General features: G+C 39.4%; 8 protein-coding genes and 1 non-coding gene across 15 annotated transcripts in view; 6 read left to right on the top strand and 3 right to left on the bottom strand.

The window, feature by feature from the left end:
• The window catches only part of LOC121995200 (F-box protein FBW2-like), a 6477-nt gene extending 1459 nt beyond the window's left edge, over window positions 1–5018 (top strand). The window contains exons 3-5 of the mRNA XM_042549005.1: window positions 35–240; window positions 4683–4773; window positions 4874–5018. Of these exons, the coding sequence (XP_042404939.1) occupies window positions 35–240; window positions 4683–4773; window positions 4874–5018 (442 nt within the window). The remainder of the gene's footprint in view (window positions 1–34; window positions 241–4682; window positions 4774–4873) is intronic.
• A 14988-nt stretch (window positions 5019–20006) lies between these two features.
• LOC121997603 (probable LRR receptor-like serine/threonine-protein kinase At1g07650) lies at window positions 20007–22842 on the top strand. 4 transcript variants are annotated; one of them, XR_006116311.1, is made up of 5 exons: window positions 20007–20407; window positions 20499–20578; window positions 21319–21365; window positions 22128–22403; window positions 22481–22842. XR_006116311.1 is itself a non-coding variant. In XM_042552104.1 (4 exons), exons 1-4 carry the CDS (start codon window positions 20271–20273, stop codon window positions 22293–22295), a joined length of 465 nt encoding a protein of 154 aa, XP_042408038.1. In that variant the 5' UTR covers window positions 20007–20270; the 3' UTR covers window positions 22296–22467. The 4 variants fall into 4 exon arrangements, 1 of the variants encoding a protein (XP_042408038.1); XR_006116310.1 differs by having other exon boundaries at window positions 21319–21383; XR_006116309.1 differs by having other exon boundaries at window positions 21319–21398.
• A 913-nt stretch (window positions 22843–23755) lies between these two features.
• LOC121995199 (pectinesterase-like) lies at window positions 23756–25444 on the top strand. Its single transcript, XM_042549004.1, has 2 exons — window positions 23756–24518; window positions 24747–25444. Exons 1-2 carry the CDS (start codon window positions 23756–23758, stop codon window positions 25442–25444), a joined length of 1461 nt encoding a protein of 486 aa, XP_042404938.1.
• A 580-nt stretch (window positions 25445–26024) lies between these two features.
• Window positions 26025–39745, top strand: LOC121997602 (1-phosphatidylinositol-3-phosphate 5-kinase FAB1B-like). 3 transcript variants are annotated; one of them, XM_042552102.1, is made up of 12 exons: window positions 26025–26130; window positions 26473–27483; window positions 31696–32424; window positions 33240–33393; window positions 33474–33815; window positions 34145–35041; window positions 35140–35471; window positions 35561–35684; window positions 35763–35894; window positions 35999–37405; window positions 37808–38074; window positions 38991–39745. In XM_042552102.1, the coding sequence occupies exons 2-12, from the start codon at window positions 26867–26869 to the stop codon at window positions 39315–39317; spliced, it is 5328 nt and encodes a 1775-aa protein (XP_042408036.1). In that variant the 5' UTR covers window positions 26025–26130; window positions 26473–26866; the 3' UTR covers window positions 39318–39745. The 3 variants fall into 3 exon arrangements, with proteins under 3 accessions (XP_042408036.1, XP_042408034.1, XP_042408035.1); XM_042552100.1 differs by having other exon boundaries at window positions 26055–26371; XM_042552101.1 differs by having other exon boundaries at window positions 26056–26381.
• Window positions 39746–43060: 3315 nt separating this feature from the next.
• On the top strand, window positions 43061–45340 carry LOC121997598 (ethylene-responsive transcription factor 1-like). Of its 2 annotated transcripts, none has more exons than XM_042552097.1 (3): window positions 43061–43428; window positions 44092–44952; window positions 45034–45340. In XM_042552097.1, exons 1-2 carry the CDS (start codon window positions 43167–43169, stop codon window positions 44916–44918), a joined length of 1089 nt encoding a protein of 362 aa, XP_042408031.1. In that variant the 5' UTR covers window positions 43061–43166; the 3' UTR covers window positions 44919–44952; window positions 45034–45340. The 2 variants fall into 2 exon arrangements, with proteins under 2 accessions (XP_042408031.1, XP_042408030.1); XM_042552096.1 differs by having other exon boundaries at window positions 43062–43428; window positions 44089–44952.
• A 707-nt stretch (window positions 45341–46047) lies between these two features.
• On the bottom strand, window positions 46048–56517 carry LOC121997597 (phosphoinositide phosphatase SAC2-like). The gene is made up of 16 exons (XM_042552095.1): window positions 55985–56517; window positions 53868–54072; window positions 53603–53768; window positions 53200–53422; window positions 52423–52499; window positions 52082–52269; window positions 51874–51971; window positions 51602–51735; window positions 51359–51487; window positions 49105–49591; window positions 48727–48848; window positions 48481–48594; window positions 47933–48115; window positions 47184–47324; window positions 46957–47044; window positions 46048–46519 (listed from the first exon to the last, which is right to left on the bottom strand). Exons 1-16 carry the CDS (start codon window positions 56078–56080, stop codon window positions 46400–46402), a joined length of 2571 nt encoding a protein of 856 aa, XP_042408029.1. The 5' UTR covers window positions 56081–56517; the 3' UTR covers window positions 46048–46399.
• A 260-nt stretch (window positions 56518–56777) lies between these two features.
• LOC121997601 (dormancy-associated protein homolog 4-like) lies at window positions 56778–57707 on the top strand. Its single transcript, XM_042552099.1, has 3 exons — window positions 56778–57056; window positions 57182–57284; window positions 57383–57707. Exons 1-3 carry the CDS (start codon window positions 56810–56812, stop codon window positions 57408–57410), a joined length of 378 nt encoding a protein of 125 aa, XP_042408033.1. The 5' UTR covers window positions 56778–56809; the 3' UTR covers window positions 57411–57707.
• An 86-nt stretch (window positions 57708–57793) lies between these two features.
• LOC121997599 lies at window positions 57794–61635 on the bottom strand. The gene is made up of 6 exons (XM_042552098.1): window positions 61264–61635; window positions 60088–60141; window positions 59916–59996; window positions 59091–59160; window positions 58910–58998; window positions 57794–58259 (listed from the first exon to the last, which is right to left on the bottom strand). The coding sequence occupies exons 1-6, from the start codon at window positions 61423–61425 to the stop codon at window positions 58125–58127; spliced, it is 591 nt and encodes a 196-aa protein (XP_042408032.1). The 5' UTR covers window positions 61426–61635; the 3' UTR covers window positions 57794–58124.
• Window positions 61636–61758: 123 nt separating this feature from the next.
• TRNAE-CUC lies at window positions 61759–61831 on the bottom strand. The gene has a single exon. It is a non-coding gene; the product is annotated as a tRNA-Glu (tRNA).
• Between the last annotated feature and the right edge of the window lie 7212 nt (window positions 61832–69043).

Below are 69043 nucleotides of genomic sequence, written 5' to 3'. Positions count from 1 at the left end.
GATCGTCACTATTGCTGTTATTCTATCTGTCTAGTGTTGGTTCCCTTCAGAGGTTGGAGCTTCCAAGAAGTGAAATGAACGATGCCATTGTCAAACTTGTTGCACCAAGATTGTGCAATTTGACTTACTTGGATGTCAGCTACTGCTCAAAGATAGGTGCTTGTGCGATCGAAGCGTTTGGATCTCTCTCTTTCCGATCCCGATCACTACGCCCTCATCGCTTCCGATTCCTTCGTCAAGGTAAAAGCATCGCACTCTCGGTTCCTGCTTTAATCTCTTTTAGTCTTGATTTTGATCATTTACTTGCATTGAAATCATTAAACTATTCATTAATTATCGATCTGCTGTAGTAATGCTGGTGAACTTGATGAAGGACTTGCTTTTATGAGGTCTTGTTAAGTGATGAAACCTTCTACATTGCTTTAAATACAAGCAGTTGGTTGATTATCCAATTAGTGCCCTGTAATTTGTATACGGTTCATTAGTACCACAATGATTATGCGAGCATAAAAATGAAACAATAACATATTTTCCAACTTGTCCAGTAATTTTTCATTCTTTAATTTGTTGGATACAAGTTCAATTGTTAATTAACTTCCATAATAGGGGAACAAATGGCCATCTTTTGGATTTGCAACTCTGTTCGACGTCAGCTATCATATTACTAAACTTTCATTTTGATAATGCCAAGGCGCAAAACTTCCAGATTGCTAGTTTTTTGTTTTCTCTCTATATATTTTTTTCATGGATCATGAGTTACCTTGGACATTTTTGGTCCAGAAGCTTTTCAACAATCACGATTATTCTATTTCCAAACACTTGTATGCTTTAGTTGTAGTTAAGCTTCTGTTTTCTGTGCCTAAACGCTGTAAGAGGCTTCTCCGCCTTAAGGAGTTTTTGAGCTTAATTTTCCTTGGATTAACAACTACATCGGTTGTAACCAAGTAAACATCTGGTGCCTCGTCTTTTCTTTTATGCTTTTATTTATCTGCTTAATTCATTTTACAAGTGTTAGCTTAATCGTTCGAGAAAGGGTTGTTTTTTTTTAATTGACAGGTTATTTACCAACCCTTCTAGCCGGCCCAACGGTCCTACAAGTGGTATCAGAGCCGAGACGCCTCAGAAGGACTAACTGCCGTCTGAAGCAACAATCGCCGGAGCTAACGACTACCCACCAGCATTCGAGGGGGAGCTTTCTTCACGGAAGCAACAAATGAAGGTATTTCTTAACTCTGATATTGGTATCTCTCTAATAATGAAAACAGGTTATGAAGCACCGAAAGACACGAACGGAGAGAAAATCGGCATACGCCTCTGGAACGAGAAGCAACGTGAAGAGTCCATGGCAGAGTTTCACATTCTAAGCGCAATACCAACTAAAGATTTCGACAGAGTCGGAGAGTACAAAAGCGCGAAAGAACTTTGGAAAAAGTTCTTAATGCTCTATGAAGAACCGGTTGAAGTTGTCTCCTCAATAGACATCGAGCCGTCATCAGAAGAATCCGAGATGGAAGAAATTACCAAGACAGCCCCAACAGCCGAAGTACATCCTGAGATCGATGAAGGGGGAGAATCTTCGGAAGAAATTAATTCAACATGGGGAGAACCAACGACCGACGAGGTAAGTAAGGTATGGCCTCTACCCTCTGAACAACTGGTTCAATTAATCAAATTACCTGAAAATTTTTGCGAACCAAAATTTGAATTATCGAAAGAACTTTTCGGATTAGAAAATCTTCGGTCGAATAATTGTTGCAAATTACAAAATATTTTTACGAAAGAATTATGCAACTTAGAAATATTATAGAAAACTTTTTCCGGATCTAAAATTTTTTTCGAATTACAAAATATTTTGACGAAAGATTCTTGCGAATCACAAAGTATTTTTTCAAAAACTTTTTCCGGATCTAAAGATTTTGAATTACAAATTACTTTACTGAAAAAGTTTTGTGAATTAGAAATTGATTCATCAAACAAAATTTTCAGATTAAGAAATCTATTATTAATAGATTCCTGCAAACTATTATTGTTAAAAAATTCTTGCAAATTACAAAATATTCCTTCAAACGAATTTTGCACATTGCCGAAAGAATTTTTTATATTGTCGAAAAATTTTATCAAGTTAAAATCTATGCCATCTGAATATTTCTGTAAAATTGAAATTCAAAAAATAATAAAAATTAACATGATTTCTGCATGTATAATCTTTGTGGCGTTAAATCTAAAAAAGATTGATTTAAGAAATTATGATAAGTTAAAACGGAAATTTAAAACTTTCTGATAAATAGAATTAAGAACTAAATAAATAAATAAATGCATAGAAATTTTTTAAATGTTTAAATTTTCTTGCATAAAAGTCTTTTGGGCTTAGAAAGTTTTTTTTTAACTTAGAAACTTTTCAAAAAGCTATTGATGACTTAGAAATATTTTAACAGATAACTTTTCAAAATTTTCTAAGTCTTTAAACCCTTAGAATTTTAAATCCCATTTTATTGTGATCAAAGGGGGAGAAGAAGAACTATAAGTCTAGGGGGAGGTAGAGAAAATTGAAAATTAAAATTTTCTGTTGAAATTTAATTTTTTCTATCTTATTGACTTAATTATTGAAAATTAAAATTTTCTGTTGAAATTTAATTTTGTTCAATCTTATTGCACTTAATTGCAATATAAGTTAGTTTATGTTTTATGTCTATTTTTTTCCCTAGCTTAACTTGGGTTGATCACACCAAAAAGGGGGAGATTGTTGGAACCCCAAGGTTGGTTTTGGTGTGACCAACAAGTTAAGTTAGGTCCTATCTGTTTCTAACCTGATGTCTAAGTGTGCAGGAGCTTAGGAGCACAGGTACTCGAGCGGAAGACGCAGCTAGCGAGAAGGACGGCACGCGGTGCGTCCGAGGGACGAGGTGCTGCGGAAGAGTACACCGGCGGACGAGAAGGAAGTGTGTGCGGTGGTTGACGAGAAGCCGGAGCGAAAGATTGCTCGGGAGCAAGAGACGCAACCAACGAGACGGCACGGGGTGCGACCGAGGGACTAAGTCTGCGGATGAGTACTGGTGGACGAGAAGGGACACGCAGTAATTCCGAGGGACGAAGCCGAGGGAAGCACGCCGAGAAGACCGAAGATGGGTTGGTGAGCCCTATTCCGATGTCGAGATCACCCAAGTAAGCGGAGCCGAGAAAGACCCGGACCAGAGGCGAGCTGAACCGAGAAGAGATACGACCAAAAGTCAACTGGTTGACTTTTGCTTCGGACGCCGAACCGTCCGGGCGCCTGAGCGTCGGCGCCTGAACCTTCGCGCCTAAGTGACTTTTCACAGATCGAGCTTTGACTCGATCCAACCGCTGGGGATAAATTTTATCCTCCGTGCCCGGAACCTTCCAGGCGCCCCGACCAAGGCTATAAATATAGTCTTGGTCCAGAAGCTTTTCAACAATCACGATCATTCTATTTCCAAACACTTGTATGCTTTAGTTGTAGTTAAGCTTCTGTTTTTGTGCCTAAACGCTGTAAGAGGCTTCTCCGCCTTAAGGAGTTTTTAAGCTTAATCTTCCTTGGATTAACAACCACATCAGTTGTAACCAAGTAAACATCTGGTGCCTCGTCTTTTCTTTTATGTTTTTATTTATCTGCTTAATTCATTTTACAAGTGTTAGCTTAATCGTTCGAGGAAGGGTTGTTTGTTTTTAATTGACAGGTTATTTACCAACCCTTCTAGCCGGTCCAACGGTCCTACAGATCTCAGGTCCCTCAGCCCTCTCCTTGCTGCAGCCGATCGCGTGAGTTTTAAGCAGTTGCGCGTGCAATTTTCTTGCTTGATTGGAATCACCGTCGGTCAACCCCCCGGCGATCATTCCTATTTCACCCTGAGCGGCGTTGCTCCTATTTTCTTCCTCTCGAGCCGAGTGTCATCTCCGTTCAGCTTGTTCCCGAACATGACTTGGACTGCTCCGTCGTCGAGATTGATGGCGGCGTGGTTCGACTGCTGTCTTTTCGTCTTCCCTTTGCCTAGTTGATCGGTGCCTATATCTCCTATTGGGCGACGGTAATTGACAATACTACCTTCTTGGGGCCGACCTGCTAGCCAAGTATCAATCCCGTATATTGTGAGTCGTCGACTGATGGAAAGAGTAAAACATCGGCGTCCATATTTTACCCCGAGAGGTTTTTGGGCATCCGAACCCAATATACTGTACGACATGCATCCTAGGCTTGTGTTACGATTGAGTTCCTCCCGATCGGGGTCCTTTAGGAGGCTGATGGTTGCTTGGTTGACGCCGCTCATACGTTACCACTGGTTCAGCGTGTACCTCCTTTTTCCTGGCCGCGTGGGCTTCCTCTACATCAATGTATTCATTGGCCCTTTTTGTAGATGACCAAAGTCTTTTGGCGGCTTCCGGATGAGTGACTGGAAGAATTCTCCTTCAGTGAGTTCCTGCGTGAAAGCGATTACTAATACGTCCAAGGTGATTGCCAGGATTTCCATCGCTACCTGATTGAAGCGTTGGATATATATATACCCTTAAGGCCTCTCGTGACCCTTGCTTCAGTGATAACAGGTTCACGCTCGTCTTCTGATGGCGGCGACTAGTAGCAAAATGATGTAGGAAAGCCGCTTGGAAGTCTTTGAAGCTATGTATCGAGCCGTTCAACAAACGCTTGAACCAGTGTTGCGTTGATCCAGATAACGTGGTAAGGAAAACTCGGCATTTTACCCCGTCCATGTATTGGTGCAGCGTGACCGCGTTGTCAAATTTGGCCAAGTGGTCATCGAGGTTGGTTGTCCCATGATACTCCTCAATCGTCAATAGGGTATAGTGCTTCAACAGAGGTCATTTAGAATCTCTTCTGAAAATTATTGATTGACCTGTTCAGGCGAGTCGTCCTCCCAGGGCTTCCTTTTTCTTGTGTGTCGAACGGGGTGTCTCATCAGAGGATGATGCCTGATCTCTATCAGCCTGGCCCCTCTCTTCTGCCGGGGTCCAGAACAGCGCTCAACGCAAGGGGGACTAGTGCATGAGGTTCTTCCCCATAGGTGTCGATCGACCTCTTTCCATTCGGGTCTCGATTAGAAAGATGTTTCGTTCGGTCTTCTCATTCAGCCCAGTGACCTTTCGCGGAAGCTGTAGGCTCCTGTACTCTCCGTTCAGCCATCGCCTGTTGTTGTTGTTGCTCCAATATCTTTGCCACTTGAGCCTGTATTAATGCATTGAGATCCTCTCGTGCCAGCGTCATTGTGGTGAGTCATCCAGCGTCTTCCATCTTCTTGCTCGGATGAATGCTACGTTCCCACAGACGACGCCAAAATGATCCTGTCCGAGGGTGAGAAGCTAGATAGCCGGGGAGGTGGCAGTTCCGCTGACTGAATGAAGACCTTATTCTCTATAAAATAAAATCAAAACCAGGGAAGAGACCCTTGGTGTTGGTCCTCCGACGCTCAAGTCAGGAACAAAAACAGGAGAGGAAAATAATAAGTACTCAGGATAAAGTTTTTTCATGCATTTCATCATACCCGACATCTCCTTTTTATACCTGATCCGGCGGTAAGAATGGGGGATCCACTTCCTGAAGGGTCTCAGCTTGAGGACAGATGGAGGGCTGACTAAGCGGTTAATGGCCGCGCCGAGCAGCTGAGTAGGTCCGAGCGGAACCAAAGATAACCCAGCCAGGCTTGGGTTTCCGACGCCAAGGCAGGAGGATTGAATGGCCGAGCGGGGAGTCTGCCCGGCTGGAACCGAGGGGCCGAGCGGGTTGTCCGTTCAACCAGGATAAGGGCGAGGATACAAAGGTTAGCCGAGCGGCCTATTTGTTCGGCTCGAGATATGGGATGTCAGCAGAGGCATGTCTAATGATTATGCCGTACACAGAATTTCACGATAGAAGATCTTGCCGTCACATCATGGAGAGGTTGATACAGTAGCGGTATGGCCTCATGGATGCCCTTCTGACAGACCCATACCTGGGCATGGTCGAAAACAGGAGATTGCTTCGATTGGTGCGCCCAGGCTTCTTGGAGAGGTCTATATAAGGTCTCCATTTCTTCACCGGAGGTACGCGAGTCTTCATTCTGCAGCCACTTTCTTCATCCATTCCTCGCCTGACTTGAGCGTCGGAGGACCGTCGCCGGGACACCCCCCCCCCCCGGCTCGGTTTTGTTGCAGGTTCGCCGGAGCACTCGAGGATCCAGCAGGGAGCGCCACGTCCCCAGCATTCGTTGACCCCTGGTTCGGACAGGATCAATTTGGCGCCGTCTGTGGGAACGCACCTGTATCCGAAAGGGAACAATGGACGAGGCTGGACGACAACACACGGTGACGCTTTCGACGGAAGAACTCGACGCTCTGGTCGAGATGAGGGCCGCTAAACTTGTGGAGTTAAAACAAAAAGCATCAGCCGAGCGGCCTGAGCAACAAGGAACATCTGCATCGGGTGGCCGAGCGGACGCACCTCAAGCCACCGTTGCATTCCATCGGGCCTTATTCCGCACCCCCGAAGTCGGGCCAGCTCGGAGAGATAGAGGATCTTCTTCCAACGAAATGCCTAGGCGAGACGCCAGAAAGGGGAAAACCCCCCGAGCGGACTCATCTCCCGAGCGGATCAATCGCCAATTTTCGGAGGCTATTCTACGAGACCCTCTGCCTAAACATTACGCGCCCCCGGCGATCGGCGAGTACAATGGAACAACAGACCCGGATGATCATCTGGGTAAGTTCGATAACACAGCTACGCTCCATCAATATACAGATGGAGTAAAGTGCCGAGTCTTTCTTACAACTCTCTCGGGATCGGCTCAACGGTGGTTTCGGAGGCTGCCGGACGGATCCATCACTAGCTTCAAGGACTTCCGAACAGCCTTCCTCCACCACTTCGCCAGCAGTCGGCGTTATCAAAAGACAAGTGTTAGCTTGTTCGCCATCAAGCAAGAGCCGAGAGAATCGCTTCGAGCTTACATACAGCGATTCAACCAAGTGGCGATGGATATTCCAACGGCCACATCGGAGACGATGATGAATGCCTTCACGCAAGGCCTTGTGGACGGGGACTTCTTCCGGTCGCTCATCCGAAAGCCGCCCCAAGATTATGATCATATGTTGCACCGGGCCAATGAATATATCAACGTGGAGGAAGGGCAGGCAGCCAGGAAGAAAGAAACACCAACCGAACGAGCTCCTCCTGCCGAGCGGAGACCCTTGGTCGCTCATCAACCACCAAGAGGACCGAGGGCTGAAGCAATCCGATCCCCCCATGCCAGATCACACGTACAAGAGGTAGCTGCCGCTCTGCCCAAGCCAAAGAAGAGATGGACCCCTATGTTCTGCTCCTTCCACCGGACGGATACGCACAACACGAGGGATTGTCGAAGTCTTCCCTTCGTGGCTAATCCCGTCCCCAGGAGTGCCGAACGGCGGTCTCCTCCCATCGACAGGAGACAAAGGACCCATGAAGTCGATCGGACCCGCACCGAGAGGCGACATCAACAGACGCCCGATCGGCACCGATCTCCAAGACAGGAGAATCGACGGGCGTCCAGAGAACGGTCCCGACCGTCCGCTCGGGAAGAGGAGAATAGAAACAATATTGCCCGAGGTGAGATCAACGTTATTGCTGGTGGGCCGACCGGAGGAGACTCCAACCGAGCCAGAAAGGCGGGCGTCCGGCAGCTACAGATCCACGCAGTCGGGTGTAGCCAAGAGCGGGCAAGTGGACCGGAAATCACTTTCGGGCCCGGAGACTTAGAAGGAGTAGAAGTGCCCCACGACGACGCTCTGCTCATCAAAGCGGTAATAGCAAATTACACTATTCATCGCATATTTGTTGACACAGGGAGCTCGGTCAACATTATATTCAAGAAGGCGTTCGATCAGCTGCAAATTGATCGAGCCGATAACGCCGCTCTACGGGTTCACGGGTAACGAAGTGCAGCCGGTCGGACAAATACGGCTGGCTATCTCACTGGGAGAAGAGCCGCTCAGGAGGACGCGAACAGCAAACTTCGTGGTGGTGGACTCTCCCTCATCATATAACGTCATTTTGGGACGACCGGCGCTCAGCGAGTTCCGGGCGGTTGTCTCCACCTTCCACCAGAAGATCAAATTCCCCGTGGAGGATAGAGTAGGAGAAGCGCGTGGAGATCCGAGCAGAAGCCTGTTCCGCTCGGAAGGCGCCCCGGATCGAGGTGCACGCCATAACCGAGAAACCTCCTGCTTTAATTTACGATGAAAAGGAGGAAGTTCAGATCCATCCGACCCGATCGGAGAACACGACTTTTATTGCCTCTGATCTGGAGGAGGAGCAGAAGGAGGAGCTGATCCAATGCCTCCAACGAAATCATGATGTCTTCGTCTGGTCGACGATGAAATGTAGCATATTGCATCTTAGTTGGACGTCCGCAATCTAGAGTCCGATAGAAGGGAAAAGGGATTTCATCGAGCACCATGCTCATCTCCCGCAATAGAAAACTAAGATTCGCATATAGATGGCGTAAGAGGGTAAATGTAGTATTAGCCGGGCGGCAAGTGGAGAGTCTGTATTGATTTTCGGGACTTAAACAAAGCATGCCCCAAAGATTTTTATCCCCTGCCCCGGATAGATCAGCTGGTGGATTCTACAGCCGGCTGCGAATTAATTTGTATGCTTGACGCTTACCAAGGCTATCATCAAGTGTCGCTCGCCCGGGAAGATCAAGAAAAAGTAAGCTTCGTAACGGCCGACGACACATATTGCTACAATGTGATGCCGTTCGGATTGAAGAATGTCGGGGCCACTTATCAACGCTTGATGAATAAAGTATTCAGAGAGCAGATCGGGCGGAATCTGGAAGTTTATGTGGACAACATTCTTATCAAGTCCGCCCGAGCGGCCGATCTCTTCAAGGGCATGGAAGAAACCTTCCGAACGCTTCGCAAATATGGAGTCAAACTAAATCCCCAAAAGTGCCTGTTCGGAGCGAAAGGAGGGCGTTTCTTGGGATACATAGTGACCGAGCGGGGAATCGACAATCAGAAGGTGAAAGCTCGCAAGAGGAAGTAGTGGCAGTCTTGACAGGTCGGATAACTGCGCTGTCCAGATTCATCTCCAAAACCGCCGACCGAGCCTACCATTCTTCAAGATCCCAAGGCTACTAAGTTCCAGTGGGATGAAGAATGTGACCGAGCATTCAAGAATTGAAGACATATCTAAATTCTCTGCTGTACTTGCCAAGCCGATCGGGGTGAGTCACTTTATATGTATCTCGTCAACCGAACATGAGGCAACACTTGTGAGGGCGAGCGGCGAAGAGCAACCAGTGTATTTCTAAGCCACATTTTAAAAGATGCTGAATCTCACCGGGCTCGAGAAGTTGGCCTTTGCTTTGGTTCTAGCCGCTCGAGCCGACCATATTTCTTGGCTCACACCATCATCGTCCGGACAAACAGTCCACTAGGAAGAGTGTTGAATCGAAGCGTCCGGACGGCTCATCAAGTGGACGAGAACTAAGTGAATTTGACATCCAATACCAGCCCGATCGGCGATCAAGCGCAATCCTTGGCTGATTTTGTGACCGAAGTGCAGAAGCTCTGTGGAGAATATATGTGGATGAGTCTTCCACCTGGCTAGGGAGTGGGATTTGCTGCTCTCACCTCAAGAAGAAAAGATGCACCTATCCGTCCTGCGGACTACAAAGCCACCAACAATGAAGAGTATGAGGCTCTCATAGCCGGACCGCAGCAAGACGCATGTAGGAGCCGGGTGACCCTCTATTCGATTCACACTGGCCACAGAACTTTTGGCACCTTTGAAATCAATAGCGTTCGGCTTCTGAAGCCTTTGAAAAACTCAAAGCTACTTTCCGAGAGGTCCTTATTCAAAAGATTCCCCGAACGGAGAACCAGGTAGCCGATGACTTGGCCAAACTAGCAAGTTCTATAGTGCCGGTCACCATTCAGCAACCAATTGAAAAAGAACTGCTGGTAGCGCACGTCGACCGGATGGAAAGCCTCACGTTTCCAAGCGACTGGAGGACACCCATCATAGAGTTCCTCCACTCTGGAGCCACACCGGCCAATCGGGATGAAGCCCAGTTGCTCAGGAGGAGGGCCGGTCGGTTCACACTCATCGGTGATCAGCTCTACAAGAAGGCTTTCTCTCGTTCGGAAGATGCGGCATACATTCTCCAAGAAGTACATCAAGGATCGTGTGGAGGGCATCCGGGCGGACGATCATTAGCTAAGAAGATCCCGCTGGGGATACTTTTGGCCGACCTTACAGATAGACGCCGCTCGGACAGTATCTACATGCCTTTCGTGCCAGAAGTATCACAACTTCTCCCACCGACCGGCGGAGGAGATGAAGGCATCAACCGTCTCATGTCCGTTCGATCAATGGGGAATGGATATCGTGGGTCCATTTCCGATGGCGATCGGGCAGAGGAAATTTTTGCTGGTGGCGGTCGATTATTTCTCCAAGTGGGTGGAAGCCGAGCCACTAGCCAGGATCACCGAACAGATGGTCAAAAAATTCATATGGCAACACATCATCTGTAGGTTCGGTATCCCTCGCCGATTGGTTTCCGACAATGGGCGGCAATTCACAGGGAAGGTGCTAGAAGATTAGTGCAAAAGCTATGGCATTGAGCAACACTTCACGTCCGTGGCTTAACCCCAAAGCAACGGTCAAGCCGAAGTAGCCAACCGGGAAATTCTCCGTATGCTGTGCGCTCGGCTCGACCACGTGGGAGGAAGTTGGCCGGATGAAGTGCCGGGCGTTTTATGGGCCATCCGGATGACTCCTAAGGAGGCGACGGGCGTCACACCTTTTCATCTGGTGTACGGCGGCGAAGCAGTCATCCCGGTTGAAGTCGGCGTCGAGTCCGTCCGGGTCCAATGTTACGATGGAAGCAACGCCGAGCGAGCCAAGGCAGCCGTTCGGCTGATGGCGTATCGTCAACGGATGAAGCAAAACTACAATCGGCGTGTCATTCCCCGATCCTTCCAGGTCGGCGACCTCGTCTGGAAGAAAATCAAGCCGGTCGGCGACGTTGGCAAGCTTGAAGCTCCGTGGGCAGGTCCCTTCAAAATCATCGAAAAGCTCCGCTCAGGCGCGTATTATTTGGAGGACGAGGACGGTCGGCAGCTAGATAGGCCGTGGAGCGCAAATCACCTCCAGCCTTACCGGGCGGGATGAAAGAGAATAAATATAAGGCATCGTCAAGAAAAATCGAAGGCCCCGTACCGTTCGGACGGAGGTAAATTATCCGAGCCAAAATGCTCAATGCGGAAGACCCTGTGTCGTTCGGCCGGGCGTACGATACCCAAGCATCGACACAAAAACCGAAGGCCATGTGCGGGAAGCAAAGTGGTGTAATATGGTGCTAATTGTATATTTTAAAGCTGCGCCGAACGGGAGAGTTAAAATTAGCCTTAACGGCCGTCTAGCCCAGACGTTAAACCGTAGAGCCGCGCCGACCGGCTATAAATATCCGCGCCGACGAGCACCGTCATTAAAGATCGAGAGCCGCGCCGATCGGCTATAAACATCCGCGCCGACGAGCTCCGTCGTTAAAGATCGAGAGACGAGCCGACGTCTATAAACCCTCCGAGCGGGAGACCGTCTAGCCCAGACGTTAAACCGTAGAGCCGCGTCGACCGGCTATAAATATCCGCGCCGACGAGCTCCGTCATTAAAGATCGAGAGACGAGCCGGCGTCTATAAACCCTCCGAGCGGGAGACCGACGAGCACCGTCGTTAAAGATCGAGAGCCGCGCCGATCGGCTATAAATATCCGCGCCGACGAGCTCCGTCGTTAAAGATCGAGAGACGAGCCGGCGTCTATAAACCCTCCGAGCGGAAGACCGTCTAGCCCAGACGTTAAACCATAGAGCCGCGCCGACCGGCTATAAATATCCGCGCCGACGAGCTCCGTCGTTAAAGATCGAGAGACGAGCCGGCGTCTATAAACCCTCCGGGGAGACCGACGAGCTAAAGATCGAGAGCCGCCGATCGGCTATAAACATCCGCGCCGACGAGCTCCGTCGTTAAAGATCGAGAGACGAGCCGGCGTCTATAAACCCTCCGAGCGGGAGATCGACGAGCACTGTCGTTAAAGATCGAGAGCCGCGCCGATCGGCTATAAACATCCGCGCCGACGAGCTCTGTCGTTAAAGATCGAGAGACGCGGCTATAAACCTCCGCGACCGACGAGCACCGTCGTTAAAGATCGAGCCGGCCCGGCGGCTATAAACCCCGGGCGGATGAACGAAGATCGAGAGATAAAAAACCGCGGAAACGACGAGCACCGTCGTTAAAGATCGAGAGTCGCGCCGATCGGCTATAAACATCCGCGCCGACGAGCTCCGCCGTTAAAGATCGAGAGACGAGCCGGCGTCTATAAACCCTCCGAGCGGGAGACCGACGAGCACCGTCGTTAAAGATCGAGAGCCGCGCCGATCGGCTATAAACATCCGCGCCGACGAGCTCCGTCGTTAAAGATCGAGAGACGAGCGGCGTCTATAAACCCTCCGAGCGGGAGACCGACGAGCACCGTCGTAAAAGATCGGGAGATTGATTAAGGCCGATCGGCCGTCGGTTTGCCAACACTTCGCATTCACTGAAGGCAAACAGTATAGCCAAGCACTAAACGATTTTGAGGAAACAAGTCAATTGATTAACCCGATCGGTCGATTAGTAGGAAACAAGGGGAGTCCAACTGATTCTACGAATAAGCAGCAACACACTAAAAGGAGACAAGGAAGGACAAACAAAAAATACAAGCAAAGGAACATAAGGAGGCCGAACGACACGTACAAAAATTTTTTTTGCATCCGCTGAGCGGAGGAAATACAGAAGGCACTCGAAAGAACTCGCCTCACTCCGGGTCTTCAAAATTAAAAAAGGCGTCCGGGATATCATCAATCATGGCCGCCAGGTCGGAGGAGGGAATATGCATTCCCGTAGGAAGGTGGCCACCCTTCTTCAAATACGCCATGGTGACCTTGACCGCCTCGGCGAAAGTGGAGGAGACGTTGTCGCCGAATTTTGCGCCGAACCGTTCCGAGTGGAGATATTCTTGGCGCGCTGCTGCTAAGCGACTCGGCTCTCCCTCCTTATATTTTTTAAGCACCGCCCGGGAGGCAGTTAAGGAATCTCGGACTTCCTTCAAGTCCATCTCAGCTTTTGTGCGTTCAGCCGAACGGACCTCCCGCTCGGCGTTCAGCTGGGCCTCCAGATCCTTGGATCGCTGATCTAGCGCACGGACATCTACTTTCATCTTGTCCAGATCAGCTATCGCTCGCTTCTTCCGGGCAGTAGCGCGTTTGGCATCCGCTTCGCGCTTCTTGATTTGGCCCTCTAGCCGAGCCACCTCTGTAGACAGGTCGGCGGCCTTCTTCTGTTCGGCCTCGCGGGCTTGTTTCTCCCGCTCGGCCGATGGACCCCCCGACACTTGGAGTTTCTCTAGGAGATCCTCCAGCTCGGCTAGCCGATGGGGAACCGAACAGTAGCATGGCACAGAAAGAAAAATGAATTCACCCGAGTGGCCTGCTGCATGTTGTTATCGCCGAGCTGCTTGGGCGTCATGAGGGCCACTTGAATCTGGGCATCCTCGAAGAGCTTGGCGAGCGGACCCGTCAGGGTTATTTCATGAGCGGGGCGGGCCGATCGGTGGACAGTAAATATTCCTCCGATGGAAATCGAAGGGTAGTCTTGATGGTCGGGTGGCGGTCGGCGCTTCCTCGGCCGCAATCGCCTGGCGAGGACTCCCCTATGGTAGAGGTTTCACCCAACGCGACGGCGAGTTCGTGGAGGAGAACCCGAGGGAGGCGAGGCCGCTGGAGTCCCAATATGCGACGGCGATCCGCGGCTACCCCGATCGGCGCGGGTCCGCCCTCTTGGGTCGCGGAAGGCGGAGTCTCGTGGCTACTGAACTTCCGTGGGGATCCCCGACACAGGGACTCCACTGGAGCAGAGGAAGCGGATCCGCCTCAACCTCCGTTGCGGCCGAGGTAACTTTTGTTTCGGATGCGTCCCCTCTCTGTGCCTGGCCGGGATAAGACCCGCCGCGAGCTTTTTTGGTGGCCGCTTCAATTTCCACGGCCTTCAACTTCAGATGAGCGGTAGCTTTGGAGCGCCACATGACTTCAGCTGCAATAGAAGAAATTAAAATCAGTTAGACAAAAAAAGGCGAGGAGAGTAAAAAGTCCTTACTCATGCGGTAGGGGAGATTGGCCCGAACGGGAGATAATCCGAAAATATACAACACCCCCTTGAGAAGCAACTGGTCGATCTTGTACCGCTGACCGGACAACCAGTTCGCCGCATGAAGGTATGCCAGGTTGCTTCTGAATTTGCCGAGCTCCGGCTGGGTCGGCACGGCGGTCTGCCATTTGGTTCGAAATGCTGGCCGCTCGGGAAGTCGGATGTAGAAGAAAAATTCCTTCCAGTGCTTGTTGGAGGTCGACATATTATCGAAAAATTTAAAGCCTATTCTACTCTGGAAAATGAAAGTGCCCAACTCGGATTGTTTGGGGTAGAAGAAGAAGTGAAATATTTTGGGGTCAAGTGGGATACTATGCAGCTTAAAGAGGACAACCACCCCGCCCAGCAACCTAAAGGAGTTTGGCACGAGTTGGCCGAGCGGGATGCGGAAATAATTACAAACCTCCAAAATGAATGGATGGGTAGGAAATCTAAGGCCGCCCTGGAATTGGTCTAAAAAAAGCAAATGGTGTCGATCGGCGGGTTATGGGGCCGATCGGACGGGCCGGCTATAATTATTTCGTGGTCATCAGGGATCCCATACGTCCGAACAAGACGCCGAGCGCCCTCTTCATCAAACCGACTCTCCATGGTCATATACCAAGGGCCATGAACAGCAACAGCGGGCTCAGAGGAGCTTGCCATCTCGGAGAAGCAATAAGAGGGCAAGAAACCAGAGGAACGGGAACGAAAGAGGCAAAACGACTTGGGAGGACCTTGTAAACGAAGGAAGAAGACTCACTGAGAAGGAAACGGGCGGAAAAGATCACCGGTGGGTTGGTAGCCGCCGAAAAACAGGAACTGGATCGTCGGAGGTCGCAGCAGAAGAAGAGGCGGAAGGACAACGCACAAGCAAGCATGCGGCGAAGGAAGTAGACGGAGGCTTTATACGGCAGAGGCTGGTCGGCCTCCGCCGTCGGATGCAGGTCACGAGAGACGAGGTCATCATCTAACCGTCCATTTCAAAGTAATCGGCGTCCCATCGTACGAATCATCACCGCCACACAAGAAGAGCCACGTGGCGCTCTGTCACCAGGCGCAATTAAGGCGCCCATACCGCGCATGCTTCGGTTTAATGAAGAGGATTTGCGTGGTTTTCGAGAAGATTTTGACAAGCAAACATCCACGTTGAGCGACAAGACAACCAAAACGAAGAGCCGAGCGAGCCGAGCGAGCCGAGCGAGCCGAGCGGCTGAATTTGGCAGAAGGGCCGAACGGCACCAGGGATATTATAAGCGGCGGAAAGGCGACGACCGTCCGCTCGGACACATAGTCCAGTCAGTCGGACTCACTGCCTCCTTCGACTAGACTTAAAGGGGAGGCAAGTGATCCGGCGGTAAGAATGGGGGATCCACTTCCTGAAGGGTCTCAGCTTGAGGACAGATGGAGGGCTGACTAAGCGATTAATGGCCGCGCCGAGCAGAGGTGGGAGGACTAAATAACCGAGCTTGGGTTTCTGCCCGGCTGGAATTGAATGGCCGAACGGGTGGAACCGAGGGGTCGAGCGGGTTGTCCGTTCGGCCAGGATAAGGGCGAGGATACAAAGGTTAGCCGAGCGGCCTATTCGTTCGGCTCGAGATATGGGATGTCAGCAGAGGCATGTCTAATGATTATGCCGTACACAGAATTTCACGATAGAAGATCTTGCCGTCACATCATGGAGAGGTTGATACAGTAGCGGTATGGCCTCATGGATGCCCTTCTGACAGACCCATACCTGGGCATGGTCGAAAACAGGAGATTGCTTCGATTGGCGCGCCCAGGCTTCTTGGAGAGGTCTATATAAGGTCTCCATTTCTTCACCGGAGGTACGTGAGTCTTCATTCTGCAGCCACTTTCTTCATCCATTCCTCGCCTGACTTGAGCGTCGGAGGGTCGTCGCCGGGACACCCCCCGGCTCGGTTTTGTTGCAGGTTCGCCGGAGCACTCGAGGATCCAGCAGGGAGCACCACGTCCCCAGCGTTCGTTGACCCCTGATTCGGACAGGATCAATACCTTTTCGGGCAACCTTTCATATTCTTCTGTTTAATATTATTGATTACCGATAGAGGATGTCTTTGTCTTGTCTTCTTCCCATTTAATGATAGATAGAGTGTTTTATTTAGTTTTCTCCTTTCTTTATTAATTATTTGTTGTTTGCTCTTTTATCATTTTATCGATTTATTGTATATAATGTCAATGCCCTTCTCCGAGCCGGACGGGGCCCGCTCGGCTCGAGCTCCCAACCCGTTTATCTTGTTTTCCTATCGACCGTGTTATACTATATTCGCTTACTCAGATGGTCAATCGGACAAGAGAATCTTCGATCGACCGATGAACCACTTCCCCTCCGGATATAATTGAGCCTCGCTTAAGTTATGATATTAACCATCTTAATTTTGACCTACACCGTAATAATTGACTCATGTCATATAGGTTCTTTTCGTCGTATCAGTTAAATGTCAACGGTCTCATAAGAAAAATTTAAATAGATAAATTATAAAAAAATATTTTATCCCAGTGTAACGTCAATTGATATGTTATTAATTGATAAAAAAAATATATTATAAATTTAGAATATGCTTATTATCAATTAACTTATAATAAAAAATGATATTATATCAGTTTGATTTAAGGAACATTGACAGATTCCAAATCTTGTGATAATTTTGTAACTTACTTGATTTTGATGTAAGTTTATCCCTAAAAAATTTAATTCAATTAAAATTATTTTTCTTCTGAAAAAAAAACAATTTATCACTTGAATTATTCAATCTATTTTATTTTTTAAAATAATGTTTAATAATTTTTGTTAAAATGATGGCGATGCATTTGTTTAAATATTATAACATTGCTTATTAATCCATTTTGTTTATTAAAATATCTGGGTATCAATTGGCAAAAATCAAATGCAGAAATTCAAAATCAACTAATGCTATACTATCAATCCACGCTTTATATAAAAAAAATGATTAATTCTATAATCAATATTATAACGATTTGATTTATTCTATTTAAATGATAAATTTTGATATCTTTGATTTTTCTAAACAGTAACTTAGATTTTTATATAAGTTTATCCGTAAAAAATTTGATTCAATGAAAATTATTTTTCTTCTGAAAAACAATTTATAAATTGAATTATTCAATCCATTTTGTTTTTTAAAATAATGTTTAATAAATTTTGTTAAAATGCTGGCGATGCATTTATTTAAATATTATAACATTGCAGATTAATCTATTTTATTTATTAAAGCACCCACGATAGATATATTATTATAATACTCCTTTTAGCGTTAACATTATTATGAAGGGGTGTTACAACACCCCTTTCACTTTGAACACATTCAAGTAAATATGGGGTGGACCAGCCTCTTCACTTTGAACGCATTTAAGTAAATATGGGGTGGACCAGCCTGGGGTGGGTTAGCCAGGTTGGCCCACCCATGTGTGTTTTTTTATTTTTTTAAATTTTATTTATTAAAATATTATAAATTTTAATATTTTAAAATATATTTAAAATATATTTATCTAATATGATATAGTTTTAAAATAATTAAGTGTATTGTGAGACTTATAAATATTATAATGAGTATATGACAGTGAACCTCAAATATTTTGACAATGTGTTATAATGGGAATGCGTTGTAGATGTCTGGGTATCAATTGGCAGAAATCAAATAGATAAATTGAAAATCAACTAATGTTATACCATCCATCCACTCTAATAGAGTGATAAAGATTGAATCCTCCAAAAATGGATCAAAGAGTGAAAATGGGCTGATGTGAGGGTAAAATCAAATGATTAAAATCGTAAAGTTGGGCGGATGAGGAAAATGTAGATTGTGGATGGTCTGTGCAGTTGTCCTCTGTGCTTGTAGCCGAGGTTAAAAGCCAAAAGTTAAGTTATCTGATCCACCGTCTTGGTCGATCAAACCTTATGTTCGATCGGACGCAATACACCTCTCCGACAACAATAATACCGAGTGAAGAATAGGCCGATAGCTCCATTCAATATGACCAAGTTGATGACGTCCCTGCTGAGTAACCTCTAGTCAGCCTACGACGAGACACATATACATATCTTACTGTATTTTTTTGGAAGTTTGTACTGACGACAGCAGAGAATGTTTAATAACTAAATAATAATTTAGAAGCTTCGAACTTGTCACATCATAGAGATTTATGTGCTTGTTTAAATAAAGATGTCAGATATACTTTTCGACTTGTTTTTTCTTAAGACGTTTTAGAAAATGTACGTATATTTTGAAATACATGCACAGACACTATAGTGACACTATAAAAAAATATCTCCAACCAAAACGGAAATATACTTAAAAAAAATGAGATTACATAATACTAAAAAGATAATATTTTTTTAAAATATTATCTTTATTTTTACAACGCTTTTAATTAACACCCTTGTCAATAATTTTTTTTTTTTGTTTCTTGATAAAAATAACGTTTTTTTAAAAAAAAAACAGTATCTATACATGATTTTTTTTTTTAATCAAAGGAAACTCTATAAGCGTTGTCTATTCTATACAGATTGTTTGATAGGCACACCGCGCAATTTTTTAACGAGAGCTGCTTTTCCCCCCTCCCAATCTGACACACACCCCCTCTTCTTCTCCCTCTCTCCCTGCCAAATGACGCATGTAGCCCCCTCCTCTTTTTTTTCCTTTTTTTTTTAATTTCACTTAATTTTTATTTAGTTTTAATTTTTTAATTAATTTTGTTTAAAAATAACTCTCAGTATATTTTAAATTTTCTTTTTTAATTAATTTAATTTATTATTTTTTATCAATACTTATTTTTTTCAGTTTTATATAAATTTTATTTAGTTTTTATTTTTTAATTAATTTAATTTATTAATTTATTTAGTTTTATTTTTTAATTAATTTTGTTAATTATTTTTCATTAATACTTATATTTTTAAAATTTTATTTAAGTTTTATTTTTAATTAATTTTATTTATTATTTTTTTAATATTTATTTCTTTAATCAATTTTATTTATTATTATTGTTATCAAATTTTTTTAATTTTATATAATTTTTAAATTACTCCTTTCCTGTAAATTACCTTCCTAATTTGACACTTAAATTATCCTCATCCAACTATTGATACATGTCATAATCTTCTCTCCCTTTAAATCATCCCTCCCTCGAATCATTGACATGGTTAGAGGATGGGTAATTTAAAGAGGGTGAGAGATTCTGACATGTGTTATGTGTCAATGGTTGGAGGGAGGGATAATTTAAAGGAAGAGAAGATTATGACATGTGTCAATAGTTGGATGAGGGATAATTTAAGTATCAAATTAGAAAGATAATTTACAGGAAAAGAGTAATTTAAAAATTATATAAAATAAAAAATTTTAAAAAATTTGATAATAATAATAATAAACAAAATTAATTAAAGAAATAAAACTAAATAAATATTAAAAAATAATAAATAAAACTTAAATAAAATTTTAAAAATATAAGTATTAATGAAAAATAATAAACAAAATTAATTAAAAAATAAAACTAAATAAATTAATAAATATATATAAGTATTAATGAAAAATAATAAATAAAATTGATTAAAAAATTAAAATTAAATAGAAATTTAAAAATATATAACTATGAATGAAAAAATTAATAAATTAAATTAAATTTAAAAATAAAACTAAAAAAATCAAAAAAAAATCAAAAAAGATAGAGGGGCAGAACAGACATTTAAAGGGGAGAGAGAGAGGGGGGAGGGGAGGTGCGCGTGTCAGGGGAGGGGGGAAAAGCAATTTACTTTTTTAACAAAGTGTCGCCCAAAACCGAACGCTCCTCCTCTGCCAAGACAAAACCCACGAATGCTCCTCCTTTGCCAAAACTCCCTGAAACGCTCCTCTGCCGAAACCCACCACCAAAATGCATGAAACCCTAACTCCTCCGCCGAAACCCACTGCCTCCCCGAAAACTCATCTCCGCCAAAACTCATGTCAACGAAAAACCTAGCCTCCAAAACTCCAATAAAACCCATCTCTACAAAATCCCTCCTCCACCCCAAAACCCATCTCTGCCAATGGCGACAGCCGCGACGGTTTCTTCCCCGGCAATCTTCCCTCTCCAATCCTTCGCCAGGAATGGCCCTTCCCGAGTTCCTCACGTCTCTTTCAACGTCTCTCTCATCCGTTCACCTTGCTTTCCCGTTTCTTCCAAGTACTCTCAAGCTTCCTTTCGCTCATCCTTGTCCATTTCCAGCTGCGTAGGTTGGGGTCTTCAAAATTTCTGGTTTGTTTTCCCTTTACAGGAAGCACAGGGCAATGACTGTAGTTGGAGCTCTACCGAGGCTGGCTCCTGTGCTCCCAGAAAAGGGATTTGGTCAATTAGGTCATTTTTTCCCTTAAAAGTTGTTCTATGTTTTGAAAGACGTTTTTTTCCTCTTCTGATGTTGATCTAAATTTGATTGATAGGGATGATCTGGTACAGAATTTATGCCTATGCCAATCAATTTTCGCTTGGATTCTTTAGCATTGACCTTTGGAACTTTACTCTTTAATGGGAGGCCACTGGGTTTACATTTTATTCTCTTAATCTAAAAGGGAGATTGCCATGACTTGCACATAGCACGTTAGGCATTATAATACCTAATCATCTTGAAATGGTCAGCACTTTCTACAACATTAACTTCCTTGCAAAATGTCATGTTTCTATGTAAGTATTTGGGCATCCTTTAAAATTGGAAAATTGATATATAGTTTATGCAGGATGCATGTCCATGAATTGCATTATTATATTTGTGAATATTTGTGCATATTTCATTTATATATAAAAAAGGCTTGCTATTGCCAAAAGTTGTGAATATTTGTGCATATTTGTTCATTGCTTTCTCTTATGGTATTTCAACTTTAGATTATTTGTAATATCCAGATAATGGAATTTAATGACATAGGTTCATTGAGAGAGTTACATTTTTGAAATGAAGGCATCATATTGAGTTGTATATATTGATCTGAATTAGAGTATGCAAACTTTGAGTTGTATATATTGCTCTGAATTGAGTTGTATATATTACATTTTTGAAATGAAGGCATCATATTAACCTTATGTTAACTTTATAACTCTTGCAGAGGGCTCCAGAGTATGCAATGAGAGGTTACTTGACAGACAAAGCAATGTATACGGTTTTGGTGTGGTAACATTAGAAATTGTCAGTGGATGAGCAACACTAATTATAGGCCCAAGGAGGAATTTGTTTATTTTCTTGATTGATAAGGAATTATTTTTATTTTCTTTTCATTGATGTGAGATATTTCCTGATAGATCATTATTTCCTAATCATAACCAAATTTGCTCTGTACGGTTAGTTTAGTTAGAAAAATCTTCTTAGAACATTTTCATGTTCTAGAAAATAGACTTCAAAAGTTGAAAAGAGTAATAAAACAAATATTTAGAATCAGTTCACACAATAATATAAAATAATTGCAAGCTAATTGTAATCAGACAGATTAGTTTGAACCAAACTATTTAGGAATAAATAAAATGATTTAGTGTTATAAAACTATACAATTATTTTATTGCTTGCAATTTTTACACAGACATGCTCCTAATTAGTCTCTCGTTTAATTTGCTTTAGTCAATTAGGCATCTAATTAACTATGGTTGCAGTCGTATCAAACAATGTGTAAGTCAATGCAGTTTTACAGATCTTGTTCACTTCTTAACCTTTCCCTCCTCTGAGAAAATCATTTTTATGTTGCATTCTCATTTTCATTTCCATTGAACTTAGGTTTCTTTTCATCTAGATTGTTTGATACATGTGTACAAATTCTAATTGGCATCTTCTCGTTTCTTTCTCAAAATAAGAATTTTTTAATAAACAATAGACTGTTCTGTTATTGAATCTTACTGGATCTCAATAATCCATTCCATTTTACAGGCTTATGTTTTGCAAGAGCATGGAAATTTGCTTGAATTAGTTGACCAAAGTCTTGGCTCCAACTACTCAAAGGAGAAAGCACTGCAAATGTTGGAACTGTCTCTTGCTTGCACCGACCTCTCCCCAATGCTTAGGCCTGCAATGTCATCACTTGGTGGAAACTCTTGAATATCTAATGTTGCCCTATCATTAACTTCTTTTCTCCAGGAATTTGAAGCATTTGTTGGCTTGTTACTACTACGTACAACTATTGTTGGTGTAACCTGAGAGTGGCAGGCAAGAGCTCTGTGCAAACTTGTTTCTTTGATCAAATGCACCTTATAATCATTGTTTTCGTCAATTTCCTTTTCCAGGTCATAATTTGTGGAATATTGCTTGTTTTGATGGTGATTGATAATTTTGCAAACACACTGTAGACGCTTATGACTAAATCCAGATTCAAAGTAAAATGAAAAGAACTTGTGATCATTCTCCGAGAAGATGTAATATTATCATATTCAAAGCAAAGAGCAAGCAGGATTTATGATCATTCTCTGAAAAGATACAATATTATTTGAAAGATGCAATTCAAGAAGGATTTTTTACTTTTGTATAGGCTTAACATGGATTCAAAGTTTATGGATTATATACATATTTTTCATTTGAATTGTATGACACATTTTGACACATTTCTGGTTCAATAATAAGAAGATTGATTATTTTTATGATATTTTAATTGGTATTGTTTATAAGAGTTTAATTAAAAAAATTTATGGTGTAAATATAATAGATAATAGTTTAAATATATTTATCTTTTGTTGAAAGAATTGTATTTGAAAAAAAGACAACGTTTTATAAATATTATAAATATTGTAAAAATGTTATTTTTACGAAAAATGACAACACTTTTAAAGCATTGTCTTTGTAAAAAAATGATAACGCTTTTTAAATGTTGTCTTTGAGCGGATTTTTAACAATAGTACTTTTAACACTTTTTCAATCACATAGATAATGTATAAAAAGTGTTGTCTTTAAACTTTTTTTCTTATAGTGGTATGCAATGTTTCATATTTGAATACACTCATTGTTACAGTCTTTTTTATGTTCTTCTTCTTATACATAAATTATTGACTTGAGAATCGGATGACCAACACGGAAACTCCTTCTCTGGCCTGACACCAATGCTCCTAAATTTGTAAGACAGTATGAAGTCTTTTTCTAGCCAACTGTAGAGTCGCATTCCTAGCTAGTCGTCTTCTTAACTTTCGAACATGATCGCACTATTTATAAAAAAAATAATTAATTTAATAACCGACAGAATTAGTCAATATTATAACAATTTATTGGTTCTATTTACATGATAATTTTTGATAAATAAAAAATGATTTATTTAATTTCTATTAGTTGGTTCAATTTTATAATACTCTAAGTAAAACTAAATTCTTTTATAATTTAATTTATTTAAAAATAATCCTTATATAATATTAATGAACTTTGACTGATTCTTTCATAATCTTATAAAATTTCACTTTTTAATTTACAGAGTCAAATACAAATTATCCATTTAATTTTTTTTATATAAAAAACTTTATTGGCCATACATCTATATAAATACTAAAGATTGTTATTAGTTCTACGCTGTCCATCCCATGGAGCTTTTACTCTGCCTTCTCTTCTTCCTCTCGTTAGTGGCGGGCCGGCCGAGTCATACCACTTGGCGCCTGTTCTCCGCCCGCGATGAACTTCAAAGGCTCACCTCGCTCGTCGGGGACGCTCAAAATTCTGTCCCGGATGACGATCGCCACCTCTCCACTGCCTCCGGCGAGTGCCTCGGCCTCTTCAGGCTCGCCGAAGATGCCCTCCGATGGAGCGTTTCCGACGGAGACCCTAAAACCACCCCTTCCACCGGAGATCATCTCTCCGACTTGCACTCCTGGCTGACTGCCGCCGCCGGATACCTCATCGACTGCAAGGACGGACTCAACCTCGCCGGCGTCCATGGCGGCGGAATCGCACGCAGGCTCCATCGCACGTCCTCTCTGGTCACATCCGCGCTCCGAGAGGTCGCGTCCCTGTCCGCCGCTCGCGGCAGGAGGCTGGTGCAGGGGTTCCCGGACTGGGTGCCCGCCGACCACCTTAGACTAATTATGGGCGACGATTTAATTATCAAAGCGGATGTGGTGGTGGCGCAGGACAATACCGGGAATTACACGACGTTGGGGGACGCGCTGGCGGCGGCGCCGGAACACGCTGATCGGTACGTGATTTATGTGAAGAAGGGAGTGTACAAGGAGTACGTGGAGGTAAGGAAGCCTAACTTGACGATCATGGGAGAAGGCATGAATGAGACCATCTTCTCCGGCGACCGGAACAATGCCACTGGCAACGGCACCGGCTCCTCGGCCACTTTCAGTGAGTATATTAAAATTTTCACATTGGTCCTTATATTATACTACAATTTCTTTAAAGTATTTTAATTGCAAAGCACCCCTAATAAAAAAATTAATACTTATAGAGGCCCTCTATATAGACTGTAAAAGTAATTATTTTAAGGGATAAATGTTTCCGCAATTAAAGATAAGATAATTAATTTGACCGTATCTCCTAATGTATTGATTAACGATAATTAATCATGCCCAGCTGTTTCGGGTCCACGTTTCATAACGATCAATCTGGCGATCGAGAACACGGCGGGGCCGAAAGCAGGGCCAGCGGTGGCGCTCCGCTCCGACTCCGACCTCTCCGTCTACTATCGCTGCCAGATCTCCGGCTACCAGGACACGCTCTTTGCCTCATCCAACCGCCAGTTCTATCGCGAGTGCCGTATCTTTGGCACCGTCGACTACATCTTCGGCAACGCCGCCGCCGTCTTCCAGCGGTGCGACATCCTCTCCCGCCTCCCTCCCCACGGGAACGCCGACACCATCACGGCTCAATCCCGCGAGCTTAAAGACCAGAACTCCGGCTACTCCTTCCAGTTCTGCAACGTGACGTCGGCCGGCGAGGACCTCCCCGCCGCCGAAGTAGACGTCTTCCTCGGCAGGCCGTGGAGGAACTACTCGCGGGTGGTGTTCATGCAGTCGTACCTGGACTCGTCGATTCCGCCGGCGGGGTGGTTGGACTGGGATGGCCGCGGCTCAACGGCGGACTACGGCGAGTTCCAGAACTACGGGCCGGGTTCAAGTTTGGCCGGACGGGTCAACTGGACCGGATATCATATCCTGAACAAACCGGCCGAGGCGGCCCCGTTCACGGCCCACGAGTTGATCAATGGCGACAGCTGGTTGCCGTCGACCGGCGTACCGTACACGCTCGACCTGAACGTGACCAATTCTTAGTGAAAATTTCCATTTTTACCCTGTAAAGTTTTTAAATTTGCAGCTCAATCATTCCCTCATTGATTCGTAGTAGTTTTCTTGTTATTTTAAGTGAAGTTTTAAATGCTAATGAGATTTTGGCCCTGATGATCTTGAATTTGTGAAGTGCATTTGTGAAAAGAAAACACAGCCTCTGCAATTTCTGAAACTTGAAAGGCAAATTTACATTTCTTTCTTAATAAAAACATGCCAAACGTGTGGATCGATTATAAAAATAAATTATTTATCCCAAGAAATTGATGGCGTGTATGACATATCAAAGCATTAAGCTAATTATAAAATAGATCAGCATTTTCTATATTAAAATAATAATAAATAAAATGAACATTTTAAAATTATTTTTACTTAAAATTAAGTCGGTATCGAGAAAACACTTTATGGAAAATTAAATTAATACATAAAAGATTTGCATCGCCACACGTTACGCATGGTCTAATCATACAACCTGCTGTATGCTTGTGGTACCCGGCGCACATGGGCAATGGGGAACCCGGAACCGGGTGGAAACTTTGGTAACTGGTGAATAAAAACAAAAGAGGATGAAATAAAATATTGTGGGCTGGTCCTTAGCATCCACACTGAAACCCGAAGCAGAGACGGGCAACGGAGAAGGGTGGTCGAGGAGGAGGAGGAGGAGGAGGAGAAAGGTGCGATTTTTCGTCCCTTTTCTGCGATTTATTGGGCGACGTATAGGTTTCAGTTTCCGTGATTTTGGTTGGGGGATCGATCCGATTCCACAAGGAAGCTTCCTGAAACGCGGAGGAGGATCACGTGTGGCGGTCGATCACTGTCACCCCAATTCGTTCGTCTTCCCGGTGTCCTTCGAGAACTAAAGTAGGTCGTAGCGTCGCCGTCGATTCCTTGGGGCGTGGATCCTCTCCGATTTAGGTTTTTGGGGGTCTTGTTCTTCCGCTGGTTTATTTCTTTGCTTCTTCGGATGATTTCCCCCCAAGGAAATTGATATATAATTCTTGTATTTCTTGTTGCAGATATAGTTTCTAAGGGGTTGGTTGGAATTCTTCGTTTTGTTTCGAGAAGTGCCGTCGGATTGGTACGCATGATTGTCTTAGGGTTTTGAATCGCATGGATATAGGAGTCCAAAGGAATCGGTTGTTTCACGGAGCAGTGAGTTAGAGTGTTGTTCTTAATTCTCCATATGATAAAAAAGAAGGCTTCTTGAGGTGGAGTCTGGGCCTTCCTTGTCTCTTGATTATGACAGGATTTATTTTGTCGTAATCAGTTCATTGGGCACTCCACTGAGTGGTCTAAAGTTTCTTCTGTGGAAAGCTGACTCAGAATCGTTGGTTAACGAGACTTTTCCATCATTTTAGATAGCAACAAATGAACAGACCAGAATGAGAGGGCTAGAAAGGCCCATCGTCTATGGAACCCGTGGGAAAGAGGTTCCCTAATCTGTTCAAGTTGGTGAAGTCCTGGATTACTTGGAAGACTGAACCAGATTCAATTTCAAGGGCCTTTTGGATGCCTGATGATAGTTGTATGGTATGTTATGAATGTGACTCACAATTCACAGTTTTCAATCGCAGACACCATTGTCGGAAGTGTGGGCGCATTTTCTGTGCTAAGTGCACCTCAAATTTTATCCCTGTAAATTCGTATGAGTCAGAGAGTCTCCAGCAGGAAGGGGAGTTGATTCGTGTGTGCAACTTCTGTTTCAAGCAGCGGGAGGATGTGACAACTGCAAGATATGAAGCAGAGCCATCAAGCCCTATTCTTAGTCCTTCCCTTTCAAATACAAGTTTTGATAGCACAAAGTCCAGTGGTGCTGGTAACAGTAGCCTGTCAGCAGCAGTTTCTTACACATACTCAGGTGGAGCTTTCCAGCAACCGTCCTATGCTCCTGCTCCTAGTCCCAACCAGTCTGTCCAGTTGGAAAATTGCTTTGACAAACAAGACTTGCTGATAGAAGAGGGTTGCATGGATTCCTTGGTGGATAACGGTGACCATTCACCTACTCGATTCGGGCTTTGCTTAAACAGGTGGCTTTGTCTTTCTAATATCATTCTCTCTACAGCAGCATACTATTTGCTTGATAGTGGAGTTGGTGATGACTAATAATATTTATGCATGCCCATATGACAACTCTCTGTTTATATCATTGTATACCATAAAACCTCATCTCATTTGATCGTTATTGTCCTTAGGGCCCTAATATATTCTAGGATGTCCACATCTTAATCCATTAGATTAGAGCAGGTGGGTTATATGTTCATCCAACGTCTAACCTATACTACTCAGTTCAAAGATGAATTAAATTGGACAAGTATGTGCATTACAATCTGAAAGGGTCACCATGTTGTTTTTTAATGCTCGTTCAATTTGGAGGAATTGGACAACTTGGAGAAACTATGACAAATGTTCTATTAGAAATTTCCATCTTATTGCTTTCTGCGTGTTTAACTTGCTGAACTGAATTAAGTTCATTATTTTTGAGGTAAAACGTTGATGGTTTAACCTAATATATACACCTCCCCGACTCTCACTGCGCGGCTTCCATTGTAGCAGTGGCAGTGCCCAGTGTTTTTTTTAAAATTTTTTATCTTCATTGCCCTTTCCCTCTCGACATTCTCCGGAGTTCCCTTTCCCCTTTCGGCATTCTCTGAAGTTAGGTTTTCTCGCCACGACGAGTTCCCTTTCCCCTTTCGGCATTCTCCGAAGTTAGGTTTTCTCGCCATGACGCCCACCTTGATGCGACAACCTCCTTGCCGCCACCTGGGTACGTCCTTCGTCGGGAGCTGCCGTCCCTCTCCGCAAGACACTCGCCGCCACCTGTGTGCGTCTTCTTCAGATCTTCATATTTTCTTGTAATTCCAAAAACTAAATGATTAGGGATCTGCCTGGTTGATAACAATAGTGTGTGATTAGGCTTTAGATGCGATTTGTGATGGCCTTGCATCTGGAATTGGTGGATGTTCTTTTGGATCTACTAATGTTTATTTTTGTCCCTACCTTTTCTAAGAATTCTTGTGGATCCCCTAAAACTTAATTTGCTGCAATCTTGATATGATAGGAAGAAGAATATTTTTAATAGCTCTTCATATGAAGCCGATATACTGCCTGATTCTTTTCATATGAAAAACATTCTGGCAGTTTTATTATTTTTTTCCCACAAAACAAAAAATAAAATAAAAAAATATAAAAATGAGAGCATGGTGCTCACCACTAGGAAAGCTAAGTAATTAGGTAAAATAAACAATATCAGAATGTTTTTGTGCAAATCTGATGCAGATCTGTTTTTCAGATCTGTTGTTGTTTTTTTTCGAAGGAAACTTGCAAAACAACGTTTCTTTATATCAAAGAATGGTAAGTCGTTTCATTTTATGTTCTACTATTTTGTTTATTTAAGATTTTTAATGTTGTTTTTAATATAAGGGAAAACATATGTTGTCATTGTTGGACATGAACCGGATATGTATGACATGTGGGTAGAAGCATTTGGTAAAGTTAATGACTTTAAGGACGTTATACATCAATCTTTCAAGAGTAGAGAGAAGGTAGACAGAGCTTTTCAGACACACTTGAATAAAAAATCTGCACCCACTTCTTTTACATGGAGTGGAAACGAAAATTTATGTGCAGCTTTAGGTTCATTGTCAAGTTCAAATTCAGGGAGAAGACTTTCTCAATTTGAAAAATTAATTAATTTGAAAGATGCATTCGAAGAGCTAAAGCGGCATTTGGATTCTCTACAAATTAGTGATGATGATTAGACATGTTGTTTCAAGCTGTTATCTGAGTTGAACTTCAAACACTGATTTTATCTGAGTTGTTGCAAGTGTTGCGTCGAAGTTGAAATTATAATTTTATCTAAGTTGTTTTATGAGTTGTTGCAAGTGGTGTGTTGAACTTGAAACAATGAGTTGTTAACTTGAAACAATGAGTTATATGAGTAGAACTTGAAATAATTTTATCTGAGTTGTCAACTAAGTTGTTTTATCTAAGTTGTTGAAGTTAGGATGATAACTTGTAATAAATGATTTCCTGACAACTTGGATAAAATTATTTCAAGTTCAACTCAGATAACTCATTGTTTCAACTTCAGCACACCACTTGCAACAACTCACATAAAACAACTTAGACAAAATTATTCTTTCAACTTCGACACAACACTTGCAACAACTCAGATAAAAATCCATGCTTGAAGTTCAACTCAGATAACAATTTGAAACAACATGCCTAATCATCATCACTAATTTGTAGAGAATCAAAATGCCGCTTTATCTCTTCAAATGCATCATTCAACTTAGTTAATTTTTCCGACTGCGAAAGTTTTCTCCCTGAATTTGAACTTGATAATGAACCTTAAGCTGCACATAAACTTTCGTTTCCACTCAATGTAAAGAAAGTGGGTGTAGATTTTTTATCCAGGTTGTCTAAAAAGCTTTTTTTGCCTCCTCTCTACTACTGGTGTATAGTTCCCTTAAAAGCCATTAATTTTACTAGATGCTTCTACCCATGTGTCGTAAATACGTGGTTCACGTCCAACAAAGACAACATATGTTTTTTCTTATATTAAAAACAATATTTAGAATCTTGAATAAATATACAAAATATTAGAACTTAAAATGAAATGACTTATATTCTTTGATATAAAGAAATGCTGTTTTGTAAGTTTCCTACAAAAAAAAAACAACATATCTGAAAAATTTTCGGATCTGCACAAAACCAACATTATGATATTATATATTTTACCTAATTACTTAGCTTTCACCTAATTACTTAGCTTTCCTATTGGTGAGCACCATGCTCCAATTTGTATTTTATTTTTTGTTTTGTGGGAAAAAAATAAAACGGTTGAGAATGTTTTTCATATGAAAAGAATCGGCTAGTATATCGGCTTCATATGAAGAGCTATTAAAAATATTCTTCTTCATATCAGATCAAGTTCGCAGCAAATTAAGCTTTAGGGGATCCATAAGAATTCTTAGAAAAGACAGAGACATAAGTAAACATTAGTAGATCCAAAAGAACATCCACTAATTTCGGATGTAAGTTCCTAAGGCCATCACAAATCACATCTGAGAGCAGATCCCTAATCATTTAGTTTTGGAATTACAAGAAAATATGAAGAAGAAGACACACACATGTCGCGGAGAGGGACAACGGCTCTCGACGAAGGACGCACACAGGTGGCGGTGAGAAGGGTGTCACGTCGAGGAGGGCATTGTGGTGGGAAAACCTAACTTCGGAGAATGCCGAGAGGGGAAAGGGAACTTCAGAGAATGCCAAGAGGGAAAGGGCAATGAAGATAAAAAATTTTAAAAAAGCACTAACGGGGCATTGCTAAAGTGGAAGTCGCGCAGCGAGAGTCGGGGAGCATATCAGCTGTGTGTGTATATATTACCCTGCACACCCATCCGTGAGCACTTAGTGTTTTTTTTAGGGTTTAGTATTTAGGCTAAAGGAAGTGAAATTTGAAAAAAAAAAAAAATAACACTATGCTCTCAGGTTGCTTACGGATGGATGTGTGGGGTAATAAAACTCTCTCTATATATTCATTTCTATGTTAAAATAATACCTAATTTTTGGAATGGGTGTGATAATGCTGTCCAGTACCTAAGGTTTTACCATAGCTCTTGCTTTGCCGTTTTGATGATTCCACTTATTTATATCAACTTAAAATAATTAGTGTTTTTAATTGATTAATGTGAATTTGAATTGAGGAATTGTCCATATATCTACTATCTTTGAGTTAGCTTTTCATGAACACATTGATTTTGTTCTGAAAAGAATGGAAAAGAAAATCTAAGATCTAATTAAACTATTACTAAATAATTATTAGGTGTGCTATCATTATTATCAATAATAATATTAACTATTTATTGAATTCAATAATTGTATCATAGAGATATAATAGAAATAACTATTAAAATTCATTTGCAAAATTGTAGTGATTGTGCCAAATAAAATTGTTTTGCAAATTTAGATTTCTTATTACTAAAAAATGTCCTTGTTTAAATTTTAAATTTTTGTATATTGATTCTAAATATTGATTTTCTGGTGCCTAAAGAAGTTCTGTACATAAAAAATCATTTTGAAAAATAGAATTGTCTATATTTTGCTCGTCTTCATCATTATATCATTTTTGCTTCTTCCTGAAATTATATGGTGTTCTTATTTATTGGAGACTCTATATTAAAAGTTGATACAGAGAATTAAACTAAAAATTCATAGTTTCCCTCTGGTTATAGGAGTGATGATGAAGAAGATGATTTTGGAACGTGTCAGTGGGATTCAGAAGAACAAAGGTATGCCAACTCTGATGAATTTTATGGGCCACTTGAATTTGACGAATCTGTAAAGAGATGTGGATCACATAAACCACATCCTGCTGAAGGAGATATTGACACTCAAGAAATCAGCATTCCATTGCTCGACAACAGAAATTACCACACTCATTTAAGCACTGATAAGGTAGAAGAACATTGTACTGTAAATAATGTTGAATGTGATACTTCATCTTCCATATTTGGCGTGGACACTAGTGATGCAGAACCTATGGATTTTGAGAACAATAAACAACTTTGGCTGCCTCCGGAGCCTGAAAATGAAGAAGATGAGAAAGAAGCTGTTTTCTTTGAAGATGAAGAAGATGATGCTACAGGAGAATGGCGCTATATGCGTTCATTGAATAGCTTTGGAAGTTTTGAGCACAGAAATCGAGACCGATCAATTGAGGAACATAAGAAAGCCATGAAAAATGTTGTTGAAGGTCACTTTAGGGCTTTAGTGGCTCAACTACTTCAAGTTGAAAATTTACCTATTTCTGAAGATGGCAAGGAGGGCTGGCTAGATATACTAACCTCTTTGTCATGGGAAGCAGCAATGCATCTTAAACCAGACACTAGTAGTGGTGGAGGAATGGACCCTGGATTATATGTCAAGATTAAGTGCCTGGCTTGTGGGCATCGCTGTGATAGGTAAGCCAACATTCAATGTTCTAAAATGCTGAATAGACCTTTAGGGATCATTTGGTATGGAGGTTAAAATGCCCAGCAATATCATTCCTGCAAAAAATTGTTTATTGAAATGTTATGCCCTTGAAATTTTTTCCAGGAATATAAATAAAATACACAAGAAAACAAAGCTTTGGACAACTTAAAATACTTAAGTAGACAACAACTAATTAAGAAAACTGTAGCTAGTTAATTACTACTAATACTTCTAACTGCTGATATACAAAAGTGCATTAAGAAATAGTCAAGCACTTAAAAGTGTTAATATCTTAAAATCACATTTTAAAACATCATAACAATTATTGCTTTGACAAATAACCAAACAGAATTGTATAAAACTGATGATGTATGAAACTACAAAAGCAAAAAATGAGAATAACCTAAGTTTGTCAAAACCCAACACATGGGACTAGAGGCCAATCATCTTGGTCAAATTTTTCATTCCCATCCAAAATTCCATTGCATAGGAACTAATTCCCACCTCATCATATCCCATTGCAGTGATATATGAAACATGTTTTTATGATGATTCTCACCAATTCCAATGCCATGAGAAGTAAAATGTTCGAATCCAATTGAATACTTCCCCATGAGAAATATTTTAGTTTTTAGTTGACTTTACTGATAGTTACTACTTACTAATGACCCTTCCCCATGTTGGAGCATACCCCTCATAATATGGAATAATGTTGTTGCAGGATCAAGTATCATGATTTGGTTGGTTTGTCTCTGGTTGTTTCTTAATTCTTAACATAACTTTCCCCCTCATTTTCTTTTAGTATGGTTGTGAAAGGAGTTGTGTGCAAGAAGAATGTGGCCAACCGACGTATGCCTTCAAAGATTGAGAAAGCCCGCTTTCTAATCCTTGGTGGAGCTCTTGAATACCAGCGAGTATCAAATTTGCTTTCAAGTATTGATACTCTGTTGCAGCAGGTTTGTTGGGCCCTTATTCTTGACTAACATGTTTCATAGAGATGCTTTACTAGTTTCATATTTCATGATGTTTTATTCAGGAAATGGATCACTTGAAGATGGCAATTGCAAAGATAGATTCTCACCACCCCAATGTTCTTTTGGTAGAGAAAACAGTTTCTCGTTGTGCTCAAGATTATCTTCTTGCTAAAAACATTTCGCTTGTTTTGAATGTAAAAAGGCCACTTCTAGAGCGCATAGCACGCTGCACTGGTGCAGATATTGTCCCTTCAATTGACCATCTTTCATCTTCAAATCTGGGGCATTGCGAACTGTTTCATGTAGAGAAATTCGTTGAAGAACATGATATTGCCTGCCAAGATGGAAAAAAACTAAAAACATTGATGTTTTTTAGGGGATGCCCCAAACCCTTGGGTTGTACTGTAAGTGCTCAAGTTTCACTGTTTTATTAGTTACTTCTTGCTATGAAATCCTCAAACAATAGTTTAGACATTTGTATTTGGTGAATTCTTCATGCAAGTAAACTCAAGATATTTCATTGTAAAATCAATTTCAGTAAAAGGTTTAATTTCTCAGGAACTGATTTTAGTTGTATTTAATTCTTTCCCAACACTTTTTTTTATTAAAATTGAAGTTTACTTCAAGTTTTTTTTTTTTAATGTTTCTGAAGATGGCTACATCAATCTCATTGGAGTTTATAAGCACTCCAAGGTTCACAAATATTTATCTGTATTCCCTTTTTGATTTACAGATTTTGCTTAAGGGTGCCTGTAGCAATGAGCTGAAGAAAGTCAAGCATGTTCTTCAATATGGAGTATTTGCTGCATATCATCTGGCTTTGGAAACATCTTTTCTTGCTGATGAGGGGGCCTCTCTTCCAGAACTTCCATTGAAGTCTCCCATAACTGTTGCACTTCCAGATAAACCCTCTATGGTAAACCGATCTATATCCACAATTCCTGGCTTCACAATATCTCCAGCGGATAAGTCACAATCTAGTAGTGTTGTGCAAACTTCTGGGAAATCAGATCCCAATTTAGGACCAGAAACTGGATCAGCTTTACCACTTTCTTATGAAGATAATACTTCTCTCTCTAACTCTAATAGTGCAGTTGTAAATATGCATGATCTTTCCTTTGATAAAGGCAACCAACTGAATAATATGGGAGAACAATGCCTGGTCCCTTTTGTTTCTTCGTCTCACTCAGTTACAGCTCCAAGCTATTCCCTTGGTCGTTCTGCCTGTCATACTGGAGAAGAAATTATGGCAGACTTTTTGAGGGGTAATGAACCTGGATGCATGGAAACTCATAAAGAAACAAGTATCAGTCATCAAGTTCAAGCATCTAACCTTCATGAAAATAGAGGTGTCTTTGAGGATGGTAGGGGGACAGACTGTGATGTGCAAAGAGATGACTTAAAATCTATAAAATTGCATCGAGATAATTCAAGGAATGATGATTTGGTTACAAAGGAAGAATTCCCACCATCTCCATCAGATCATCAGAGCATTTTGGTTTCTCTATCTTCCCGCTGTGTTTGGAAAGGAGGTACTGTTTGTGAGCGTGCACATCTATTCCGCTTCAAATATTATGGCAGTTTTGACAGGCCCCTTGGGAGATACTTACGAGACCACTTATTTAATCAGGTTTTTTTATGTCTTTTAATTTTATTTTATTTCCTGTACAAATGTGTAGCTAGAGTGATATATAAAGAAGCTTTCTACTCTCACAATGTATTCTACAGAGTTATAAGTGTCGTACTTGTGAGATGCCATCAGAAGTTCATATATATTGTTATACACATCGCCAAGGCAGCCTGACAATATCTGTTAAGAAGCTTGAAGAATTTGTTCTGCCGGGAGCACGCGATGGCAAGATTTGGATGTGGCACAGATGCCTGTGCTGTCCTCGAGCTAATGGGCTACCACCTGCAACTCCAAGAATTGTAATGTCTGATGCTGCTTGGGGTTTGTCTTTTGGTAAATTTTTAGAGCTTAGCTTTTCAAATCATGCTGCTGCAAGTAGAGTAGCTAGCTGTGGACATTCACTACACAGGGATTGTCTACGCTTTTATGGGTAATTTTCTTTACCGTTATTTCTTTTTGGCACTTTATAAGGTAACTTGTATTTTTCTTGTTCATTGATCTTTGTCCGAACTTGAGTAGATATGGGGAAATGGTTGCTTGCTTCAAATATGCACCAATAAATATACACTCTGTCTATCTGCCACCTTCAATATTGGATTTTAACTACCAGCATCAAGATTGGGTACAAGAAGAAACAGATAAGGTCTCATTGGACTAAGTTTGGTTAGTGCGGATTTATTTGGCACTCTTGGAAATTAATTGTTTTGATTTAATTTGACAGCTAAGTAATATTGCACTTGATCTCTTCGCTCAAGTACAAAAGTCACTGCACCAACTTGAAGAGAATATCTCTAATGCTGCTAACATGAAAGTCCTTGAAGGTATTTTGCTGAAAGAGAGAGCAGAATTTGAGGTGTGGAAACATAAATACATGCCTTTTTATATTATTTTCCATGTCTTCGTGAAATGATGGCCTTCTCATATCAATGAAGATATCTTCTACTTTACTGATCTCAGGAATCTGTTCGGACAGTAACTAAAAAGGAGGAGACAGATATGCAGCCATTTGTTGATATACTTGAAGTTAATAAGTTGCAAAGGAAATTGCTGTTCCAGTCCTATGTATGGGATAAACAAATAAAATTTGCTACTGACGCATGTACTAAAGGTTTGCCAACTAAGAATAAAGAGGAACTAGCTCCTAGGGTTGGGAGGAGCTTCACAAATTCAGACTGTTCAGTTTCTGTAACTTCTGCTGGACCCCATAATGGGAGTGGGAGTAAAGATGAAGATGATCAATATAAACAACCTTCAGATCAGCAAAAACTAGATTTAGAACATGAGAGCACCAAAGTCCTCTCTACTAGCAAAACTGCAAGCAATCAGACTGATTTCCTGGAATCACATGATGGTCCACATAGGGTTGTTTCTGTGGGGCAATACCCAATCATGGATGAGCTCTCTAACACCTTGGATGCAAAATGGATAGGTGAAAATGGTCCTACTTCAGTTGATGCAAGCAAATTGAACTTATCAGGTCTAGATGATACAACTCATATTGAATCATCTGAGAATGTTGAAGAAAGCTATCACATTGATTCAAATTCAACATCTACAAATACTTCTAGATCATGTGAACACATTGAAGATGTATCTGTTTTTATCAAGACGTCTGTATCTGACCTCTATGCTTCTCTCAACAAGGATATTGATGGTTTCCTTAGTGCGTACCATCCTGAAAGTATACATGTATTTAAGGAGTTATTGCAGAAGGGGTGGGGAAGGCTGTTTCTTCCCCTTGGTGTTAACGATACTGCCATTCCAATTTATGATGATGAACCAACGAGTGTCATTTCTTATGCTCTTGTTTGTGCTGATTATCACTCTCAAATATCTGATGAGCCTGAGAAGTTAAGAGATGGTAGGGAATCTCCACTTTCTTTTACCATCCAGGATTATGGAAACTCTTTCATATTTCAGTCATTGGATGATATTCCTTTTGAAACTTTCAAGAGTCTTGGGTCCATTGATGATAGCACTCCATCCATCCCTGGTAGCAAGAGTCCCCTGACCATAGATCCACTTGCATCCACTAAATCAATGCATGTTAGAGTCTCTTTCGCAACAAGGTATAGTGTGACTTGCTACTATGCAAAACATTTTGAAGCATTAAGGAAAACTTGCTGTCCATCTGAACTCGACTTTATAAGGTCTCTTAGTCGTTGCAAAAAATGGGGTGCACAAGGTGGGAAGAGCAATGCCTTTTTTGCAAAGTCTCTGGATGATAGGTTCATTATAAAGCAGGTTACCAAGACTGAGTTAGAATCATTTATTAAATTTGCTCCTGAGTATTTCAAGTATCTGACAGAATCCATAAACACTGGGTGTCCAACATGTTTGGCAAAGATTCTTGGCATTTACCAGGTATCTGACCCTGTTCCACTTTTTCATGTTTGATTTTCCATATCGTCTTTGCGAAACTAGTGTCGGTGCATTAACCAAATATCGCAATCTGACTGACTTAAATCTTGCCTCTTATTTTGTTGATTGCTTAAGGGGGCAAAATGGGCCTCTCCACTACATTTATTACTCTTCTTAACCATTGACATTACACCTTTTGTAGCAAGGATAAACTGAAAGCACCAATTTTGCTTTTGTTAATCTGAAGTAGAGACTCATCCTTATTATTTACTATGGTGAAAAGAACATTTTCTTGTTTGTTATCACCAATCCAGATACATCTTCTCCTTGATTTACCATTCCAAGTTCAAGCTCTAATTTATCTTTTTCCGAAACAAAATTGTTTTATATATATTTGTAATATAGGTCCTAATCAAAAACTCAAAAGGTGGAAAAGAATCAAAGATGGATGTTCTTGTAATGGAGAACCTTTTATTTGGAAGGAGTGTTACGTGGTTGTATGACCTTAAAGGATCTTCAAGGTCTCGATATAATGCAGATTCAAGTGGTAACAATAAGGTGCTTCTTGATCAAAATTTGATTGAGGCCATGCCTACTTCTCCAATTTTTGTTGGAAACAAAGCAAAGAGACTTCTGGAAAGAGCTGTGTGGAATGACACAGCCTTTCTTGCGGTAAGTGAACTGTTTTGATAGGTCTGCTCCTTGCATTACAATTATCTGTGACAGAACTCTTTTATATATCCTCCAGGAAACATGTTCTTTATATTTGCACAACAATATGGTAACACCTCTTTCTGCACACTATCAGAATTATGAAATGTAAATCTTATATTTACTTGGACAGGGATCAAAGCTGAGAAAGTAAATGATGACTGTATTATTAATTGAACCTCATAATAAGTCCCACATATATATGAATTATTTCCACTGGAAGCATTTACCATTTGGAGGAAGCCCAAGTTCGTATTATCTTTCAGCTTTCTCTGAATCCAAAAGCAAATTGTAGTATGAAATTTGGTTTCTTTCCCAATCCCATAAAATGCAATTTGTGTGAGCACAACAAATATGCTTTTGCTAACCACTCCTATTGCAATCCATTCCTCTTCAACTTAAAATTGCCAATTAACACAACTGAATTTTATTATTCCACAAGGAATTGCAAGAAGAACAAAGATAAGGTTCCTATCTTGTGCAAGTTTAAATTGGCATCAAAGTCATGTGGAAATCATCAGTGAGATTTATTTCTTTATTTTGTAGTTGCGCTCATGGTCTCTCCTTGCTATTGAGTTTATGAATTCCATACATGAATCTAAATTGCACAATGGGAATTTTGAGCTTCCATCAACTGACAGTTTTTTTTTCCTGTTGCACACCCACATATGTTATGCCCATTGAAGGTGAGAAGGGGTAGGAGAACCTTAAGTATGCAGTATGTTTCTTAACTGAGAATTGTGAATTGTGATATTTGCTTATCTAGTAATGATAATAATGTGATTAAACTGCTAACAATGAATGTTCTTTCTAATTGCGTTTCTAACCATTTCTGTGCCTATAACTTCTTTTTGATATTTTTCTTGTTTTCTCATAGTCCATTGATGTGATGGATTACTCTTTGCTCGTGGGGGTTGATGAGAACAAGCAGGAGCTGGTTCTTGGAATCATTGATTTCATGCGGCAATACACATGGGACAAGCATCTCGAGACATGGGTGAAAGCCTCAGGAATTCTGGGAGGACCCAGAGACGCATCTCCCACTGTGATTTCACCCAAACAATACAAAAAACGATTCAGGAAAGCAATGTCGGCATACTTCATTGTGGTTCCTGATCAATGGTCACCACCTACCATCATACCAAGTCAATCACAGTCTGACCTTTGCCGAGACGATCTACTAGCCGCCTCTCCAAATTTATAAATGCCAGCCTCAGCTTACTTTTAAGGTTTGAACTGGCTACATCCTACCATAACACTATGGCGGACGGCCGTCCGATTGTTCTTTGCTAAGCCAACCTTCTGATGTTCATGTGAATGCCATTGAGATGTATAGTGGGCGATTGCCCACATTTTTGTCATTTTACACCAAAGCCCACCTCGTATAAAATCCAATAATATACAGTATGTTAGGTTTCTGTCTCCTATTTGTTGTTCTCTCTACATATGCCCCATTTATTTGTCAAAGATATGCAACATGGATGTCGCTATCAAGATCCATAACTATGCTGTTTGTCTACCATTTATTTGTTTGTGTCCATGAACTTGCTCGTTGTGTGGGAAGTGTATGTAATGTAAGTAGCAACACTAGAATATGTACATTTCAATCACAATAAATCTGATTGCATAGTACACTTGAGTGTTTCGTTGTAGTGTTGAAGTGTTCCCTAGTACGATCTCTCGTCGTTATGTTTGTTTGAGTTCTTTCGAGCTTACAATTATCCTTGTCGGGGTTCTCTATCAAATCATGGCTTCGTGCTACCGTGGCTACTTGTCGATCATGTATGTCGTCTTGTTTCTCGGAAGTTGGTTTGTCTCATCATTCAAACCTCCTTAATGGAACCCTAATTTATCCTTTTGTATTTCCCCTCTGAATCATTGTGGATGTTGTTACAATTTCAATACTCACCTCCTTTCCCTCTTGTTCTTTCTCATCCTACGTTTGCTTATGCAAGAAATTGCTACAAATACAATTTCATTTCAATTGATATTTTCTACAATTCTAAATCATATTTCTTCTACTTTGCTCGATTAATTTTAGAATTAGACGACTTTTTCTCTAGTTCACCTATCAGATAAATTACTTTGAAGTTTGACCTCTAAAATATTTATGAATTTGAACTTTGATCATTTTATTATTACATTCGGCGATTAAAAATATTAAATTAATTAACAAGACAAATTGGAATCTTGTCACCTTTTTCTTCGTCTACTATTATTAAAATCAAAAGGAGTGTGTAGGGCACATGGCCCCAAGCCCCACGTTACATTCAGTGAACCTGGCTCAAGGAATATCTCTAAAACTTTTGCTCATCAATATTTAAAATCATTCTAAATAGCAATTCATTGAGCTTTGTTTTTTCTTTGAATATTTTTTTTCCCATGTGCATGTATTTTAACTCCATGTAATTTAAAATATAGATTAATATTGAGGTTAACTTTTGTAATACAGTATCTAATGTACTAATAAATAAATAAATAAGTTAATTACATCTTGGACAAAAAAATATATGGTACCTGCACGTTAGCGTTCGCTCACAATTATCTTATATAACTGAGCGTCAGGTTCTTTAGAAATTTTTTTTTTATTGATGATCAATATAAATTAAAAAATATTTATAACAGATAATTCAGAAATTTAATATCCCATGATTATGTATTCCATGTCGATGAAAACCTTTTACAAATATGTTATGAAATTTAATATCCCATGATCATGTACTCCATGTTAATGAAAATTTTCTACAAATATACTATGAAATTTAATATCCCATGATTATATACTCCATGTCGATGAAAATTTTTTACAAATATGTTATGATTGAGATTTAAATCATAAATATTTAAATGATAACTTAATATTCTTTCATTGTATCATAATTTCAGGGTATATGTCCGAATAATCGGATGCCCGCTTGGATACCTCGATTCTCAAAAAATAAATCGGGATGTCCAGAAGTGATTCCGAATACCCGGAGCTGTGAAGATCGCCCAAGAATGTACAAAGTATTATATATATGTATATATAAAGAGAGAGTTGCTCTGCAGTGGGTTGTACACCGCGCGTGTGTGAGTGTTACATTGATCCAGACATCTGGATTCAATTTAGACGTCTGGATTCAATTATTTTTTAAATCAATATTTCCTAAAAGAGGAACATTATACCCTGTTAGTATATAAAGTTTTTTAATTTTAAACACTATAATGAATTATAGAGAGAAAACTAAACTCTAAAGAGAAAATCTTATTAATTAGCTTAAATCCATTATAACATAACCCCTAAATCTTAAAATTTTAAATCCTAAATACATATAATATATTCCATAAATATCTAAAATTTTTAATCTTAATACAATAATTAAAAAAAAACTATAAAAAACATATCTATTCCATTATAACCTAACTCCTCAATTTTAAAATCTTAAATTCTAAATATATATAATATACTTAAAATAAATAAATAAATTTATATATATATATATATATATATATATATATATATATATATATATATATATATATATATATATATATTTTTTTTTTTTTCGGACCGCAGTAACGGCAGGAGTGTGTTGGTGAAGGCAATTAATTAACGTACGTAAATCAATTGTCTGTATGCATCCCTGCCCGCGCCGACTCAAACTGACCCATAAATTGCCCCAATATAGTGGTCAGCGTGTGCTCGCTTTCTCAATTTAGCACAATACAATCCTAATTTTATAGAATCCTTATTTTAATAAATTTACGAGTGTTTTTTTTTTAAAAAAATTGATTTAAAAATACTGATCGATGGCAGTCCGCTCCTACTGTTTCTATTTTATCTGCGTGATGGATTAAAATTTTTTAAGGAGGGTACGTTTTAGAATTAGTCGGTGTAAATTTAATATTTAAAAAACTGCCAGATAAATCAGTAAATTTGGAGGATGCGTATGCATTTTTTTAAATACATTAGAAAAAAATAAATATAAGAAAAATATGATAAAAGGGGTTGGAATTAATAATTTATAATTCAGGTATAACATAAAATATATATTGCACAGATAAATTAAGGACTAACACACTGATAAATTGATGAGAAAATATGAAATTTAGCAAAATGTCACACATTATTCTATAATCTACCACCACCTACACGAAAAATTAATTGATAATGGCAACAACCACCATTAAACTCTATTAATTAAATATCTACAATTCACATTTTACCAATTTTTTTTGGAATTATGATGGCTTTTTATAATGAGAAGGTATAAAAAAATAAAATAATTTAAACAATTTTCTTTTAAATGTAAAAACTACGTGAACGCCGCATGAGCCAGATTTAATATTATCAATATCACACCTCCAAGTTTTAAAATTCAAAATCATATATATCTCTCTCTTCTTTCCTAATAACCTACGCCCATTCTTTAAAATTTTAATATTTTTTGAATAAGGAGGTTTGAGAACTCATGGATGGTATTGATTAATGAACTTGTCACAAATTTTATTTTTCAATTTGATTACTATTAATTTATACTGTCGAATTCAAATATGTGCATATAAATATATTAAAAATGATTATAAGGTTATATTAATTTAAATTTAAAGTGATTAAGAGTTTTTTAAATTCATCAATCAAATATCCAGATATACAAAACTGATTGATTAATTTAGAAAATTCTAAGTCACTTTAGATCAAAAGCAATAGTAAAATACTCCTGCAAACATTTTTAATGTGACTATTCTCCCAAATTTGAATTTATCATGGATAAAGAAAATTTAAATATAGAAAAAAAACAAGTGGGGTACAATGAAAAAGTGTTACGAGTTTTTAAAATTTTAAAACTTTGAGTAATACAGAATGTTACACACTCGATTTAGTAAAATGTCTAAAAAAAATTAAGAGGGTTCTTTTTAGTAAATTAATTTTTTAACAAATTTATTTTTTGGAAGAATATTATCTCTCTCTCTCTCTCTCATAAAGTGGAGCCTTTGGCTTCAACTCAACTCTGCGCTCTTTCCACCGTGTTCTGTTCTCGGGGAGGAGGAGGAGAAGAGTCGAGATTGGACGATGTGCGGCGGAGCGATCATCTCCGACTTCATCCCCACCGCGCGGCTGGTCACCTCCGACTACCTGTGGCCGGAGCTGAAGAAAAGGGGAGCCAGTGGCGCAAGGAGGAAGAAGATTGGATGCCGCCGGGCCGCTGCGGCGGAGGTCACCGAGGACGACTTCGAGGCTGACTTCCAGGATTTCGAAGGCGAGGCGATGGAGTTCGGGGCGGACGACGAGGTGCAGATGGTCGAAGCCAAACCCTTCGCTTTCACCTCGAAAGGCATCTTTTTTTTCTCCCTTCCCCTTCTTTCTTACTTCGATTTTATCCCTTTTTGATTAAAAAGAAAGGAATTCCGATTGGTAGAAACTCGATTTTTCTCTCTCTGCCACTCCACTTATGAATTCATGTGGGATCTAGTTCGTGCATGATGAATCTTTAACTCGCCATCTAGGTTTTTTTAGCTCAAATTAGGTATTGAGTTCTGCTCTTCCGCAAAATTTTTTTGCTTTACTTGGAGTATCTTTCTTACTTGGAACAACTTCTCTCCCAAGATTTTAATTTGCACCTTCTCTTCGTAAGATCGAACATCTTCCAAAGCAATTCTCGTTTAATTTGCAACAATTCTCCTGCCTTTCTTTTGTTTTGTGCTCTTGCAGTCTTCCGGCAACCAACAGTGTGCATGCTCGTTATTGAGACTATTATGCAGTATCATAGCTTAAATCTTATTAATTTCTGTTGGATCATTCATTATATCGCAGCCTGTATCGCTTATTTAGTTTTAGTTTTTGATCTGTATGACTTGCATATTTGTTCATCAAGCTTTTCCTCCGATGTTTATAAGTTTCCTTTGTTCTCTTTCTGATCGAGTCTTTCATCATCTTGCTAAGCATAGAAAAATTTCCTTCCAAAACATGTGCTAATTCCTTTTTAACATCGCAGTAGATGGAACACTTGGTCACAAAGATGTCGAATTGAATGGACCTGCAGTTAGGTCTGCAAAGAGGAGCAGAAAGAATCAATACCGGGGAATCCGGCAACGTCCTTGGGGCAAATGGGCAGCTGAAATTAGAGATCCCCGAAAGGGTGTTCGCGTCTGGCTCGGGACCTACAACACTGCTGAAGAAGCTGCACGAGCATACGATACAGAGGCCCGTCGGATCCGTGGCAAAAAAGCCAAGGTGAACTTCCCTGAGGAGGCACCACCAAATGTTCAAAGCTTCTTGCCGAGTTCAAATGCCCCCAAACTCTCCAAACTGAACCCTTCCGAGAAGCTCAATTTTAACCAGAATACGAACTACTTGGAAGGAGCAGATCAGGATATGTCTGCCCTTTTTGACTTTATCGACGATAAGGAACCTATCAAGCAATCCATGAATTTGAACTCCTTCGTGGAGAAGAAGCGAAAATCTCCTGTTGATGATTGTGCAAATAAGTTTTACTCCGATGGAAGATGCAGCTCGATTGATTGTTCTGAATATGGTTGCGAAAGTGAGGGGAAGACACCCGAGATCACATCAATTATTGCTGCATCGAGTGCTGGAAGTGTAGGTGGTGTTTCAGTGAAGAAACTTATTGGCAACGCTGAGAGTTTGTCTGAGGAATTGTCTGTTTTTGAGTCGTACATGAACTTTCTGCAAGAACCATTTCTGGAGGGAAGCCCAGATGTGTCGGCGGAGGACCTTCTCGTTAGCGATATGGCTCAAGAGGTGAACGATGAGGGCCTGTGGAGCTTTGCCGACTTTCTTCCAATGGCAGTGAATGGTTACTGAGGGATCTCATTCCAGCAATGGTGTTTTGTAAATAGTATGCAAGAGCTACTGCATCTTTTTTACATGAATCTTCGGTTTCGCTTTCTAAAGAACTTGTCCTCCAATTTTGTCTCAGGAATCGGTGCGCTAGAAGCACGGTGAAGAAGACATATCAGCTATGATTGTGAGAGGAACTTCTCTTTATGCTGTCATTTTCTATGTTATATATATCGTTGTGGTATTGTCTTGTGTGTTTCTCTATTTTAAGTACTGAATTCGCTTGTCGTAGTGAGCTGCTATGTTTATTGATAAATAATGCACACTCGTTGCTCTTAACTAGTCAAATTGGTAGTCTCTGAACTCATTGTAAGCTATCATACTTTCTATATGCGACTTCTTCAAGTGGCATCTATATGATATACTCAAGAGGTTTTCGCTTCTCAGTGAGTGAAAGTTTTGTCCTTTGATCTACCTTGAAGTTTCATACTTATTTTCGGTGTTTTGGAAATGAGTAGGATGCTCAATTGATAGAAGAGTCGGTTAACCTTGACAAGGTGGATAACTTATTCATCGACTCAAATCTCCCATCATTATAGATTGACATCATTGCCAACAAAAAAAAAAAATACTAAACGGCACATTTTAGTCAATTTTCCAACTGTTTAAAAATAAAATTTCTAAGGTTACAACTGTATCAAAATTTAACATTTTAGAGTTATCAAAGTACACCTTGATCCGGGCCTTGTTTATCGGCTTGACCCACACTTTCTTTGAGATCAATCTTTGCTTCGATACCCACTAGATACGCTGAATTGAACAAAAGGGAAACTTAGTTCACACAAACGACATCTACTTTCTCATGGGAGAACTTACAAAAGGGAGGAGCCATGCGGAAGGCGGCGAGAGGGCCACTGGGAGCTCCGCCTAAAATGGAGCTTACAAGATCAAGTTCTGCCTCGAGAAAGCATTAAAGCTATTGAAGTGATTAGCGGAGAGGCAAAAGAAGATTCCGAAGGCATAAGGAGGCAAAGGGATTCGGAGAGGACTCTAAGGAGAGGACAAAGAGGTCTATGTGGCTCTAGCTTGCATGGGAAATCCACAAGTCTTTGTTCTTTGTGGAACAAGTAAATGATTCCTATGAACATTGAAATGTCTAGAAAAGAATGGATAAATTATTGAAGCAGTTGCCATCATCAATGTATTTACAGTATAATTCGAATGGTAGGGTGGGTTTCCGATTCAAAGGATCCCAAAAGAATATATACTATACACTCTCATACTCCTATTGCTCTATCGATAGGAGAAAGTAGTAACACCGCCAATTAATGAATTTTTCGCAAACTTCTCCAAGAAATGGGGGTGAAATGGATACCTTGATGGTTTTGTTGAATGCATATTGGCAGTACTTTCCCTCCTTTTCGATTGTATTCTTTGATCATTGAAAACTCTCAGCCGTCCGCAACTAGGAGGATGAGCACAAACCGTGATAAGAACATTTAGAGTCAGTGGCATAATGTTTCGCCATAGATAACCCATCGCACAAAGCTATCGGAGAATTCAGGGGGACTGTTAGCATTTGGGAAAGCAACACGAACCATTCCCATTCCTGGTGTTTGGGTTCCCTGCAACAAAGATAGGCATAAGATTATGCTTCTTGACTACATGTTAGCAACATAAGTAAAATAAATAATCATTTGTCATAATGTCGACCATAGTTGGAACCAATACGATGTATAATACCAACATATGAAAAAGGTTAGCTATCATACCGTAACATCACAAACTAGTCATTAACTCAAGAAGCTTAAACCGTCATCTAAAAAGGTTCCTAGCGTGGAATGGAATTAACCGAGGGTATTGCAAGTTTCTTTCAGACTTTGGGAAGTGAAGACAGTTGGAAATATGAAAAAATCACAAATTCTATAAGCTTACGACTGAATCCAAAACGAAAAAAGATTTGAAAAGTATTTTCATTACTCAATTTATCAACATTAGAAGTTAACCGATGGGGTCATGAAATGGAACTTTCATCTTGTTTAATTGCAGAGAGAGCACTAACCTTAATGCTAGATCCATTTTGATTCGGAGTTGCCTCAGCATTTATGCCATCGATATTCTCAGTTAAAAGATTCTCAATTGAGCTAAACCTGCACTCCAGAATAAATATTAACAGAATGTTCGTCTAAGCAATTTTCAAAAGGAAAAATGAAGATATAAGATATTTGGTTCTGAAGTTAGGCATCATTTCATTTCGGCTGTTTCGCCAAACAAAAAGTAAAAGATTACCTCTCAGAAATTTCATCATCACATGAATTACCAGATGATGACAGCCAGTCGAGGTCCAGAAAATTTGATTCCCCATGTTCATAGACAAAATTCTGTTCACAATCTGCAAAAAGTTGCCTCCCGGACATGGTGGGTGTGTACCTAAACAAGGTTGGAGAAGAAGAAAGTTGACAATGAGTACACAACATAAGCAGCACCAAAATAACTTGTCCGTTAATTCATAACATGGTTTGAAGTAGTAAATCAGGTACTAGGTTCAGGTATTGATAGAACAATATACTGAAAAGTAACATTACTAAATAGATTCTGAAAATTAATTATAGCAAAAGGTGATTACGTTCACCCCTCATAGTCCGTCCCCAGGTTATGTGAAGGGAGGTAAATCACAGGGTCAATTTATAGCCGACCACGAAGTTGGCTAATGGGTGGGAGGGGTTTTTTTCTCCGAAAGCATGTGCCCGTTATCCCATTGTAGCAAGTCTGCCACCCTCTAACCAACTGGGCATCCCGTGGGGATAGATTCTGAAAATTAATGATATACCAAATAAAATCAGTCGACTGAGCTTGGGGAGACACCGATAGATACAAGTCAGTAGGTACTAATCCATGTAGCTTATCAAACCATGTATACGTAATTCTACCTTTAACATCAGTCTAACCACATGATCGGCTAGAATAATTGTTTTTTTTTGTTTAGACAAACTGAATCAATTTTTTATGCATCAATTATTCACAGTAATGCAACTGACCTTGAATATGATACATCACTTCCACAAGTTGAGATTTCTGGTGTTGAACAGCAAAGGTTCTTTCCATGCTCTTGATCATTTTGCCCAGATAAGGATTTTCTCTGGTCAATACCATAACAAGATAAAAGCATATCGCTTTCACAAAGTATGTTACCATCGGAGAAGGACCTTTTGAATAATTGCCTGAAAACATATCCATATTAGCTAAAACAAACAATATATTCGTCATTCAACTTGAAGGGACAACCAAAGTCCATAGTCCATACATGCCGTCAAGGATATTCAACATCATAAGGACATCGGTATTAGTTTTATTGTTAGTTAAATTTTACCAAAAGAAGTGATGAGCAAATTGCTATCAAAAGTCAGTTTAAGATAAAACCTACCACAATCACCAAAGTTTTTGACATTGCAAAGTCCGTAAATGTTAAATATAAGCAAGGGGAAAAGAAGAAAAAGAAAGCATGAGATTGATATTTCTAACCATGGTTATAGGAACCGGCAGATATTAAAATTAGTGAGCAAAAGTATCCATAAAAGTAAAGTACCTAGAATCTTCATCAGGAAAAGCATGAACACTTTGTGCCAAATTGCAATGTTGGTCTGAGTCCAATTCCCATAATGCAGGCTTACCTTGTTGAGGTCGGAAATGACCCAGAAATCTACATTTTACAGGGCCAGTCAAGCAAGAATCAGCAGAACGAATATAATTAAATGTGGAAAAGAACTTATAATCCACTTGCAAACATCAAAAATGGCAATAAAATTCAGCAGACAAATTGCTTTCGACGTACAAATTTATTGCAGCCTGCTTTTCTGCATCCATGTAGGCATTGCTGTAGTATCTTTGAAGGGTTCTAAACAACTCTTGAGATTGTACAGCAGCTTTCCAGAGGCCTCTCCTCTCAGAGAATATCTATCAAGTATCAGAATCACAAGTCAAGCTACCTATGTGAAGAAGTATGTGAAAAGAATGTAGCATAAGTTAAGTTTTTGATACAGCAAACTTGGGAGCAACCCTAATCCGTTGGCTAACTTGTAAAATGAATAAAAACAAAATCTAAAGCCCTAGAAACATATGTTTTGTTTAAAAGAACACAAGAAGATTTTAATGCATGCAGATGTTTTTTTGCTTCACAACATTGAAATAAAACATGTATTTGAAAGCATACCTTATTATGAGCAGGAGACCCACCATATTGTAGAGCAAGAGTATCACCCATCCTTTCATACAAACTCATCAAATCATCAGCCAAAGGAGAATCTAGATCAATCCTTGGTATATGTATCAGGTGTAAAGCATGAAGTTGATGCCCAAGAGCAGCTAAACCATATGCATATTGAGCAACATTTGTCCGATCCAAACAATCAATGCAATTTGTTCGCAAAACGCCTTGCTGCAATCTAATTAATTTAGCCAAGAAAATTCCAGAGTCACTGGTTTTGTTTTGTGCAGTTTGTTGTTCAGATGTAACACAGTCTTCCATGCTATAATCCTGAGAAGCTTCCTTCAACATTTTATCTTCTTGAGAAGCAACTTCTATCAAGTTATCTTCTCGCAAACCATCTCCAATGATGATATTACCATCTGTGTTGTGGTTATTGCCATTGCCCATGTTAATGAGACTACCAGAAGACCAGAGACCACCAAAATCCTTCCTACAGTGCAGCAGCAGCAAAAGAATAAAAAATATGTTTAAAAGGAAGCATCTTCTATACTAGGGTGCATACTCTTATAGGCACCATGTTATTGCCTAGCATGCTAAAGAATGGCTAGATTTTGGATGTGGTGCCAAAATACAAAACTCAGATGTGCATCCATGCAAGTGAGTGGCATGTTATGATAGTTCACTAAACATCGGACTGATTGATTGTTATAACAGTGATTCTACAAAACTTACTCCTCAGGCAGGTGCCTTCTCTCTATTGCTCAAATTCCTGCAGCTCCCTGCCTTCATCTGAAGCCGTTGCTCTTATATGAGGGCGGTAGGGAGCTGGAAGATGTGGTCATACCACAGACATCATTCATACATATACATGTGTTTAAGATGGTCACACCAACCATTCACCACACTATGTTTGGACAACCATCTTCACATGCCATGCAACCACATTGCAGATTGGGACCACTTCATCATCCTCTTAACACTACTCCAAAAATGTTGAACCAGGTAACACTGAACTAAGGGTGACCGATCCGGCCCCACGGAAGTTTCCCAATGGCCGCTAGGGTAAATCGGGAAGCGCTCACAATAGACGGTCCAGAAGCCCAACATCTCATGGTTGCGAGCCTTATTTAGAGGAAAAATCCTTGCAAATGCGCCATAATTGGGGATCGAACCGCGGGTGTTTGGGTGACAACCTAGCGCCCTTCCACTGCACCGTGGCCCCAGGGGTAGCGCCCTTCCACTGCACCGTAGCCCCAGGGGCAACTCTAACTCTGCTCCAGCATCCATGGCTAGACGATTGACTCTCATATGCTTCAATTACCATAAGCATCAACCTTTGCTAGTGACATTATTGTCTTGGTCATTAAGGTCCTCACTCATTAGATTCTTGTGTGAAGTATGCAAACTTGACATACCAAATTATATGATTGGTAAATATCATATTATTAAAATAAAAGCATATTTTTTTTACTTGAATATCATGTCTTTTCTTCCTTTAATCTAGTGTCATTAGCATACTATTTTTCCTTTAATCTAGTTAACTTTGATATTAGAGGTACCAGTCTTATTTTTATTAATGGATTTTTTTTTGTCAATTTTAACCTTTTGTTGATGATTATTCTCCTACAGTATAGGTCTGTGCTTACTGAAAACTTATTTAAGGTTATTGATGTATTCAATTTTTTCCCATTTTGAAATAAAGACAGTTGTATACTTCTATCAAGGTTTTATAAACCAATTTATGTTCTGGAGTATATGTTGTTTGTACCTTTACTTGTTTAGGTGCTTTACAAGGCATCATCCACAAAATCACCAGTGCTTATATAGCAGAATTGTGTTATCCAGAGCAAGAGTTGTTACTGCATTTACCATGTTGTTCCATGTGTATCCAAATAATATCAAGGAAATATGATTATCGTCTCATGCTATCTTATTAATTACCCTTTTCTTAGTGACAACACCAAGAACAGGAGGACCACTGAAAAGAAGGATTCTGGAGACTTCAATTTTAAACATCCATCGCAAGTGGATTAACAAGAAATTAAAATACCTTTATCTTAGTGACAACAAAAAGTAAGTCGCAAATTAGAAAAGTAAAATCTAAATTGTAATTGCATCGATCTTGGACAAAATAAAGGCATCATCAAAGCAATTTCTTAGAGATGGAGCATAGATCAACGCACCCAAGTATCATCCAAAGAAAATAAATAGTGAATTCAATAGAGTAAATAAGAAATGAAAGGGATAATATTCTTACAGAATAATGGGTTCTTTTATATCACTGTCACACCCTAAAGTTGGTGACACTTTGCCATGAAAGAAGCCTGTTATATTCAAAGCATAGGCAGCAACTTTTCCCAGTAAAGTAAGCACACCTTTAGCCTTACTGCAAAATAATATATTGGCTTAGAAATGTGTGAGTCAATATGTTTTAGATTTACATACCATGAAGTATCTAGATACAGAAGGTAAAAGATACAAGTCACAATCAGGTAGTAACCTCCGAGAATGTCTATGAAGATCCCAGTGGAGAAACTTCAAATGACTTTCACATGGAAGATCTTTATTTATGAATTCGATGGCATTAGCAAATTCTGCGCGAAGAATAGATTCTCGAGGTTTCTTCTCTTGTGACTGTTGATGAAAGAGTGACACAAAAGATGATCGGCAAAATAACCACCACAGAGAAGTATGAAATGCTATTATACTAAAAACTCACTTTTCATGTTTCGCATAAAGAAACCTTTGAAATGCTACTAATAGCGAACGTACCTTAATTAAGTTTAATATGATAACAGGTTTCCCATATCTTAACACAAGATTATCAAAGTGAAGTCGAGTGGCTTCATAATCTTCATCTTTTCTATGCACTGTAAAAAACAAAAGAAAATAAGACAACAGTAAAAACACAGATTTCAAAAATATATACATGTGCATGTGGTGATGTTGATGAGGTGCTTCAGAATGTTTGAAAGCTTACATATAATATCAGGCTTAAGATTGAGTCTCGAGGTTTCCTGGGACCAATACAGTGGTATTGAGCCCCTGTTCTGAACAACCGAACAAATATGTGTTGGTATTTCTCCCGGAATGTCTTCAAATACAATCTGTTCCGTCTCGACATCATTAGCCACTCTACCCTTCTCGTTAACTCCACGCTTTAAATATCTGAGTAAAAGAGAGATAATGTTATTAAATTATTCAAGGGAAACAAATAAGTTAAAAAAAAAGTTTTAAACTAGTCAATCTCTTTTATTACAATAATTTTGTTGACAGCCTAGGTTAACCTAAATTTGGAGAGAGAAAAAGAGGTACAAGAACCTAGTTCCAGCATAGTGACGTGAGCGCCTGGCAATTAGTGTCAGCCTAAAAATCTTGCCAAATACTGAAAGTTTTGCCTGAATAAACAAAACAGAAACCGATGAGAAACAACAAATGACAATAAAGAGGAAAGACTAACTGTGGATTGATAACATTCATCAATAACATAAGGCATTTTCTCCACAAAATTTACTTCTGATTAAAAACAATTAGCTGTTTAAAAAAACAGCTCAAGTCTTAACTTACAAAAAAGTTACTCAAATTCATAAACTATAACAGGAGAATTATAATTGGACCTTGTTAGTATAGTTGGTTGATCAAGAAGAGAAAAACATCAATATAAAAAAAAAAGTTCAACCAAAGATCCAGCAGCCAGTTGTTGCCGATACACCTAAACAACTCTAAATAATCATCTTAAGTTTCAGTGAATTTCTTTAATGTGCTAAAATAATCAAAATCTAATCATCTTGTCTATAGAAGATAGATATACAATGCAAACATTCAATATAAACTACCATGTGCATGTTCATAAAAATATGTAGAACACCCCCAGGGTGTAGCCAAGCCGGTAACCATGTGACAAATTTGCAGCATGGAGCAAGGGTTGAATCCTGACAAAGCTGATGAAAAATGCCCTCTCACATGGGACCTACTTAGTACCTAATTTACTCTCTACCAATGGCGCAGGGCAGTTGTGGGGGGCCGCTTTCACCTTTTTCAGCATAAAAATATGTAGAACAGGGCTAGAACATAGTTTGTAGAAGAAAAAACATTTACCTGCTTAAAGAAACCATATACTAAAGCAACTGTCCATAGAGTATTCTGAAGATGATTGTGGATTCCACGTGTCAAAAACTCATTCCAGACAAACATGGATCGATATAACACTTGTCCTGTTTGACTATCAGAAATATTCTTCTGGAGGCTTCGCATGACATGGTATGAGTAGCTAAAGAAGAAGTCTTTTGTCAAATCTAGTGAACATAATAGTTTCTTGTATCTGGACCAACAAACCAAAAGTGATTAATTATTAGCAATATTTTTGATAGATTATGAATGAAGAATTATGATACAAACATAATCAGTTAATACTATAATATGAGAAAACCTAGACTTCAAAAAAGGAAGGAAAAAAATCCTGGAGTTACAACATGATCTGACATCGTTGATTAGAACAAACCTATTTTCATGCTTAGAATAAGCCTTATTGGTAAGAATGGTAGAGTTAGGAAGTGCAATCAACTCGGCTTTGGTGACAGCATAGATAGCATGGCCATATATAGCACCAATCTGACGCCTCTTAGTGACAAGCAGCATATAATAAGGCCCCAAGAATTTCACAAATCCTGAAATGACAATTCATCTTGTCACTGGAAGAAATTAATTCTGAAACACATAATGTTTGAAACTAAACAACATAAATAACAAATAGATAATTAACTTACCAATGATACCATAACAATTAGTGACAAATTTTAGTCCACCAGTTGACCTGTTTCCTTCATCTATTCGCTTCAACAGCTCATTGCATTCACCTTCTGAGTATGTAGTGGCATCTTCACGGATATTAAGCTCAGAAGGTTCAGATCTGTCAATCTTTAACACTCTCCAGAATGTTCTATTTTTGTCTCTTCCAATCATATAGAATTTCTGTAACACATAAATTTTTTTCACACAAGCAGCGACAAACATATGAGATGAAAATTTGAAGTTCAAAATATAAAAACCAATGAGACAACCCATCATTTAATTTCCCTTGATAATGTGTTTCACGGCACTTAGTATTACAATTAGAACAAATGGTTAGCAATATTTGGGACAATGCGATTGGAGTGGCATGGTTTAGCTTGGCTCGATGTGAAACAGAATTTCAAACCCAGCTAAAATTCACAAGCATTCAAACTAGATCAAACTTTTAGTTAATTGGTTTGCTTTATATATATATATATATATATATATATATTGATCCGGTGATAAAGCCGGAGGGCCCTCATGAGGGCAAGGTCAACTACACGTGGAGGTCAACAGTCAAAGGGGGGTCAACCCCATGGGCTCGACGAGCGGGCGGGACATGCCGATCACTAGGCAATGACCTTCATCCGAGAGAACAACCATCTTGCCGTGAGCCCAGATTTCCAATGAAGGAAAGAAGATTATATGGCCGAGCGGCTAGACCGTTCGGCCGCAGTGCAAAGCAAGGGTAAGGCCGAGCAGTTGCCCGTTTGGCTAGGTTGTCAGGAGCAGGCGACGACCCTGAACCTTCCCGGACGGATACCTACGCGAGACCAAAGGCGAATATTTTGGCCGAGCAGCTTGATGATCGATCCGAGAAGAGAAAGTCAAAAAGTATGGGACAGCGGGTACGTCATCTTAGTAACCCCTGTTGCTGACAACAGGCATGTTCGAGGACCAGACCATACTCAGTATCGTATGACAAAGGATTCTGCTGTCCCATCAAGGAGACGCTCAGACTGTAGCAGGATGGCGTCAGACGTGCTCTTCTGACAAGCCCATGCTGCGGTATGGTATAGGACACGTGTACACCTCGGTTTGTGTGCACCAAGCTCCCATAACTCTATATAAGAGCCTTTAGACTTCACCGGAGGTATGAAATCTCTGATCCTGGAAGCCACCTTCTTGTTTTTCGTTTGCCTGACTTGAGCGTCGGAGGGTCGTCACCGGGAACCCCTTCCCGGCTCGACTTCTTTGCAGGTTCGCCGGAAGTCGGTGCAAGTGGTCGGAGATCTACGTCAGCAGTCGGAGAACGCCACGTACCCAGCGTCCGTTGATTCAGGGACTCGGACAGGATCAATATATATATATATATATATATATATAGTCTGCATTTCAACTCTATTTTGAAAAATAAATAAATTACGAACCACATGTCTAACAATCATCTATTAACATTTTAGTGCTGATCCAGTGTCAAGGGCATAGTTTTCAGTAGTTAGATATTCAAAATTAGCATCACTAAAAAAAAATTTCACCTGTGTGACAGAACCTAAACTATTTCCTAATCGAAGATTTGAAGAAGATTATAATCGATTATTCATCCAACAAATGAAACTTCTAAAAGACAAAACCAGTTCTTTAATATGTCTATTGCATGAAAAATATCATCGACAAACCTTGGCGTTGATAAATTTATAATTTCATAGTTGAAAGTAAAAGTAACAAAAAAAATCATGGGTTTATGGCATTGTGTAATTCACTTTATGGTACATACTGAGATCAGTACATATAACTTCATCTGATTCGAGTTCAAACATTCACTTCGAGATGATGATCCCAATGTTCTAAACATAGTTATTGGCTTGCGTATGGCTTGCCGAGATAAGTGTTTCTATGGATCTCTAACTTGTTGACGAATCTATAGGGCAATGCCAAGGTCATGAACATATTGCCAAATGATCCCATTTGACATAGAAAAGGAACAAAAAGGTGATTAAAAAACTACAAAAACGCATCCTTAGAATTTTGAAACTTTAACGAAGAAAAAAAAAAGAAGATCAAACGGCGGATACACGCAGGAAAAATGCAACTTCAGCAAGTTCCTCACCGATCGAGTCTCGTAGAGCCTAAATTTATGGAGGTAGCAGCTCGAGGCGTCGACGTGGCTCTCGATCCCAGCTTCTGTCATGCTCTCGACTGCCATCTGGAAGCCAAATCACTCGCGCATTCCAGTCCTGGCAGATCAGACGACGACTAGCAGCCGGATCTCCAGATCCGCCCACCACCTCAAACGCCGCGGCACCTCGCAGCTCCTCCTCCCTTCTCCTCCTCCATAAATTGCGTCCGCGACCCGATCTCTTCGGCCCAGCCACCCAAGACGACAAAAAAGGAACATGTAATGCACAAAAAAAGCACGGAAATAATCTAGAAAAAGGGGGATTTCCGATCCTGCGAGGCGAAGATCCAATTTTTGGTCCTCGGAAACGGAATTGGAGGTGGAAAACAACAGAAGGAGCTAAATCAGTGCTTGGTTTTGGAGATTGGATAGAAGGGAGGAACAAGAGAGAGGTTGTCTCGATCGTGAAGCGAAGCGTAACCAATCCAAAAAAAAACACTAACCAATAATTGGGAGAAAAAGAAAACGACATATAAAATAGAATTACATTTTTTATTAAAAAATATATATATGGCATTATATTTCTTTTATTGATCTTAAATATGTTTAACTCGAAAACTCACCTTATTAATTAGTTAATTAATGAGAGAAACATCCATTTTTCTTTATTTGGGAATTAGAATGAATTAAGTGGATAAATTAAAAAAAAACAAAAAAAAAGGGTAAAAAGGACCAAAAGACGGGATGAAAAAATTGCCCTTATCTGAATCAATTAATTAATTAGTTGGAGAATAAAAACGAGTGATTTTGAAGGTGATGACCTCTGTCTTCCGAGGAACCCTAATGGGTATTCTCCACCAGCTCTGGGACGACACCGTCGCCGGCCCGCCGCCCCTCGGAAAGCTCCGCAAGTACACCTCCTTCCCCGCTTCATCCTCTTCTGTCGCTTCCAACGCTGGCGCCGCTCAGATCACCCGCAGCGTCACCATCCTCCGCACCCGGCTCTCCCACGCCGCGTCGTCCCCCATGTCCCCGGAGAGCGCGCCGGAATCCCCTATCTCCTGTGAGTTCTCCTCACTTTAAACCCCTTTCGTTTATCTCTATTAGCGGTGGAGACATCGAGTGGGATTACAAAGATCTCATTTTGGGGTAAATTTCTTGGATTTGGATTTGGATTTGGATTTGCAGCTCCGGGGCCACGGGGAGACTGGAAAAGGCCTTGTAGAAAACCGGCGCCGGCGCCGGAGGGAACGGATATTGTCGTACCGAGGGCGCCTACCGTCTATGACTGGTTCGTATATCAACCCTAAGAAGTATGGAAATGAGTCAGTATTCTCATTGAATTTGGCAATTGAAAGAAACCATTGGCATTTGCATTCGCATTCCCAGGGTGGTGATAAGTGCACTGGACAGATGAAGCTTGGAAGGATGAGAACTGAAAGCAAAAGGAGTTGCAGGATAACAAAAAATCTGCTTTTGTCCTTTGATCTTTGTAGATGGTGCAGGTGTGTGTGTGTTGTGCTGTTCATAAGAAAGCTGTGGATGGATGATAGAATGAATTTGGTAGTGTTGAGTTCAACCTTCCAATCACTTTCTGAGTTGTGTTCTAGTTTTTGCTTGATCCCTCTTCCTTTTGCATTGTGACCCATCTGTTCTCCTTTAGTTTTTTGTCTTCTTGGCCTTGTGATTAATACCACTGTTCTGTTTTGCTGAATGCAATGGATGTCATCAACTCAGCTGGTTTATCTCTTCTATATGGTCCATCCAATCAATCTCCATATTTTAGAAGAAAAAAAAAAATCTACTTGGACTTTTAGTGCATTGTAGCAAAAAGGAAGAAGACTATGACCATCATCATTGATTAACATACAATTATCAAGGGTGTTGGAGTTGAACTCATTGTTTGAATTATACGACACTTGAAAAAAAATAACACTACTCGGATAGATAATGATGATAATCACGACAGATATCCCAAACATGAACATGGAAACAAAGCCGAGATGAGACGATCAGGTTGCAAGTGATCCAAGACGCACATACAATTTTTTCCAACACCATTTTCACTCATGAATGATAATTACTGTCCAATTAGTGTCATCGTGAAGCAAGGAAATCGGTGGTAGCATTTCTACCTTTCTTTTAGCTCTTGTTCAAACTTGTGTAGTTTCTCACGGATGGGTACCAAAAACGACCTCATGGCCGTGCATATCTGGCTCTTATCTACTGCTCCTAAATCCTTTTCCTCGCTAAGGCTCACCGTCATCTGCAAGAGCAGTTAAAATAGAGCAACGATCTTGAAAGAGCATACTTTCAAAAAAAGATAAATTTAAGCATTCAGCCTTTGTCACTCATCCATTGTACTATTGATCATTTTGTATTAAGATATTTAACATAGAATGTTATTCTTTATATATATATATATATATATATAAAAGAAGTAATACATTGTGGCATAACAAGTTAACTAAAACGTAGTTTTATAGTGAATCAATTATCAGCAAAAATTGAAAAACACAACATAAAGGAATAACTAGCCAGTGTATCACATTGGCTATACATTTTTTTTTTATCTATATCAATTCCTCACTCTTCAATGAGAACCATAGAATCTGTTGTTGACTTTATACTGGTTTACATCATCTCAACCTATTTAACCCCAATGTTCTATATTTTTTCAATAACCTCACGTCAATCTTAACTTTCTCATCTTAGAACAACTCGACAATTTGATCCATAAAACATAATACACAAAAGATTCCAAAAGCCATTCTGCATTTTAACTATCTACATTCTGTTACTACAAATGGTATCTTCCAACATTTTGGTGTGTATAATGAGTCTACAATCAAGGTGATCAATAACCATGTTATTAGAGAATTGGGTTGTAGGGACATGATCAAGATGGCATCGTACCTCCAGATCCTCGAGTTCACCAAACGAGAACTCAGGGATATCTAAGTGGCCTTTGATCTTCTTGCATTCATTTTGGATTTGCCATTCACCTGTTCCATAACCACTGAGAGCTTAATACCAAATGGAAAAAAGAGAGAAAGTTAAGAGCAAACAAGCAATAAGTTCAGATACTTTTCTGTACCTTTAAATTTTAAACTTAATTCATATGTATAACCAACTCTCTTCTTATTTCTTACAATCACAAGGAATGCCTGCAATGCAGACACATTAGAAAATGTTACCCAAGATGCTTTTAGCAGAATAGGATTTCGTATAATGGGAGTGGTTTGACAATAACCACACAAGTAAAACGCACTAACATAAATAAATTCTTTCAAACTAGTTATTTAAACAAGCTGACCCAAACTGGCCAGAATCCTGGGCTGGTTGCATAACCAGATTGGATCGGCATCTCAATCTGAATAGAAAGTAGTTAGACCAGCCAGATTTTTTTAAAACAAACCAGGAGCCGACCGCTTATTGAAAAACTATATTTATATTGTTAATGGTTTATGACCGCAATAGTTATGGAATTCAACCAGTTAATCAGAACCAATCTGAATAGCTAACTTGTCCAAATCAATTCTCATTCCAGTACACAATTTGACCAATTGACACAGAAGTTTTTTTAATTCAATTAAGATCCATCATCCAAATTTTACACCTATACTCTCAGGTATATAATATTTCTCCTAGTTGCTAAGAAACTAACCTAAAAAATCAGCCAGAAGAACTATAATAGTAGAAGATTTCTTATATCAACAACTTGGTGGAAACGCTCCATTGATATACTCCAGGTCTGCAAAATCTGTGTATTTGAGCAATTCTTTTTTGAAAAAGTATTATATATAAACTATTTATTTTGGCACGATAGCTGGTGACATTATTCATGGTATAAATAATAGAAAGCATCGAACAAACAATTAAAGGTTGGGTAACATGTGGAATTTTCTCAAACCCCACTTACATCTCCTGAACATTTGGACACGCCTTCAATATATGCTTTACCATTGGAGAACTCCAATGAGTCCAAAGACTTGAGCAATTCCTGAAGAGATCAAAACCATTTTCACTGTCATAAATGAAGAAGCAAAATGGTGTTCATAAAAGGGCCACACCATCTCCATAAGGTTATATACCTTTATCCTGTCACTTGCCCATGTATTCAGGTTTTTCTCCTCCCAAGTCCCAGCCTGCATATTCATCCAATGAAAAAGTCATCCAGGATTAGAGGGCCAAAGAATGAATAGTGAAGTAACTGAAAATGAATTCTTCTTACTCGGCAGTCAGCATTGTTGACAAATGGCATGGAATCTCTATTTTTATTACTAAAACGAAATAAATAAATAAAATGAAATAAAGATAATGATGACCAAAAGGTTATGTAAAATATGCAAGCAAAAAAGTAAACCCCGTGCACCACCTCAGTAATTTGTCATATAAGAAAAATTGTCCTTGAGTTTAGTCATATGTAATGGCCAAAGAAATTTTTGAAAGCAAACAAATATTTAACGTATTTGGATGATATTTTAACAAGAAATGATTTTAATGATATTTGTTTGTCCATTAGTCCTAAATAGACCACTTCTTGTTTGAAGATAAATCTAAAATAAAATCATGGCTGTGTCTGCTAAGACAGAAGGAAAAGAGAGCATTGTCTTCTTCAAGAAAAAAAACATTCAATTCACTTGCCTACTTCAAGAAGAGAAAGAGAGGAATTTGGATCTTCTTTCCCCACTTGGGCTAAAAAGATTGGCTTAACCGGCATGTCTTTGGGAATGACAAAAAAACAAAGAGCCTAGCATTGCCATTTTCTCTGAGTTACTCTTTTTTCCTCTCTTTTCAAGTATACAAGAAAGGGAAGTCCTCATATTGGCGTAAAAACATCCATTACTGGGTGTTCTCAAAGTTGAAACACATGGCTTGCTAACTCATGCTGGACAATCCTTTGACAACGATAAATAATTAGGTAGATACATTGAGTCATAATGATCTACAAAATAGGTAGGGCAGGGAACAACAGAAGAAACAGAGAGTAAGAATAAAGTAAAGAAAACAGAGGGAGATATTAAAAAAAGGAAAGGCAGATTTTTTTTATGTGATTTCCTGTATGTTATCATAAGCAAAAGTTTCCCGCATCCAGTTACAACATAGGGCATAGTTCATCTATGTCACTGTTTTCTAACAAACGCCTTAGAAGATACAAAATGCAGCATATCCTCTCAAGATGAATTTCTCTTCCATCAAGCAACAATACCAGAAAAAACAACAAACTTGTGGTGAAAACTAGGATCAGAAGGAGAAGGGCAAGGGACCTGATTCCAGACAGATCCGAGGGTGTTGGGTTGCGCCGGCTTGGAGATGTCATCGGCCGTGAGCTTTCGCGGAACCGGGAGGGGCGCAGCGTCCTCCCGCGTGTCCCTCACCCAGTAGGTGTAAGACGTCTGCTGCTTCTTGACCAAATCGCCGCCCTCCATGCAGATATCACCGAAGCCGGGGCAGAAGACGACCGCCGATCCGCGCCGCGAAGGACGAAGATCGATCGAAACGGAAAATCTCGAGGCGGGCGACGAAAGACTCAGAAGACTTGGAGGGAGGACATAGGAGAAGACTAGTCGTTTCTGGCGGCCATTAATGGTAATGGAGGAGAAATGGTTTCTAATGGGACCGACCGGGAGCCGTCCGGAAGCTTCGACGTGTTCCTCCACCTTCGTGGGATATATGACAGACCTCGAATTAGTTTGGGCTGTATAAACCTAACGGCCCAATCAAGCCCAAATAATGAAAAAAAAAACAAGAAATAAAATTCGTTCCGTTGCCGGGACTCGAACCCGGGTCTCTCGGGTGAGAGCCGAGTATCCTAACCAACTAGACTACAACGGACTTTGTCTATACGTCATATTACATATTATTAATTATTAATATTATGTATATTAACGCATAAGAAAGTTTTTTCGGAAATACTATCTAAATTATCAATATTGAGAAAATAATTCAATACTTAAATGTCCAAAGTAACAGCTACTATTAGATAATATCTGTTATCGCCTATGTCTAAACTATGGTAGGTTCGGGTGCTTCACCACATGTGATCATGCCCAGTGGTATGATCCGTAATAGGTTCAAGTGTCTCGCCACGCGTGGTCGTTTCGGGGGCACGACTTGTGCCCGACTCTGCCCCCTACCATGACCTACCAATGCCCAGCGGCATAGGTCGTGCCCCACTCAACTATGTTGCCACGAGTGCTAGTGCCTAGTGGCACAGGTTGTGACTTGCCAGATCTAGCGCTCCATGTGAATGCTCGTGTCAAGCGGCACGACCTATATGGACACCTGATTTCTAGCACTATTTAAAGGGGCTTCTCCATTGGATTGGAGATCTCGACCTAGAAGATCATCCAAGGACTCCAAGGAGGCTAGAGAAGAAGTCTTCAAAGTGTTCCGAAGCCATCTATTCATCGAGGAGCCGTCGGGAGCGACTAGGAAGAAGACTCACAAGCGATCCTAAGATTTTCTTCCTCTTCTTTGTTTTTTCTGAATTCGAATATTTAGGATCGAAAGCGCTAGAGGGAGGGAGAGGGGGAGGGGGAGGGGGAGGGGGAATAGTGCTCGTGACTTTCATGTTCTTTTTGAAAAACTTCAATTAAATACACAGCAGAATAATAAAACACAAACATAAACGCCAAGGGTTTTACTTGGTTTGAAGCTTGTGGCGACTCCTACTCCAAGGCACATGCTCGTTGAGCGTTTACTTCGAACAATCATTATCAATTCGTAAATTACAATTTGAAGTACAATATAAACGAAAAATTTATACCGACAAATAAGGAATTAGTAAACTTGAAGCTTATGGTCCTCGGAGTCGAGTTGCAGCTTTATCGGATCATCCTTTGAGCAGCACATAGAAGAAAGATTGCGTTTTCAGTTTTTGTTGTATTCTTGTTACTGGTCGAACCAAGCATATATAGCCTGTTGAGGGTGCCCTCAACCTCATTGAGGGCACCTCCAATTCCCGGGTCAACCGCGCATGGATAAGCCCTGCTTCGTCGCTGCTTATCCTTCTAAGGGTGCTTCCAAGCTCCATGGAGGGCGCCCTCAATTAGCATCCAAGGCGCCCTCAACCTCCATGGAGGACGCTCTCCATCCAATGTCCAGGGCGCCCCCAAGCTCCATGGAAGGCGCCCTCGTGCCTTGTTGAGGGATTGTTGACCACATGACCCGAGGCACCTCCAAGATCCATGGAGGGCGCCCCGGGACTGTTCATCCGAGGCTTTCTTGTTCACTTTACGTCATGCAAGGTATGTTAGTCTACAAATAAAGTATACCCTGTAAAACAAAGTTAGCACAATAAAATAAGACAAATAAAAATAATTTTGATAGTCACCGGATTGTCCGATTCTGACTTCGGATTTCTCCTTGAGAAACCTTAAGTCGAATCAACGTCTACTGTTCTCTCACCGAGGAACGCGTCCTCACCTACTCCACTCAGAAGAGTTTACCTATTTCCAGTTGATCCGCCAGATCAACTGGACTCAGTTGATCCGCCAGATCAACTGGACTCAGTTGATCCGCCAGATCAACTGGACTTTTGCTCGGCGTCCGAAGCTTCTGGTCTTCATGTTGGGCGTCTGCTCCACGACCCGTCCAGTTTTCCACCCTATTCACGACACAAGGATTTTAACCTAGGGTTACCACCCCCTAGGATTTTGCCCGAAGCTCTCGACCCGCCAAGACTTTCCGCCTAGGGTTACCGCCCCCTATGACCTCGGGTTACCGTCCCCTAGGGTTTTCCCTTTGCCTAACAGCAGCTAGGACTTTTGTCTAAGTACACTTAGGACTTTCCTGCAATCTCATTCAAACTCGTTAGATAACAAAACAACTTAACTTTGGACCCTTTGATATAATAAAAACACAGGTTAAATCGTCAGATGCTTCCCGCACCAACAATCTCTCCCTTTTTTATTATGATAATATGGTTCAAAGTTAAGTAAAACATAATAATAAATAATGGAATTTAAACAAGAGCATGAGTGCAATAATTTAAACAAAAACATGGTTCTGTGTCGTCATCTCCAGCTCCATGTCGAGACCCCTAGATCCAACTCCTCATCTGACTTGCATTCATCTACTCTTCCGAGTCACGATGATTCGATCAACATGACGACCAGCTCATCGATCCACCAGAGGGTGTCCCCTTAGGTCAGGGTATGTCATCGTACTTACTCTTTATTCATTTCATTATTTTGCTATTATCTTGCTCCTTATATATTCGTGGAATCTGCCTCAAGCATCGAGATGCTAGGGATCGGGGCAATCCGATCGCCATCTGCATGTAGCGTTGATCAAAAGCCTTATGACGACTTGATCAATATTGAAGACAGCTCATCACACCCTTCCCCTCCGAATCATGGCAACTCGGTCAACATTAATCCAACCACATCATTCCGGTAATTCTGTTTTCTTAGCTTTCAGACGGGATTATACGTTGTAGCTTAAATCCTTCTGATATATATTAGGATTACGGTTGGGAATTACAACTTAAAATGAAACGAATTACTATTGTTTATGAAATGTGGAAATTGATGTTTGATAAGTTCCCTATAAATTATATAAGTATAAACTGGTAAGAAAGTAGCTAGGGCTTGTGCGTTGTAGGATATATCAAAGCTAAAAAATATTGTACAAAACTAAAAAACAGACAGCGAAGTAGAAGGCTTACGATTAGAGTTGTAAACAAGCCGAGTCGAGCCGAGCTTTGGGGTGTTCAAGCTTGTTTAATAAGATAACCGAGTCGAGCCGAGCCGAGCTTAAAATGAACCAAGCTTTTGAAATAAGTGTTCAAGCTTGGCTTGGTTTATTTTTTATGAGCTTGAGCTTGTTTGAAGCTTGGCTTGAGCTTGGTTCGTTTAGATGTTATCAAGCTCTCAATTCAAGCTTGGCTTGAGCTTGGTTCGAGCTTGGTTTGAGCTTGGTTCGTTTAGATGTTATCAAGCTCTCAATTCAAGCTTGGCTTGAGCTTGGTTCATTTAGATGTTATCAACTTCTCAATTCAAGCTTGTTTGATTGTTTGAAACTTTTAATTGTTTGATTGGTTATTAAGATTGATAATTTAAATTTATTTATTTATTTATTTTATTATTTATTTAGCATATTGAAAAAAAAATTATTAATAAATATTGTTCGTGAACATTGTTCACGAACGTTAACGAGTTGAACACATATGTGTTCAAGCTTGTTTATTTAGCTTAACGAGTTGTTCAAACTTGTTTGTTTAATTAATCTAATGTATATTGAACGAACATAAACAAGCTCTTACCAAGCCGAACACCAAGCTTGTTTACGAACGCTTGGTTTATTTACAACCCTACTTACAATCGAGAATGAAGAGGGGGTACTAAACAAACTAGCGTCAGTTATGTGTTCGGTGACAGTTTGGAGAGCTTTCAACCAGCTCGAGAATAAGCATGTAACTATAAGTTGTGCTTAACTTATAGCACCTTTGCTTTGCTTGTCAGCAGGAGCAAGCTGCGACGAAAGACGACAGCGAAGGAAGGAACAAGAGCGAGGGAAATTTACATTTGGAAAACAATTTTGCCGTTGTTTTGAGTAGAAGACGGAAGGGAAGAGAGAATAAAAATAAATATTTTTTTATAAAGAATATATATATATATATATATATATATATATATATAACAATTTTTGGCTAAATTCTCACAAGAAGAAAAAAACGTATGGTAATAGGACATCAATAATATATTTTATTTAATAAATAATCATTTTTATTCCCACGAGGAATTTAATAACTCAATTATTAAGGTTTTGGGGTGGAAATATTTTGATACATAGGAAAATCAGTAATATATTTTATTTTATTAGCATAGGTAGGGCATCCCTATAATTTTTATCATTTCTTTATATTAAAAAATATATAATTTAATGAATAATAGTAAACACGTGGTTATCCCCACATTAACTTTGACTTTGTATCCTACATTTCTTAATCACGTGACAAGTAAATCTTTGGTTTTAAATATTTTCTCTGTTCTTTTTTTGCCCTTTACTAATATATTAGTTTTTTAAATATTTTAGTTTTAAAATGAGTTAACATCAATATTTTATATAATTAACAAAACACGTGATATTATTCAATACTCAATAGAATTTTAAAATAATTATATTACTTTTTAAATGTTATTATTTGGTATTAAAATAATGTGTGATGATCAACTCTATTATTCTTTCATTTTGTAATTCAATATTTTATTTCGACATCTTGGTCCAAATAATCTCAAACAATTTAATATCATCGTTCCATAATAAAATATAAATAAATAAATTCATTTTACATCCATTAAAAATTTAAAATTTATTAAAATAAATATCCATAAAAATTTCAACTCAAAGACCACCAAATAAATAAATGTTCATTTATATCGTCGTGAAACTTCTCTCCTAATTTAAGGGATATTTGTAATCATCTTTTACTATAATTAATTATTATTTTAATTAATTATTTTTATTTTTATTTATTCTCCATTTATATCTATATATATGTTTTTTTAAAATTATTTATAAAATATTTTTCTAACTTATAAACTTAAACAATTCCAAAATAAGTAAATTTTAGCTTCATGGGTCTTGTATACAAATAATATTTTTAGCCTAAAATATACATAGTCTTAAACCATTTAAATTGGAAAAAGAATGTATAATTAGTGACTTTCGTAATGTTTCTTTTTTAAAATACAAAATAGTGCTTATTTATAGAATTAGATTAATTTTGAATTTATATAATAATTATAAAAATCATCCAGCAGTCGCCCATGAACAAAGTCAATAAGATTATATATATATATATATATATATATATATATATATATATATATATATATATATATATATATATATATATATATATAGAAACGCCTAGAATAGAAGTATTTATTCTTGAATGTTGAGTAGTGTTTAAGTCTACATGATAATTTTGAATAAAACTATTATATCACTTAATGTAATTTAAATTTGAGAATATAAACATATATAATGACTTCAAAAGAAGAGAAACTTTTATATGATTTTAAATTAGGTAAATTTGAAAAAAAAAAACGCATAGGGTGACTTCAAAATAATATAATCTAAATTTGAATATATAACAATTTCAAAAAAGAGAATCTATAAAAATGTTCGTTTCTAAATTTCGAGCAATTTAAATTTATATTATAATTTTGACTAGAATGATCTAAATTGGTATATATATATATAACGATTTTATAGGATCCTAGACACATTAGGCTAGTTTTGATTATATAAAAAAAAATCAATAAAACTATCACATGTCACTTAAAAGTAGCTAAAATTGGAATGGTAAGAAAAATAACTTTATTTCCAGAATTAGACCGGTTTAAATTAATATAATAGTTTTGAATAAAACATAAATTTAAAATAAAAATAAACACATTAAGATAAAAATCAAGAATAAAGTCGTAAAAAAAATGATATCATTCACCTCATGCAACTTAATATCATGAAACTCATGATAAAAAATTAAATAAATAAATAAATAATATTTTATCCTAATACATCCGTCCTGTATATATAAAATAAAGTCATCAACCACAATAATTGATCGCGTATTATTTGAATATCTAAATTATTAAAAAAATATTAACGATTTAAATATAAAATGATATATATTTTTACTACTATATTTATATAATTCAATAAATTTATAAGTTGACCCTATTATTTATTTCTATTCACATGATCTAAAGAAGTACTGTGAGAGACGAATGAGCGTAATCATATTTTTAGAACAATGAGTTTAAGTATAAAATGGTATGGATTTAAGCCATTATTAGCATGAGAATTTTCGAGTTATTTTGAGCTCTAGCTCGGGTTAAACTCTGATTTACACCTAGATTCGACCTAAGTTATCATTTAGGCATGATTTATTAACCCATGATATAATTATTAATAAACTAGTATAATCGATTATATATACCGGTACAATGTGCTACAACGTGTCTATGTAGACACAACTTATATGCTTCCTAATTCTCGCTATGCAATTTTCATTGTTATAGTGCTCCATCATTATTTCTTTTTATTTTTCTAATTTAGTAGTGCTTCATCAAATTAAAAAACTCTTTCCCTCTAGAAAAATCCAAACATTTTGAATCATCCTTCGAACTCCCTCGTTTCCCTCGATGCCAACCCACCTCCCAGAGTCATCGATCATCGTCTTCATCGATCAACTCCCTTGGTGTCACATCACCTCACCAAGCTTGTCTGTCGCAGTTTATTAGCAGTGTGCTCCCCTTTGTACCTGCCCTAAACATCTTTCTCCTTCATCCAAATGTTATAGTTTTATGGTTTATGCAATATTATAGTAGCTATGAAACCATATCTGCTACAACGTTCTTATTTGTAGTCCTACCACATTGTAATAGCTACAATTTCATAGTTGTTACAACATTCTGGTCTAAGAACGTTATAGCGAATCATAGCTACTACAAAGTAGTATGCACGTTGTAACAGTTATGAAATCATAATTGATACAACATTCTAATCTAATCATGTTCTTAGACCAGAATGTTGTAGCAGTTACGGTTCCGTAGCTGTTACAAAGTGGTAGACACGTTGTATTAACTATAAAATCATAGATGCTACAATATTCTGGTCTAACCATGTTCATAGACCAGAATGTTGTAGTAGCTATGGTTCTATAGCTACTATAAAGTGGTGGGCATGTTATAGTAGCTACAAAATTGTAGCCACTACAAAGTTTTGGTCTAACCTCGTTCTTAGACTAATAGCTATGAAATTGTAATTACAATGACGCTCTAGTCTAACCACATTGTAGCAGTTACGATTTTGTAATTGCTACAACGTTCTGGTTAGTATGCCCATTTGCAATGCTGCTAGAGAAAATTATTTTGAGAAGAATTATTGGATCAAATTTCAAAATTCTTTAAATTGCAATGCTTAAGCATTATCTTTAATTTATAACAACTTACACAATATATGAGATATGTTATTGTTTGAGTTACCTATTGTAATGTAATGTTTAAAGCAGATTGTTAACTCAGAGTAGAA

This window comes from Zingiber officinale, chromosome 6A, assembly GCF_018446385.1.
Source record: "Zingiber officinale cultivar Zhangliang chromosome 6A, Zo_v1.1, whole genome shotgun sequence".
Classification (NCBI taxonomy): Eukaryota; Viridiplantae; Streptophyta; class Magnoliopsida; order Zingiberales; family Zingiberaceae; genus Zingiber; species Zingiber officinale.
Note: the sequence above shows the minus strand (reverse complement) of the source record. Positions and strands in the feature narration are given on the sequence as shown.

What these genes read in the sequence shown, in the direction of transcription:
- LOC121997603 (XM_042552104.1), top strand. Translation starts at nt 20,271, where the DNA reads ATGGCGACAGCCGCGACGGTTTCTTCCCCGGCAATCTTCCCTCTCCAA. An exon ending in TGCTTTCCCGTTTCTTCCAA is followed by an intron (nt 20,408 to 20,498) that starts GTACTCTCAAGC and finishes TTCCCTTTACAG; the next exon opens with GAAGCACAGGGCAATGACTG. An exon ending in AAAGGGATTTGGTCAATTAG is followed by an intron (nt 20,579 to 21,318) that starts GTCATTTTTTCC and finishes TAACTCTTGCAG; the next exon opens with AGGGCTCCAGAGTATGCAAT.
- LOC121997602 (XM_042552102.1), top strand. Translation starts at nt 26,867, where the DNA reads ATGGAACCCGTGGGAAAGAGGTTCCCTAATCTGTTCAAGTTGGTGAAG. An exon ending in GAGACCACTTATTTAATCAG is followed by an intron (nt 35,042 to 35,139) that starts GTTTTTTTATGT and finishes TGTATTCTACAG; the next exon opens with AGTTATAAGTGTCGTACTTG. An exon ending in TACAAGAAGAAACAGATAAG is followed by an intron (nt 35,685 to 35,762) that starts GTCTCATTGGAC and finishes TTAATTTGACAG; the next exon opens with CTAAGTAATATTGCACTTGA.
- LOC121997599 (XM_042552098.1), bottom strand. Translation starts at nt 61,425, where the DNA reads ATGGAGGGCGGCGATTTGGTCAAGAAGCAGCAGACGTCTTACACCTAC. An exon ending in GGGCAAGTGACAGGATAAAG is followed by an intron (nt 59,997 to 60,087) that starts GTATATAACCTT and finishes TGATCTCTTCAG; the next exon opens with GAATTGCTCAAGTCTTTGGA. An exon ending in GTGAACTCGAGGATCTGGAG is followed by an intron (nt 58,260 to 58,909) that starts GTACGATGCCAT and finishes CTGCTCTTGCAG; the next exon opens with ATGACGGTGAGCCTTAGCGA.
- LOC121997598 (XM_042552096.1), top strand. Translation starts at nt 43,167, where the DNA reads ATGTGCGGCGGAGCGATCATCTCCGACTTCATCCCCACCGCGCGGCTG. An exon ending in CTTCGCTTTCACCTCGAAAG is followed by an intron (nt 43,429 to 44,088) that starts GCATCTTTTTTT and finishes TTAACATCGCAG; the next exon opens with TAGATGGAACACTTGGTCAC.
- LOC121997601 (XM_042552099.1), top strand. Translation starts at nt 56,810, where the DNA reads ATGACCTCTGTCTTCCGAGGAACCCTAATGGGTATTCTCCACCAGCTC. An exon ending in GCCGGAATCCCCTATCTCCT is followed by an intron (nt 57,057 to 57,181) that starts GTGAGTTCTCCT and finishes TTGGATTTGCAG; the next exon opens with CTCCGGGGCCACGGGGAGAC. An exon ending in GCGCCTACCGTCTATGACTG is followed by an intron (nt 57,285 to 57,382) that starts GTTCGTATATCA and finishes TCGCATTCCCAG; the next exon opens with GGTGGTGATAAGTGCACTGG.
- LOC121997597 (XM_042552095.1), bottom strand. Translation starts at nt 56,080, where the DNA reads ATGGCAGTCGAGAGCATGACAGAAGCTGGGATCGAGAGCCACGTCGAC. An exon ending in TAATTGTTATGGTATCATTG is followed by an intron (nt 53,769 to 53,867) that starts GTAAGTTAATTA and finishes TTGTCATTTCAG; the next exon opens with GATTTGTGAAATTCTTGGGG. An exon ending in ATAAAAGAACCCATTATTCT is followed by an intron (nt 49,592 to 51,358) that starts GTAAGAATATTA and finishes GCTGCACTGTAG; the next exon opens with GAAGGATTTTGGTGGTCTCT.
- LOC121995199 (XM_042549004.1), top strand. Translation starts at nt 23,756, where the DNA reads ATGGAGCTTTTACTCTGCCTTCTCTTCTTCCTCTCGTTAGTGGCGGGC. An exon ending in CGGCTCCTCGGCCACTTTCA is followed by an intron (nt 24,519 to 24,746) that starts GTGAGTATATTA and finishes AATCATGCCCAG; the next exon opens with CTGTTTCGGGTCCACGTTTC.